At 44.5% G+C, this 72,089-nt stretch overlaps 3 protein-coding genes across 4 annotated transcripts in view; 1 reads left to right on the forward strand and 2 right to left on the reverse strand.

Moving 5' to 3' along the window:
* Positions 1–2,344, reverse strand: part of LOC139555871 (phosphoacetylglucosamine mutase-like) — a 6,415-nt gene extending 4,071 nt beyond the window's left edge. The window contains exons 1-3 of the mRNA XM_071369239.1: positions 2,160–2,344; positions 1,852–1,919; positions 1,566–1,759 (exon numbers count right to left, since the gene is read on the reverse strand). Coding sequence (XP_071225340.1) covers positions 1,566–1,759; positions 1,852–1,919; positions 2,160–2,314 — 417 coding nt within the window. The 5' untranslated portion in view covers positions 2,315–2,344. The remainder of the gene's footprint in view (positions 1–1,565; positions 1,760–1,851; positions 1,920–2,159) is intronic.
* A 9,877-nt stretch (positions 2,345–12,221) lies between these two features.
* On the forward strand, positions 12,222–49,840 carry LOC139556426 (clathrin coat assembly protein AP180-like). Of its 2 annotated transcripts, XM_071370364.1 has the most exons (26): positions 12,222–13,356; positions 19,303–19,445; positions 19,890–19,965; positions 30,912–31,014; positions 31,244–31,337; positions 31,663–31,774; positions 31,998–32,104; positions 32,270–32,311; positions 32,863–32,924; positions 34,519–34,524; positions 34,684–34,696; positions 34,792–34,886; positions 35,056–35,132; positions 35,270–35,284; positions 36,799–36,891; positions 37,610–37,783; positions 38,097–38,171; positions 38,412–38,492; positions 39,038–39,103; positions 43,017–43,136; positions 45,764–45,788; positions 45,972–46,044; positions 47,414–47,467; positions 47,596–47,676; positions 47,970–48,083; positions 48,193–49,840. In XM_071370364.1, exons 1-25 carry the CDS (start codon positions 13,227–13,229, stop codon positions 48,057–48,059), a joined length of 2,007 nt encoding a protein of 668 aa, XP_071226465.1. In that variant the 5' UTR covers positions 12,222–13,226; the 3' UTR covers positions 48,060–48,083; positions 48,193–49,840. The 2 variants fall into 2 exon arrangements, with proteins under 2 accessions (XP_071226465.1, XP_071226464.1); XM_071370363.1 differs by lacking the exons at positions 34,519–34,524; positions 34,684–34,696; positions 34,792–34,886; ... (12 more) ...; positions 47,970–48,083; positions 48,193–49,840 and having other exon boundaries at positions 12,254–12,985; positions 13,082–13,356; positions 32,863–32,965.
* A 76-nt stretch (positions 49,841–49,916) lies between these two features.
* On the reverse strand, positions 49,917–52,933 carry LOC139556425 (inactive serine protease 35-like). The gene is made up of 2 exons (XM_071370362.1): positions 52,743–52,933; positions 49,917–52,104 (listed from the first exon to the last, which is right to left on the reverse strand). Exon 2 carries the CDS (start codon positions 52,083–52,085, stop codon positions 50,517–50,519), a length of 1,569 nt encoding a protein of 522 aa, XP_071226463.1. The 5' UTR covers positions 52,086–52,104; positions 52,743–52,933; the 3' UTR covers positions 49,917–50,516.
* Positions 52,934–72,089: the final 19,156 nt, after the last annotated feature.

Raw genomic sequence — 72,089 nt, forward strand, 5'->3', positions numbered from 1 at the left:
CTTTTACAGTTACAGAAGTCAACAAATGAGAGCCCTTGGGGAATGGGAGTGGAGCTAGGCGCTGCAGGGCCTGGATTAACCTTTACATCACCAGAGGAACAAAGGAGTAGGATAAGGGTACGGCTAAAGGCTATAAGAACTGGTCGTCTAGTGCATTCGGAACAGAGAGTAAAAGGAGCAGGTTTCTGGGCGCGGAAGAATAGATTCAAGGCATAATGCACAGACAAGGGTATGGTAGGATGTGAATACAGTGGAGGTAAACCTAGGCATTGAGTGACGATGAGAGAAGTTTTGTCTCTAGAGACATCATTTAGACCAGTTGAGGTCACCGCATGTGTGGGAGGTGAAACAAAAGGGCTAGCTAAGGAATATTGAGCAGGTCTGGAGGCTCCAGAGTGAAATAAGACAATCACTAACCAAAACAGCAATGGACAAGGCATAATGACATTAGGGAGAGGCATGCGTAGCTGAGTGATCATAGGGACCAGTGGGTAGCTAGGCGAGCTGGAGACACGGCGATTCAGACAGCTAGCGGGCCGGGGCTAGCAGAAGGGCCTTTGGGGGACGTCGCGACGGAAGAGTCTGTTGTAGCCCCCTCGGACGTTACGTTGGCAGTCCAGTCGCTTTGGATCGTCAGGGCTCCGTGTCGGCATTAAAAGGGTCCAGGCCAATTGGCAAAATAGGTATTGTATCTCAAGAAATTGGCTGATGGACCTCTTCAGCTAACAGTCCGATATGCTCTAGACAGCTAGCGGGCCGAGGCTAGCAGGCTAGCGGATGGGCCTTCAGGGGACGTCGCGACGGAGGAGCCTGTTGAAACCCCATCGGGCGGATTATGTCGGTAGACCAGTCTTGATGGATCGGCGGGGCTCCGTGTCGGCAGTAAAATGGGTCCAGGCCAATTGGCAAAATAGGTATTGTCGCCCAAGGAGTGGCTGATGGACCTCTTCAGCTAGCTGGGAGATAGGCCTAGCACGAGGCTAGTTCCAGGCTCACTGGTGCTTGCTTCGGGACAGAGATGTTAGCCAGGGGGTAGCCACTCGGATAGCAGCTAGCCAGCTGCGATGATCCAGGTGAAAAGGTTCCGAGCTTGCGGTAGGAATCCGGAGATGTAGAGAAAAAGCAGTCCGGTATGCTCTGGGTTGAATCGCACTGTGCAGACTGGCAGGAGTTGACCAGACTAAGGTTAGCTGATGACCGCTAGCAGTGGCTAACTGGCTACTAGCTAGTTAGCTGGCTAGCTTCTGTTGGGGGTTCCGGTTCTAAAGTATAGAAAATAGCAGATCCATACCACATTGGGTGAGGCGGGTTGCAGGAGAGTATGTTGAAACTGAGGTTAAAAATTAAAAAAAGATATACGAAGGAAAAAAATATATATACATGGGACACGACAAGACAAAGACGTCTGAACTGCTACGCCATCTTGGTTTATCCTTATAATAACAAGCAAGCAATTATAACAAGCAAGTATAAGATCTTGCAAATGAATAAACTTGCTTATAACTGCTGACCAATTTTTGTAATACAATTTTTTTATAGAATGTTCAATATTTATAAAGCATTTAGCCGTGCTTATTCATGAAAGTTATTAAAAAGTGGTACAGACAGAGCTTATGTAGTCTTATGTTCTTAGTGAGCTGGATGAAAGCCTGGGAGAGTTTCTGGTAATAACCTTTGACTGTGGCGTCGCCATAGCGACCCTGGGTGTTTTGACAGCACACCATGTAGTGCAGCTGGGGTGTGGTCACCAAGCCATAATCTGATAGACAGGAAGAGTCACCAATAAGTGATTTCTAAACAAGAACCAACAATCAAATACCAAGGTGTAGTTAAACCCAAGAGTTAATGCACCTTTACTGTGGCTTTCCAGGGCGTGGACTCCATCCAGTACTGCCTGTGATAGGCTCTCACTACTGGGCCTGATGTAACACAACCAATCACATTAAATATCTGAGGTAACCTTGTTTGAGTTCTTATTGCATCACCTGGTGCCCCGGATGGGGTGAGTTTAAGTATTTTAGATCATTCTAAAGTTAAATTTCCACCCACCCGGGACACCGGGTGATGCAAAATGAACTTGCCCCCTGTTATATTGCTAACCCTTGATATTCAAGATTATAGTTTAGTTTCTAGACTAGAGAATGTTAATATCCCAGTACCTCGTGTCTTTACCCACAAACACGCTGGCCTCCTGGGCCATGCTGATGGCCTCTCTCTCGATTGCGTCCTTCAGGGCGGTGAGGAGCCCCTCCTGCTCTGCGTTGGCCAGCTGGGTGGCATAGCCCTCCCACGCAGGGGTTACCATCTCCCCCATGGGGTCCACCAGCTTAACCCCGTTATCCTCCTGGAGAGGGAGGGTGGAGGGATATAGTGGATGGGAAGGGAGAGGAGGAGAGAAAGAAGGAAGGGGTAAAAAAGGAACAGGAAGGGGTGGTTGTAGTATAGTGTGGATATTAGGGGTGAGGTAGATGGAGAGAGGGAGGAGGGGAGAGATAAAGATGGAGATTGGGATATTGTGTAAGTCAGAAAAGCAATTGTTCCCATGAAAGCAAATCAATTCCAGACAACCTTTTTCTAATAATATCAGCAGCTTTATTTGTGGCCCTCAGAGCAGACCATAATAGAACCAGGGACTATCGGTCAAAGAAAGACCCTGAAGGGTCGTTCCACCTCAAAAAGCACAAGTAAGAGGATTGACACCCACCATCTCAGATTGTTCTGAAATTGTTTCTGTTGTTAGAAATATTTTGTTGAAATATAATTTTATTTGAGCAATTAAGCACCCAAATTGGCCATTTTAATTTATAAGATTCATATAATATTCAATAAATATAGTACCTAACATCCGAATTGGACCAAGCATGGTTTGCTGTCATACCTTGTCCATAAACTGCTGACAGGGTAAGGAAACCAATATGTAATTTTGTAATTTGTGTGAACTCTCTCTTCAACATTGAGGGGGGATTTTTTTTAATTTTAAGTATCACCTAATAGCAGGAACACCACCATCTAGTGGTCAGAACCTGGTAATATAAGAATGTAGGATAGGACACAAACAGCTTCAATGACTAACTTCTCTGAACAGGGTGGGGGAAAAAACTCACCAAATTCACTGAGAATATATTACATAGTATGAATAAACAATACTCCGAGCTGCTCCATAGTACTTGTCAGACAGAGAACAGATACAGAATACTGGTTGTTGGGGAGGATTGGCGTAGGGAGGGGGCTCGGGGGGTATTGAATATTGAATATTACATGAATCCTATAAATTAAAACGGCCAATTTGGGTGCAATCAATTAGCTTAATTTCTCATAGATCAAATTATATTTCAACAAAATAATGTTGCAGGAATGCTATTATCTGTTTCTAACTACAGAAATGATTTCAGAACAATCTGAGATGTCATGGTTTGCTTGAAATGACATGGAATGACCCTGAAGCCATATAGACACAGCAAATGGTATTAAAGGAAGCAAGTGTTTGGTTTGGCTCACCTCAGGGTTGTGTGACACAGTGACCATGACTCCAATGGTGGCCTTAGTCTTCTTGGAGCGGAGTGTGGCCAGTAAACCCATTCGGAACATGACATGGTCTAACTGTGCGGAATCTAGCAGTAGCATATTGTAGGACCAACCCTACAGGTTTAGGGTGGACAGCAGACTTCTGGGATACTTCCTCAAACTGGGCCATTCCTGAAACACCAAAACAGAAAAACAAAGGGGATGTCTCAATAATTTGAAGTGGGTTCCTCTCTTCAGCTCATCTCCTTCATAAGATGTAGCCTATATTATTCAGGGGGCTGAACATGTTTAAATACCCCAAATAATAATAATAATGTGATAATATATTAATTTTGAAAAGCTTACAATAATAATGATAGCCATAAACCTTTATCAACACTATTTTAATATTTGATCTGTCAAATTAATGAGGGCACTGAGAAACCATGTTCACTCATTCGTCGTAAAGCCACTATAAAGTAGCCTTGGCCCTACCAGGTCATACTCTACGGGGCAAAGTTTATTTCAAATGTGTATCTGTGCTGCTGCTGCTGATCATTGATAGCTAGGTATCTAACTAGCTAAATCAACTCATGCAGAAACATGATTAAGCTCCTTCCTTTCTATTGACAGACTGATATCGCAACATGCGTGCAAGGTCATTTACTTGTTACAGGACAAATAGAATACGCTATTAATTTCGAAATATTTACTAAACGTATAAATAGTTTCACTTACTTGCAGTTGTTGAAAGAGTGAATTGAAAGCCTCCCGATTCTACTGGCGACTTGGCTGCAGTTCCTTGTACGTCCCTTGACCACGCCCTTGAACTGTCATGCGCCGCTACACCACACATGTTTTGATGCATTTATTCAGTGGGCACAGTTTTAGAGGACGATTTCCCCAAGGACAATTAGTGGGCTAAAAGCTTTACCCAATGTTTTTACCGACTCAAGACAATTCAATATACAAATCGATTTAATCATAAGGCCTATAATAACGTGCCCAGAACAAATGGGCCTATATAAAATGCAGTTCTTGCCTATTATACACTACATGACCAAAAGTATGTGGACACTCGTCGAACATCACATCTCTGCTCGTCGAACATCTCATTCCAAAATCATGGGCATTAATATGGAGATGGTCCACCCTTTGCTGCTATAACAGCCTCCACTCTTCTGGGAAGGCTTTCCACTAGATGTTGTAACATTTCTGCGGGGACTTGCTTCCATTCAGTTGGCACTATGCATTGGGACAGGTAGAGTTCTCCTGGCATCCGCCAAACACAGACTCATCCATCGGACTGCCAGATGGTGAAGCGTGATTCATCACTCCAGAGAATGTTTCCACTGCTCCAGAGTCCAATGGCGGCGAGCTTTACATCCCTCCAGCCAACACTTGGCATTGTTCATGGTGATCTTAAGGTTGTGTGCAGATGCTCGGCCATGGAAACCCATTTCATGAAACTCCTGATGAACAGTTATTGTGCTGACTTTGCTTCCAGAGGCAGTTTGGAACTTGGTAGTGAGTGTTGCAACCGAGGACAGACGATTTTTACATGCTACGTTCTTCAGCACTCGAAGGAACGGAGTAAATTGAATGACATCAAACACATAGAAACCATGTGTTTGATGCTTTTGATACCATTCAATGATTCCGCTCCAACCATTACCACGAGCCCGTCCTCCCCAATTAAGGTTACACCATCCTATTGGTGGCCTACCACTTCGTGGCTGAGCCGTTGTTGCTCCTAGAGGTTTCCACTTCACAATAACAGCACAATACAGTTTTATACACCTGTCAGCAACGGGTGTTGCTGAAATAGCCAAATCCTCTAATTAGAAGGGGTGTCCAGATACTTTTGTATATATAGTGTATCTCGCCCCGTATAACCTTGTATATATAGTGTATCTCGCCCCGTATAGCACAACAAATGACAGATAATGATACTTTGTTTATAAGGAGTCTATAGGTTATTAATAAACTAAAATGAATCATGAAAAAACAATTTAGTAAACTGAAATAAAATAATTAACAAACCCGTTCGAAAAACTAAAACTATACTGAAACTATTATCTTTGACTTCAAAAATGTACAAAAATAAAAACAAAAACTAGGATGTTTATTCAATCTGGTAGGTAAATGCAACCAGGAGATAGCAATGTTTCAAATAGGCCTAGCTTGCACATCACTATCACTAGCTATCACCTGGTTCCACCATATTTACCACCATATTTTTTGTTTTGGAGCTATTCCTTTTAAATCAAGTCACATTGAGATTGACTTTATAATTTAAACCTAACCTAACCTAACCTATGACCTGACCCATGACCTTACTGTGCATTCGGAAAGTATCAGACCCCTTGACTTTTTCCACATTTTGTTACGTTACAGCCTTTTTCTAAAATAGATTCAATAGTTTTCCCCCCTCATGAATCTACAAGCAATACCCCATAATGACAAAGTAAAAACATTTTTATTTTTGCAAATGTATTAAAAGTAACAAACTGAAAAATCACAATTACGTAAGTATTCAGACTTTTTACTCAGGACTTTGTTGAAGCACCTACCAAACGTCTTCCATTTAAGAATGATGGAACCCACTGTGTTCTTGGGGACCTTCAATGCTGCAGACATTTTTTGGTACCTTTCCCCAGATCTGTGCCTCTATACTTTCTCAGAGCTCTACGAACAATTCCTTCGACCTCATGGCTTGGTTTTTGCTCTGACACGCACTGTCAACTGTGGGACCTTATACAGTGGCTTGCGAAAGTATTCACCCCCCTTGGCATTTTTCCTATTTTGTTGCCTTACAACCTGGAATTAAAATGGATTTTTGGGGGGGTTGTATCATTTGATTAACACAACATGCCTACCACTTTGAAAATACAAAATATTTTTTATTGTGAAACAAACAAGAAATAAGACTAAAAAAACAGATAACGTGAGCGTGCATAACTATTCACCACCCAAAGGCAATACTTTGTGGAGCCACCTTTTGCAGCAATTACAGCTGTAAGTCTCTTGGGGTATGTCTCTATAAGCTTGGCACATCTAGCCACTGGAATTTTTGCCCATTCTTCAAGGCAAAACTGCTCCAGCTCCTTCAAGGTGGATGGGTTCCGCTGGTGTGCAGCAATCTTTAAGTCATACCACAAATTCTCAATTGGATTGAGGTTTGGGCTTTGACTAGGCCATTCCAAGACATTTAAATGTTTCCCCTTAAACCCCCCGAGTGTTGCTTTAGTAGTATGCTTTGGGTCATTGTCCTGCTAGAAGGTGAACCTCCATCCCAGTCTCAAGTCTCTGGAAGACTGAAACAGGTTTCCCTCTTGAATTTCCCTGTATTTAGCACCATCCATCATTCCTTCAATTCTGACCAGTTTCCCAGTCCCTGCCGATGAAAAACATCCCCACAGCATGATGCTGCCACCACTATGCTTCACTGTGGGGATGGTGTTCTCTGGGTGATGAGAGGTGTTGGGTTTGAGCCAGACATAGCGTTTTCCTTGATGGCCAAAAAGCTACATTTTTGTCTCATCTGACCAGAGTACTTTCTTCCATATGGTTGGGGAGTCTCCCACATGCCTTTTGGTGAACACCAAACGTGTTTGCTTATTTTTTTCTTTAAGCAATGGCTTTTTTCTTGCCACTCTTGCCACTCTTCTGTAAAGCCCAGGTCTGTGGATGACAACTTGATGATTGAGTTGGAGGCGTGCATGGCCACGCAGTCGTGGGTGAACAGGGAGTACAGGAGAGGGCTCAGAACGCACCCTTGTGGGGCCCCAGTGTTGAGGATCAGCGGGGTGGAGATGTTGTTACCTACCCTCACCACCTGGGGGCGGCCCGTCAGGAAGTCCAGGACCCAGTTGCACAGGGCGGGGTCGAGACCCAGGGTCTCGAGCTTGATGACGAGTTTGGAGGGTACTATGGTGTTAAATGCTGAGCTGTAATCGATGAACAGCATTCTCACATGGGTATTCCTCCCGTCCAGATGGGTTAGGGCAGTGCACAGTGTGATTGCGATTACGTCGTCTGTGGACCTATTAGGGCGGTAAGCAAATTGGAGTGGGTCTAGCGTGTCAGGTAGGGTGAGGTGATATGGTCCTTGACTAGTCTCTCAAAGCACTTCATGATGACGGAAGTGAGTGCTACGGGGCGGTAGTCATTTAGCTCAGTTACATTAGCTTTCTTGGGAACAGGAACAATGGTGGCCCTCTTGAAGCATGTGGGAACAGCAGACTGGGATAAGGATTGATTGAATATGTCCGTAAACACACCAGCCAGCTGGTCTGTGCATGCTCTGAGGACGCGGCTAGGGATGCTGCCTGGGCCGGCAGCCTTGTCAGGGTTAGCACGTTTAAATGTTTTACTCACGTTGGCTGCAGTGAAGGAGAGCCTGCCGGTTTTGGTAGCGTGCCGTGTCGGTGGCACTGTATTGTCCTCAAAGCGAGCAAAGAAGTTGCTTAGTTTGTCTGGGAGCAAGACATCGAGGTCCGCAACGGGGCTGGTTTTCTTTTTGTAGTCCGTGATTGACTGTGGACCCTGCCACATACCTCTCGTGTCTGAGCCGTTGAATTGCGACTCTACTTTGTCTCTATACTGACGCTTAGCTTGTTTGATTGCCTTGCGGAGGGAATAGCTACACTGTTTGTATTCGGTCATGTTTCCGGTCGCCTTGAGCTGATTAAAAGCAGTGGTTCGCACTTTCAGTTTTGCGCGAATGCTGCCTTCATCCACGGTTTCTGGTTGGGGAAGGTTTTAATAGTCACTGTGGGTACAACATCACCGATGCACTTGCTAATAAACTCGCTTACCGAATCAGCGTATTCATCAATGTTATTGTCCGACGCTATGCGGAACATATCCCAGTCCACGTGATCAAAGCAATCTTGGAGCGTGGAATCCGATTGGTCGGACCAGCATTGAACAGACCTGAGCACGGGCGTTTCCTGGTTCAGTTTCTGTCTATAGGCTGGGAGCAACAAAATGGAGTCGTGGTCAGATTTTCCGAAAGAAGGGCGGGGCAGGGCTTTGTATGCGTCGCGGAAGTTAGAGTAACAATGATCCAGGGTTTTACCAGCCCGGGTCGCTGTTAGGGGAATTTCATAATTCCTTTATGTGCTCATTAATTAAAATCCCTCTGTCTATTTCTAAGAATTTGTAAGATACTTATTAGCATAAAATAGACAGGGACCAGTCTTATTAAAATTAGATAATAGTATTTATTCTCGTGAGCGCGCTCCCATTTAACCACAAACAACAGTTTATATACAAAATATGATGTAATTGGTTACAGAATAAAGCTCCTCCTCTTGACCAAGACAAAACAGGTTCAAAAGTTCATTCCAACTCACCAGCGCACACACATGACACACAATATCACTAGATTAACTCCTGAAGGTTCACTATAATTTATTACCACTTTAGCAGACAGCTCAAGATAATGGAAGACCTAGGAAGTTACTCACTGCCTTATCTAAACATCTCAGGGCTAAGTTGAGTCGGTTCAACCATAGTTTAACGATCCTTTTTGCTTACTTTATAACCCACAGCACATACCTCTCCAACTAAGTTGGAATGGTGTTTATTATGTTTTAATTACTCCTTGTTCATGCTACATAATCCCTTCCTTATGAATTAACATTATTAATCAGATATAATAATACAGGGTAGAGTTCAATTAGTTATAGTTTTATCTAAATGTAGACATTGTTTAGTCATTATTCATAAAATTCCTAACAGTCGCGCATTCGATATGCTGATAAAATTTAGGGAGCCTTGTTTTCAGATTAGCCTTATTAAAATCCCCAGCTACAATAAATGCAGCCTCAGGATATGTGGTTTCCAGTTTACATAGAGTCAAATGAAGTTCTTTCAGGGCCGTCGATGTGTCTGCTACACGACTTTGATTATAATCGAAGAGAATTCTCTTGGTAGATAATGCGGACGGCATTTGATTGTAAGGACTTCTAGGTCAGGTGAACAAAAGAACTTGAGTTACTGTATGTTGTTATGATCACACCATGCTTAGTGGTGTTGCAGACTCTGGGGTCTTTCAGAACAGGTGTATATATACTGAGATCATGTGACAGATCATGTGACACTTAGATTGCACACAGGTGGACTTTATTTAACTAATTATATGAATTCTGAAGGTAATTGGTTGCACCAGATCTTATTTAGGGGCTTCATAGCATAGGGGGTGAATACATATGCATGCACCACTTTCCCACTTAATTCTTTTTTTTTTTTTAAACAAGTAATTATTTTCATTTCACTTCACCAATTTGGACTATTTTGTGTATGTCCATTACATGAAATCCAAATAAAAATCCATTGAAATTACAGGTTGTAATGCAACAAAATAGGAAAAACGCCAAGGGGATGAATACTTTTGCAAGGCCCTGTATAGACAGGTGTGTGCCTTTCCAAATCATGTCCAATCACTGAATTTACCACAGGTGGACTCCAATCAGGTTGAAGAAACTTCTCAAGGATGATCAACTGAAACAGGATGCACCTGATCTCAATTTCGAGTCTAATAGCGAAGGATCTGAATATTTATGTAAATAAGGTATTTATGTTTTTTATATTTAATACATCTGCAAACATTTCTAAAAACCTGTTTTCGACTTTGTCATTGTGGGGTATTGTGTGTAGATTGCTGAAGATTTTTGATTTAAAAAAAATCCAATTTAGAATAAGGCTGTAACGCAACAAAATGTGCAAAAAGTCAAGGGCTCTGAATACTTTCCGAAGGCACTGTATAGACAGGTGTGTGCCTTTCCAAATCATGTCCAATCAATTGAATTTATCACTGATGGCATCCAATCAAGTTTTAGAAACATCTCAAGGATGATCAATGGAAACAAGATGCACCTGAGCTCAATTTGGAGTCTCATAGCAAAGGGTCTGAATACTAAATAAGGTATTTCTGTTATTTATTGTTAAATCTGAAAACAGGTCTTCACTTTGTCATTATGGGGTATTGTGTGTAGATTGCGGGCATTTATTTATTTTTAATCCATTTTCAAATAAGGCTGTAATGTAACAAAATGTGTAAAAAGTAAAGGGGTCTGAATACTTTCCGAATGCACTGTATGTATTACATCCCCAGTGCCCCCCAGTTGCAAGAAATGACATCCCAAAAAACTTAAACAAAACTATAAAACACAAATGGCTCCTAGACTCCCACGCATGCTTTCTGTCCTCAACACTAAAACTGAAACTAAAACGAAATACTATAATAATACCTCAGGGGTGCATGCTCAGTCCCCTCCTGTAATCCCTATTCACTCATGACTGCACGGCCAGGCACGACTCCAACACCATCATTAGTTTGCCGATAAGACAACAGTGGTAGGCCTGATCACCGGCAACGATGAGACAGCCTATAGGGAGGAGGTCAGAGATCTGACAGTGTTGTGCAAGGACAACAACCTATCCCTCAACTTGATCAAGACATAGGAGATGATTGTGGACTACAGGAAAAAGAGGACTGAGCACGCCCCCATTCTCATCGACGGGGCTGTAGTGGAGCAGGTTGAGAGCTTCAAGTTCCTTGGTGTCCACATCACCAACAAACTAACATGGTCCAAGCACACCAAGACAGTCGTGAAGAGGGCACCACAAAACCTATTCCCCCTCAGGAGACTGAAAAGATTTTGCATGGGTCCACAAATCCTCATAAGGTTTTACAGCTGCACCATCGAGAGCATCCTGACGGATTGCATCACTGCCTGATATGGCAACTGCTCCGCTTCAGACCGCAAGGCACTACAGATGGTAGTGCGTACGTCCCAGCACATCACTGGGGCCAAGCTTCCTGCCATCCAGGATCTCTATTCCAGGCGGTGTCAGAGGAAGGCCCTAAAAATTGTCAAAGACTCCAGCCACCCTAGTCTCAGACTGTTCTCTCTGCTACCACACGGCAAGCGGTACCGAAGCGCCAAGCCTAGATCCAAGAGGCTTCTAAACAGCTTCTACCCCCAAGCCATAAGACTCCTGAACATCTAATCAAATGGCTACCCAGACTATTTGCATTGCCCCCCTCCCCCCTTCTACGCTGCTTCTACTCTCTGTTATTATCTATGTCACTTTAATAACTCTACCTACATGTACATATTACCTCATTTACCTCGACACATTGACTCTGTACCTGGTACCCACCTATTGTTATTTACTGCTGCTCTTTAATTATTTGTTATTCTTATCTCTTACTTGTTTTAGGTATTTTCTTAAAAGTGCATTGTTGGTTAAGGGCTTTTAAGTAAGCATTTCATTGTAAGTTATACACATGTTGTTTTCGGTGCATTTGACAAATACTATCTGATTTGATTTGAAAATATAAATATTTGTATATAACTAAACTAAATCAAAACTAGCAAATCAGGTCTGAAAACCAACTGAAAATAAACTTACTTCCAAATAATAATACAAAAACGGATAGAAATAAAAACTAATATAAAAACACAAAACTATAATAACTTTGCTCTAGGCAATACAGTTATGCTAATTATAGGGCATAATAAAGCCTATACGTGTGTGGCAAAGTGTCAATGACCAGGGTGAACAACCGCAGGGAAGGATGACAGTCGTGCCATTTGGAAAATATACTTCCTGTGCGCAGGGGGTTCAAATCTGGCTCTTTAATATTTTGCACCATTGCAGTAGTGCTCACTCGTAAACCATTTGACATATTAATGATATGATTGCTAGGCTATACAGTAGGCCTAGGAATATTCCCCTTTAAGAACGCGCCACGGTGAGCGTGGGATGGACGTGTGTCGGGTTTGTTAATGAAGTGTCACCTGACCCTGTCCTAACGCTGCACGGGGGGAGAGGATATATAGTCCAAATAAACATACATTCGAGTGAGTGGAAGACACAATTATTTCCAACATCTCCATACAGTATAGCCTAGTAGCCTATTCAGCCTCCTTGGATTGGTGCGCCGGTCAGTGTTGGCTCTTGCCACAGGGGTTAGAGGCACTTCTGCTTTCGACAGAGAGAGAAGAGCAACGAGCCTATCAGACATTCTTCATCAGAAGAAAACGTCCGGAGCGAAGATTTTAATCAACGACCCGACTGTGCGTCACTACAAAATCGTTATTTTGAAAGCCCCCCGGTGCATTTTACTCCTTCTGTTTGCCTTTTTTGCGTGCGTCGTGGAGAAGGAAACACTGACCGTGTATCCGACGCTCCTGCAAAACGGATAACGGAATATTCAATGTATGTTTGATGAAGGTTGGACATTTGGCCAAACCCATTCATTGTAAGGATAAGAAACGCTGCGCGGTCGCAACGTTTTCAATCACCTGATTGCTTCTTTATTATTGCTTTATTGCTGTGGGCTGAGGAAATACATTGTATTTCCAGCGTAGTGTTACGTAAGAGTGACTTTATCCAAGGTGCTGAATTGAACGGTATAGCGGGACACAGAAGGAAGAAGGCAATCTTGTTTAAGTCTACCCAGGTCAGAGCACACATCAACGTGACCCAATTATTTAATGTCAAATGAAATCTTGATTTATTTATTTGAGCTAATATTGAAAATTGTTCGCCCATCCAGAAGGTCACAGGCCTATACGTCGGGGATTTGGAGAGGACCGCACAGCACTGGCATCGTTGATACCCGTATTCCTGTAGCAAGACCGCCTTTTATTTCTCTCTTTGGTTAAATCAATTCTTAAGGTGGTCGACTACACGAGGAGAAAATGTCGGGGCAGACGCTCACGGATCGTATTGCCGCTGCGCAGTACCAGTTGACGGGATCAGAGGTATCTCGCGCCGTCTGCAAAGCCACCACTCACGAGGTGATGGCGCCCAAGAAAAAGCACCTGGAATGTAAGTGCATTCTCATCCCCACCCTTTCTCTCTCACACACACACACACACACACACACACACTATCAAGTGAAGAACACTGTATCATGGATTGATTAGATATCTACGGGAAAAAATGGTTGACATCCATTGTAAACATATGCCTCTGGTGCCAAACGTTGCACGTTCGAATCCAGCGATAGAACGTTGTTTTTGAGATTATTGTTTTAAGACTATCCCAAATCTCAACCCTTACCCTAACCATTCAGAGTTAATACATAACCTTAAGATTTCGTAGTTAACACCTAAACTTAAATCTAACCTTAAAAGTTCAGATTTAATGCCTAAACTTAACCTATAACCCTTAGTAATTTGACGTTTGGAACAACTTAGAAATGTTGTCTAATTCTAATGTGAGACTGTGAGAGCTTGTTGAATCATCAACCAATGCATTACATTTCTATGCTCCCGCCCTGCATGACCAGAGGCCTACCATGTATTGATGTTACCATGGAGATGACCCCAATGGTGACCCCTAGTCATCCTACATGTGTAGCTCACAGTGATTGGAGAGAAAGGTGGTCATAACTCAAAACAGACTGACTCACACAGAGGCCTAGTCACAATACATTACATTTTCCCTTGTTCACTTGTCCTTGCACACTACACCTCCCAAGCTTCCCTTAAGTGATACATATGGCAGGAGTGCATGTCTTCCAGTCTTCAGCGGCTGCAGTGTCTGCTACTGTAGTTGTCTTTGTTATTGATAAGCTAAAGAGCTTCCTCACTTGGTTTCACAGGTGTAGCCTGTATATACACTATATCAAGTGTGAATGAAATGGGCAACAACTAGAAAACAGATAGATGCAGGCCTACTGTAGACAGATAGACCTTAACGTCCAATTCTGCTTATTCACCAGTATCCATTTTTCCCTGAATCAGCCCTGCTTCCATAAAGACTCAGGGTCCGCCTCATGACAAGACAATATGAATCGCTGGCATAGGGCCTAGCAGCCCGAGTCGGACTAAAGCAGTCGTGGATGAATGGTGTTCTGCCTGTGTGTGTGGTCAGGTGGCCGGCCCAGTCTCAGGCTAGGTCTAGCAAGACTCAGAACTTATATCGTGTGATACGCTCCCCACTGAATAATGCATTAATCAGCCAATGACTGGCCTCTATTATTTACACAGCCAAAGGTGACCATGCTAATGCTAAAGTAGGCAGGAGACTGCTGGGGATTAGCATAGCATTGCACAGAGAGAGGCAGAGAACTCAGAGTATGGCTGTCCAGAGAAGGGAGATTCTTACCCAACAAAATACACATATGTCCTGCTCTTTCCATGGCACAGACTGACCAGGTGAATGCTATGATCCCTTATTGATGTCACTTGTTAAGGGAGGAGACAGGTTAAAGAAGGATCTTTAAGCCTGGGGACAATTGAGACATGGATGGTGTATGTGTGCCATTCAGAGGGTGAATGGGCAAGACAAAATATTTAAGTGCCTTTGAACAGGGTATGGTAGTAGATGCCAGGCATACCGGTTTGTGTCAAGAACTGCAACGCTGCTGGGTTTTGCCCACTCAACAGTTTCCTGTGTGTATCAAGAATGGTCCACCACCGAAAGGACATCCAGCCAACTTGACACAACTGTGGGAAGCATTGGAGTCAAAATTGGCCAGCGTCTCTGTGGAATGCTTTCGACAACTTGCAGAGTCCATGCCCTGACGAATTGCGTCCCTTTTGAGGGCAAAATGGGGGAGGGGGTGCAACTCAATATTAGGAAGGTGTTCCTAATATTTGGTATACTCCGTGTATGTTTACTATAGTAGTTTATTTTTTACACATGTTAACCAAATACGATAAGCGTGATTAAACAAGCACAATGCAAATGGATCCTGTCTTTATCCAGGTGGAAGGATATTGTCTGTGTCTTGTCTGTGTTGTGACATTGATAGTTGAGTACCTGTAGCTATGTCTCTTGCCTTGCAGTTAATCCTAGTGCATGTACAGTGTATATCAACTTCATGGCCCTTCAAAACTAAATAAATATAGGGCACAATGTCTCCTTTATAGTATTTTCTTGCCACATAGTTAGTGCCCTCAAGGCAACATTCTCTTCAAACACCAAAACATTTAATTAGGCCAACATTTTTAGGCAAGGGCTCCGTCTAACCTAAATATATTATTGGAAACTCCAGTAGGGCATATTATTTGTCATCTCCTCAGGGATAATCCAATTCCAAACTTGCCTTGAGGCCACAGGTATGTGACGCCGTAGTAAGACGCGCTTCAAAAGCAACCACAGAACAGAGAATTCAAAGTTCTACATTTTCCAAACAACAGGTAATTTCATAGGCTATATTCCATAGGTAATCAAAGGCACAGCGGTCAGATTTAAACTGTAAACAAAAGGTATAGACTAGTAGCAGCTTAGTGGCGTAGCGGTCAAAAAACTGTAAGGTGCCGCCATACGGGAGGCTTAGTAGACCCATTCTGCCAAAAAAACTAAATAGGTAAAGGGAAGGGGAACACATAATGCTTTTAAATACCCATGATAATTCTAATAGAAAACCAAAAACCACGAGTTCATCAACCATGCTCTATAATTAATCATTCCATATTTATACCGATATTCAATAATAATAGTTTTCTAAATGGAGCAAAAACAATACATATAACACAAATAAAGAAGGTATGTATTTTACCAAATAGGGCTTTCTTCTGTATACCACCCCTACCTTGTCACAACACAACTGATTGGCTCAAACTCATTAGGAAGGAAAGAAATTCCACAAATTAACTTTTAACAAGGCACACCTGTTAATTGAAATGCATTCCATGTGACTACCTCATGAAGCTGGTTGAGAGAATGCCAAAGAGTGTGCAAAGCTGTCATCAAGGAAAAGGGTGTCTACTTTGAAGAATCTAAAATATATTTGGTTTTGTTTAACTATTTTGGTTACTACATGATTCCATATGTGTTATTTCATAGTTTTGATGTCTTCACTATTATTCTACAATGTAGAAAATAGTACAAATAAAGAAAAACCCTGGAATGAGTAGGTGTGTCAACTTTTGACTGGTACTGTATATTACATATCTCTTGGCCTTAAGTTTGATGGCATAAGGCATAGATTCCACAGATAATGCCCGAGGCCTAGACATGAAATAAGAAATATTGTATGTCTCAATGACCCTATACACTTTGCCACAGACATTGATGTGCCAATGTGATGATACATCAAGCATTACCCCTCTAGTCTTTGTGTGAAGCCATTGTAACGGAGAAGATAGTTGTTGTTGTCCTTCATCATTGTGTCATGATTGCTGACCCTTGAGACGCAGTTGCCTTAGAAACAGATTGTAGAGCGGGTCAAAGACTCGGGCTGACACAAAGGGGGGTTCTGGGAAGGCACAGTGGAGGGCAAACGACTCCAGAGTGCTTCAACAGATAGTCATTTTGGACAGTAGCATATCCTTACAATGCTATTTTCTATCTTGTTTTGGTGTTTCAGAGTGAGAAATGGGTTTCAATGTTGTTTTTTATTGGTTCTTACTCTGAAGGAGCGAGATGTCTGAAATGTATTTCATTTTGATAGGACTCTTCTTGTTTCCTCTTGTGGTGAAACACAGTTCGTTAAATTTGACAAACCTGTTCCCTCTGAGCAATATGATAAAAATACATTGAAGATCAGTGATGCGACAGGAATCACTGGTTTAGTGGTCAGTGTAGCCTATACCCGCATGCATGGACACAGCGTGTGTCTGTGTGTGTGCGTGTGTAGGCGTTTTCAGTCATCTGGTAAGTGAATCATTGAGCTGATACCTCTGGACAAGCTTAACAAGTGTGTGTGTGTGTGTGTGGTCTCATAGGAGTGTTGTTAGGGTAATGGGTTGGCGCCTATACGCTGGCTTCTAGCTGATTTTAATCTGGCCTATTCCTGTCACTCTAACATCGGAGCAGTCTGGTGTGTGAGTACAACAATACACACACCCAGGCAGTCCGCAAACATATGCACGCACGCACACACACACACACACGCACATGCACACACACAGTCCTGTGTGCCTTGTTATAGACTCCCCTACCAGTTCATTTTTACAGCTCTCCTGTCTGCTGTGGATTACTGAGTCTTTATTTAGATCAGTCAATCATCATTAGACTTACACACACACACACACACACACTGCTCTGTTGTGTGTGTGTGTGTGTGTGTGTGTGTGTGTGTGTGTGTGTGTGTGTGTGTGTGTGTGTGTGTGTGTGTGTGTGTGTGTGTGTGTGTGTGTGTGTGTGTGTGTGGTGATTCTGCTACTGGAATGTGTGAAAGCCATAAAACAGCCTCTGGGGGTTGTTCACTTCACTGTGTACCTAGTGGAGCTAGGCATTGCCAAGTCAGACATCCATTTGGGAGTCAGGACACACATACCAAGCCTCAAAGAGCCACCAACACTGCTGGAAAGGATCCAACACACAGATAGAAGTAGTGCACACACACACACAGACACACACAGACAAAGAGACATACAGACTGCCATTTAGACAGACTGACCGACAGGTCTGACTCAGAGAGCAATCACCTCAACTCAGCTCTTTGGGATACAGTACCTGACAGATTAGCTGCTCGGAAGAGAGAGGGGGATATGAGATGTCATCTGGCCTATATTGGTATATTTTATCACACTAATGTTAACCAACCATCCCTCCTAGGATCGGGAAGGTTGCTATAAATCATAGCCAAACCATGTTTCTGTACTTCCAAAAGGCGGAAGCTTGTCCTGCGAAGGGATGGAAGGCTGAAATATTATCAATGGTTGACCAAAACTGACCAGACTAAAATGAGAGAGGGGATGCATGAGGAAGGCTTGTTGGTCATTTCATGGTTAAAGGGCAGGGGCTTTGTCCACAGATGAATATAAATCAGTAAGGAGTCTGGTGTGGTGACCCCTCTCCCAACAGCCACACACACACACACACACACACACACACACACACACACACACACACACACACACACACACACACACACACACACACACACACACACACACACACACACACACGTCTCCAGTTAGAAGCTTTTGTGTCCAGTTCTTGGTGAATGTTGACTGATGTACTGACTGTACATTCTTATAAAAAACAGGTGCTATCTAGAGCCTGAAAGGGTTTTTCGGCAGTCCCCACCGGAGGAACCTTTGAAGAACACTTTTTGGTTTCAGGTAGAACCCCTCTGTGTTCCATGAAGACCCCTTTCCACAGAGGGACAGCCAAAGAACCCTTGTATGTTCTCTCTCTCCTAAATGTATCTGCTTCTCCCAGTAAAACAGTTGGTGATGACAGCCCTAATATTCCTGTCTGTCCCTGCTTTGCTCGGCTCTGTTTCCTACACCACAGCTCAACCATATGTTCCATCTCAACAGGCAACCCTGTGGTGTGGATTTTATGTGTGGAATATTTGTGGCCCACTATTTTGTTTCCCACACAAACATATGTGTGTTCACACACACACACACACACACACACACACACACACACACACACACACACACACACACACACACACACACACACACACACACACACACACACACACACACACACACACACACACACACACACACACACACACACAGCCCAGCACTCCTACTCCAAAAATCACAGAGCACATGAATGGAGCAAGGGAGACTGAGTCTCATTTGACCTGGGGTGAGGCTTCACTATCAGCTACGGCAGCACATTACATCTGTTCTTGGCAGTCAGCATGTCTTAACACTTTGAAATTGTACTTACTCATCATGATTTTTACCCTCTTTAAATACCTTGATATATCCTAACAAATCCTGCTATATTCTACTGTCTCAAAATGTCTGACCGTTTCACGGATCGACAATCAATAAGAGAACAGTTTCACTGAGCTGAACGAACAGCCTCTCCCCACAGTACAAACAAACCTATCTGTATGTATTTCAGATCTGATATCGGCCACCAATGCGACCAACGTGAACATCCCTCAGATGGCCGACACTCTGTTTGAGAGGGCCACCAACGCCAGCTGGATTGTTGTCTTCAAGGCCCTAGTCACCACACACCACATGTGTGTCCATGGAAACGAGGTCAGAGGGCAGCATTTTAGTGCACAACCACAATAAAAACCAATTAGGACTGTTTGAGCACCATGGACAGCTACACGGCTGTCTTGATTCATCCCAGGGGAGCTGTGAGTGTGGCTGTCCATGGTGCTGGAAACAGTGCTATTAGTCTTGCTGCAGACTAGAGCTCGTTCTGAAACATGGTTATCAATCACCATTGTGTTTGTCTGGAGCTATATTTACATATTAAGTTGCTGTATTGCAAAAGACATGCTTTCACACACTGTAAATTATAAAGTCTCAATTTTGGACTAACATACTAGCACTGAATTTGTAGTTGACTATTTCAGTAAATAAGCCTTAATTGTCCTGATTTATTTTTCTTGGATTCTGGTTTTGTTTAATCAGCCTATTTCATTGTAAGGTGTTTCAGAGTGTCAGTGCCTTATTGTCATTCTGCTTCCTCAGAGGTTCATCCAGTACCTGGCCTCCAGGACCGCTCTGTTCAATCTCAGCAACTTTATCGACAAAACAGGCTCCCACGGTAAGTGCACTTCCTGTATGTTTGTGGAGGGAAGCAGGTGGATTCCCTCCCAGTTGAGACCATAAACGGATACAGTAGATGAGATGTGAGACTACCTGGAGGTACAGAAGGAGAGGATGAGAGGAGAGAGGAGGAGGAGAACAGGAGACTGGAGGAGAGAGAGGCAGAGACAGGAGTAGAGGCAGAGACAGGTGGAGAGAGGAGGAGAGGCGGGAAGAGACATGAGGTGGAAAGAGAAAGAGACGGGAGGTGAGGCGGAAAGAAAAAGAGACGGGGGTGAGGCAGAGACGGGGGGTGAGGCAGAGACGGGGGGGTGAGGCAGAGACGGGAGGAGAGGCAGGGAGGAGAGGCAGAGAGGTAGAGACAAGAGGAGAAGAGACGGGAGGATAGGCAGAGAGAGGAGGAGAGGCAGAGAGATGTGGAGACGGGAGGAGAGGCAGAGAGAAGCAGAGACGGGAGGAGAGGCGGAGATGGGAGGAGAGGCATAGAGAGGCGGAGATGGGAGGAGAGGCATAGAGAGGCGGAGATGGGAGGAGAGGCATAGAGAGGGGGAGATGGGAGGAGAGGCATAGAGAGGCGGAGATGGGAGGAGAGGCATAGAGAGGCGGAGATGGGAGGAGAGGCATAGAAAGGCGGAGACGGGAGGATAGGCATAGAGAGGCGGAGATGGGAGGAGAGGCATAGAGAGGCGGAGACGGGAGGAGAGGCATAGAGAGGCGGAGATGGGAGGAGAGGCATAGAGAGGCGGAGATGGGAGGAGAGGCATAGAGAGGCGGAGATGGGAGGAGAGGCATAGAGAGGCGGAGACGGGAGGAGAGGCATAGAGAGGCGGAGATGGGAGGAGAGGCATAGAGAGGAGGAGAGACAGAGAGAAGCGGAGACGGGAGGAGAGGCAGAGAGAAGAAGAGAGGCGGAGACGGGAGGAGAGGCAGAGAGAAGCGGAGACGGGAGGAGAGGCGGAGACGGGAGGAGAGGCAGAGACAGGAGGAGAGGCAGAGAGAAGAAGAGACAGGAGGTGAGGCAGAGAGAAGCGGAGACAGGAGGAGAGGCAGAGAGAGGAGGAGAGGCGGAGACAGGCGGAGAGGCATAGAGAGGCGGAGACAGGAGGAGAGGCATAGAGAGGCGGAGACGGGAGGAGAGGCGGAGACGGGAGGAGAGGCATAGAGAGGCGGAGAGAAGCGGAGAGGCAGAGAGAAGAAGAGACAGGAGGAAAGGCGGAGACAGGAGAAGGGGCGGAGACAGGAGGAGAGGCAGAGAGGAGAGGCAGAGAGGAGAGGCAGAGAGGAGAGGCAGAGAGGAGAGGCAGAGAGGAGAGGCAGAGAGAAGAGGAGAGGAAGAGGAGAGGCGGAGACATTAGGAGACAGGAGGAGAGGCGGAGACAGGAGGAGAGGCGGAGACAGGATAAGACGGGAGGAGAGGCAGAGAGAGGAGGAGACAGGAGGAGAGGCAGAGAGAGGTGGAGACAGGAAGAGAGGCAGAGAGAGGTGGAGACAGGAAGAGAGGCAGAGAGAGGTGGAGACAGGAGGAGAGGCAGAGAGAGGTGGAGACGGGAGGAGAGGCAGAGAGAGATGGAGACAGGAGGAGAGGCAGAGACAGGAGGAGAGGCAGAGACAGGAGGAGAGGCAGAGACAGGAGGAGAGGCGGAGACAGGAGGAGACAGGAGGAGAGGCGGAGACAGGAGGAGACAGGAGGAGACAGGAGGAGAGGCAGAGACAGGAGGAGAGGCAGAGACAGGAGGAGAGGCGGAGACAGGAGGAGACAGGAGGAGACAGGAGGAGAGGCGGAGACAGGAGGAGACAGGAGGAGAGGCGGAGACAGGAGGAGAGGCAGAGACAGGAGGAGACAGGAGGAGACAGGAGGAGACAGGAGGAGACAGGAGGAGAGGCAGAGACAGGAGGAGACAGGAGGAGAGGCAGAGACAGGAGGAGAGGCAGAGACAGGAGGAGACAGGAGGAGAGGCGGAGACAGGAGGAGAGGAGAGGCAGAGACAGGAGGAGACAGGAGGAGAGGCAGAGACAGGAGGAGAGGCGGAGACAGGAGAAGACGGGAGGAGAGGCAGAGAGAGGAGGAGACGGGAGGAGAGGCAGAGAGAGATGGAGACAGGAGGAGAGGCAGAGAGAGGTGGAGACAGGAGGAGAGGCAGAGAGAGGTGGAGACAGGAAGAGAGGCAGAGAGAGGTGGAGACAGGAAGAGAGGCAGAGAGAGGTGGAGACAGGAGGAGAGGCAGAGAAAGGTGGAGACAGGAGGAGAGGCAGAGAGAGGTGGAGACGGGAGGAGAGGCAGAGAGAGATGGAGACAGGAGGAGAGGCAGAGACAGGAGGAGAGGCAGAGACAGGAGGAGAGGCAGAGACAGGAGGAGAGGCGGAGACAGGAGGAGAGGCGGAGACAGGAGGAGAGGCGGAGACAGGAGGAGAGGCAGAGACAGGAGGAGAGGCAGAGACAGGAGGAGAGGCAGAGACAGGAGGAGACAGGAGGAGAGGCGGAGACAGGAGGAGACAGGAGGAGAGGCGGAGACAGGAAGAGAGGCAGAGAGAGGTGGAGACAGGAAGAGAGGCAGAGAGAGGTGGAGACAGGAGGAGAGGCAGAGAAAGGTGGAGACGGGAGGAGAGGCAGAGAGAGGTGGAGACGGGAGGAGAGGCAGAGAGAGATGGAGACAGGAGGAGAGGCAGAGACAGGAGGAGAGGCAGAGACAGGAGGAGAGGCAGAGACAGGAGGAGAGGCGGAGACAGGAGGAGAGGCGGAGACAGGAGGAGAGGCGGAGACAGGAGGAGAGGCGGAGACAGGAGGAGAGGCAGAGACAGGAGGAGAGGCAGAGACAGGAGGAGAGGCAGAGACAGGAGGAGACAGGAGGAGAGGCGGAGACAGGAGGAGACAGGAGGAGAGGCGGAGACAGGAAGAGAGGCAGAGAGAGGTGGAGACAGGAAGAGAGGCAGAGAGAGGTGGAGACAGGAGGAGAGGCAGAGAAAGGTGGAGACGGGAGGAGAGGCAGAGAGAGGTGGAGACGGGAGGAGAGGCAGAGAGAGATGGAGACAGGAGGAGAGGCAGAGACAGGAGGAGAGGCAGAGACAGGAGGAGAGGCGGAGACAGGAGGAGAGGCAGAGACAGGAGGAGAGGCAGAGACAGGAGGAGAGGCAGAGACAGGAGGAGAGGCAGAGACAGGAGGAGACAGGAGGAGAGGCGGAGACAGGAGGAGACAGGAGGAGAGGCGGAGACAGGAGGAGAGGCGGAGACAGGAGGAGAGGCGGAGACAGGAGGAGAGGCGGAGACAGGAGGAGAGGCGGAGGAGAGGCGGAGACAGGAGGAGAGGCGGAGACAGGAGGAGAGGCAGAGACAGGAGGAGACAGGAGGAGACAGGAGGAGAGGCAGAGACAGGAGGAGAGGCAGAGACAGGAGGAGACAGGAGGAGAGGCAGAGACAGGAGGAGACAGGAGGAGAGGCAGAGACAGGAGGAGACAGGAGGAGGATAGGAGGAGACGGACCATCTGGAAGAGAGGAAATTACTGGCCTTATAATTACATAATGAACAGGATTAAGCATGCAATGTGCACACGCAAAACATAGTACTGTACGTGTACAGATGTGGGATCTTAATCAATAAATCACATGTACTTATAAAGCAGAGACAGGAGGAGAGGCAGAGACAGGAGGAGAGGCAGAGACAGGAGGAGAGGCAGAGACAGGAGGAGAGGCAGAGACAGGAGGAGAGGCAGAGACAGGAGGAGAGGCAGAGACAGGAGGAGAGAGGAGGAGAGGCGGGAAGAGACATGAGGTGGAAAGAGAAAGAGACGCGAGGTGAGGCGGAAAGAGAAAGAGACGGGGGTGAGGCAGAGACGGGGGGTGAGGCAGAGACGGGGGGGTGAGGCAGAGATTGGAGGAGAGGCAGGGAGGAGAGGCAGAGAGGTAGAGACAAGAGGAGAAGAGACGGGAGGATAGGCAGAGAGAGGAGGAGAGGCAGAGAGAAGCGGCGACGGGAGGAGAGGCAGAGAGAAGCAGAGACGGGAGGAGAGGCGGAGATGGGAGGAGAGGCATAGAGAGGCGGAGACGGGAGGAGAGGCATAGAGAGGCGGAGACGGGAGGAGAGGCATAGAGAGGCGGAGACGGGAGGAGAGGCATAGAGAGGCGGAGACGGGAGGAGAGGCATAGAGAGGCGGAGACGGGAGGAGAGGCATAGAGAGGCGGAGATGGGAGGAGAGGCATAGAGAGGGGGAGATGGGAGGAGAGGCATAGAGAGGCGGAGATGGGAGGAGAGGCATAGAGAGGCGGAGATGGGAGGAGAGGCATAGAGAGGCGGAGACGGGAGGAGAGGCATAGAAAGGCGGAGACGGGAGGAGAGGCATAGAGAGGCGGAGATGGGAGGAGAGGCATAGAGAGGCGGAGACGGGAGGAGAGGCATAGAGAGGCGGAGACGGGAGGAGAGGCATAGAGAGGCGGAGACGGGAGGAGAGGCATAGAGAGGCGGAGACGGGAGGAGAGGCATAGAGAGGCGGAGACGGGAGGAGAGGAGGAGAGGCATAGAGAGGCGGAGACAGGAGGAGAGGCATAGAGAGGCGGAGACGGGAGGAGAGGCATAGAGAGGCGGAGATGGGAGGAGAGGCATAGAGAAGAGGAGAGACAGAGAGAAGCGGAGACGGGAGGAGAGGCAGAGAGAAGAAGAGAGGCGGAGACGGGAGGAGAGGCAGAGAGAAGAAGAGAGGCGGAGACGGGAGGAGAGGCAGAGAGAAGAAGAGAGGCGGAGACGGGAGGAGAGGCAGAGAGAAGCGGAGACGGGAGGAGAGGCGGAGACGGGAGGAGAGGCATAGAGAGGCGGAGACGGGAGGAGAGGCATAGAGAGGCGGAGATGGGAGGAGAGGCATAGAAAGGCGGAGATGGGAGGAGAGGCATAGAGAGGCGGAGATGGGAGGAGAGGCATAGAGAGGCGGAGACGGGAGGAGAGGCATAGAGAGGCGGAGATGGGAGGAGAGGCATAGAGAGGCGGAGATGGGAGGAGAGGCATAGAGAGGCGGAGACGGGAGGAGAGGCATAGAGAGGCGGAGACGGGAGGAGAGGCATAGAGAGGCGGAGACGGGAGGAGAGGCATAGAGAGGCGGAGATGGGAGGAGAGGCATAGAGAGGCGGAGACGGGAGGAGAGGCATAGAGAGGTGGAGACGGGAGGAGAGGAGGAGAGGCATAGAGAGGCGGAGACAGGAGGAGAGGCATAGAGAGGCGGAGACAGGAGGAGAGGCATAGAGAGGCGGAGATGGGAGGAGAGGCATAGAGAGGCGGAGATGGGAGGAGAGGCATAGAGAGGCGGAGATGGGAGGAGAGGCATAGAGAGGCGGAGATGGGAGGAGAGGCATAGAGAGGCGGAGATGGGAGGAGAGGCATAGAGAGGCGGAGACGGGAGGAGAGGCATAGAGAGGCGGAGATGGGAGGAGAGGCATAGAGAGGAGGAGAGACAGAGAGAAGCGGAGACGGGAGGAGAGGCAGAGAGAAGAAGAGAGGCGGAGACGGGAGGAGAGGCATAGAGAGGCGGAGACGGGAGGAGAGGCATAGAGAGGCGGAGATGGGAGGAGAGGCATAGAGAGGAGGAGAGACAGAGAGAAGCGGAGACGGGAGGAGAGGCAGAGAGAAGAAGAGAGGCGGAGACGGGAGGAGAGGCAGAGAGAAGCGGAGACGGGAGGAGAGGCGGAGACGGGAGGAGAGGCAGAGACAGGAGGAGAGGCAGAGAGAAGAAGAGACAGGAGGTGAGGCAGAGAGAAGCGGAGACAGGAGGAGAGGCAGAGAGAGGAGGAGAGGCGGAGATAGGCGGAGAGGCATAGCGAGGCGGAGACAGGAGGAGAGGCATAGAGAGGCGGAGACGGGAGGAGAGGCGGAGACGGGAGGAGAGGCATAGAGAGGCGGAGAGAAGCGGAGAGGCAGAGAGAAGAAGAGACAGGAGGAAAGGCGGAGACAGGAGAAGAGGCGGAGACAGGAGGAGAGGCAGAGAGGAGAGGCAGAGAGGAGAGGCAGAGAGAAGAGGAAGAGAGAAGAGGTAGAGAGAAGAGGAGAGGAAGAGGAGAGGCGGAGACAGGAGGAGAGGCGGAGACATTAGGAGACAGGAGGAGAGGCGGAGACAGGAGGAGAGGCGGAGACAGGAGAAGACGGGAGGAGAGGCAGAGAGAGGAGGAGACGGGAGGAGAGGCAGAGAGAGATGGAGACAGGAGGAGAGGCAGAGAGAGGTGGAGACAGGAGGAGAGGCAGAGAGAGGTGGAGACAGGAGGAGAGGCAGAGAGAGGTGGAGACAGGAAGAGAGGCAGAGAGAGGTGGAGACAGGAAGAGAGGCAGAGAGAGGTGGAGACAGGAGGAGAGGCAGAGAGAGGTGGAGACAGGAGGGGAGGCAGAGAGAGGTGGAGACGGGAGGAGAGGCAGAGAGAGATGGAGACAGGAGGAGAGGCAGAGACAGGAGGAGAGGCAGAGACAGGAGGAGACAGGAGGAGAGGCAGAGACAGGAGGAGACAGGAGGAGAGGCAGAGACAGGAGGAGACAGGAGGAGACAGGAGGAGAGGCAGAGACAGGAGGAGACAGGAGGAGAGGCGGAGACAGGAGGAGACAGGAGGAGAGGCGGAGACAGGAGGAGACAGGAGGAGAGGCGGAGACAGGAGGAGAGGCGGAGACAGGAGGAGAGGCAGAGACAGGAGGAGACAGGAGGAGACAGGAGGAGAGGCAGAGACAGGAGGAGAGGCAGAGACAGGAGGAGAGGCAGAGACAGGAGGAGACAGGAGGAGAGGCAGAGACAGGAGGAGACAGGAGGAGAGGCAGAGACAGGAGGAGACAGGAGGAGGATAGGAGGAGACGGACCATCTGGAAGAGAGGAAATTACTGGCCTTATAATTACATAATGAACAGGATTAAGCATGCAATGTGCACACGCAAAACATAGTACTGTACGTGTACAGATGTGGGATCTTAATCAATAAATCACATGTACTTATAAAGCAGAGACAGGAGGAGAGGCAGAGACAGGAGGAGAGGCAGAGACAGGAGGAGAGGCAGAGACAGGAGGAGAGGCAGAGACAGGAGGGATTTGAAGGAGACAGGAGGAGACGGGCCATCTGGAAAGAGAGGAAATTACTGGCCTTATAATTACATAATGAACAGTAGCAAGCATGCAATGTGCGCACGCGAAACATAGTACTGTACGTGTACAGATGTGGGATCTTAATCAATCATTCAATCAATCAAATGTATTTATAAATCCCTTCTTATATCAGCTGATGTCACAAAGTGCTGTACAGAAACCCAACCTAAAACCCCAAACAGCAAGCAATGCAGATGTAGAAGCACGGTGGCTAGGAAAAACTCCCTTGAAAGGCCGGAACCTAGGAAGAAACCTAGAGAGGAACCAGGCTATGAAGGGTGGCCAGTCCTCTTCTGGCTGTGCCGGGTGGAGATTATAACGGAACATGGCCAAGATGTTCAAATGTTCATAGATAACCAGCTGGTTCTAATAATAATAATAATCGTTGTGGTTGTAGAGAGTGCAACAGGTCAGCACTTCAGGAGTAAATGTCAGTTGGCTCAGGTCAGTATCTCTCGCTCCTGCTGTCTCTAGAGAGTTGAAAACAGCAGGTCTGGGATAAGGTAGCACGTCCGGTGAACAGGTCAGGGTTCCATAGCCGCAGGCAGAACAGTTGAAACTGGAGCAGCAGCACGACCAGGTGGACTGGGGACAGGAGAAATACTTCAGATATAACAGACTGACCCTAGCCCCCCGACACAAATTATTGCAGCATAAATACTGGAGGCTGAGACAGGAGGGGTCGGGAGACACTGTGGCCCTGTCCGAAGATACCCCCAGACAGGGCCAAACAGACAGGATATAACCCCACCCACTTTGCCATCCCCACGGCACGAACCCGGACAGGAAGATAACATCAGTGACTCAACCCACTCAAGTGACGCACCCCTCCTAGGGACGGCATGGAAGAGCACCAGTAAGCCAGTGACTCAGCCCCTGTAATAGGGTTTAAGGCAGAGAATCCCAGTGGAGAGAGGGGAACTGGCCAGGCAAAGACAGCAAGGGCGGTTCGTATCTCCAGTGCCTTTCCGTTCACCTTCACACTCCTGGGCCAGACAACACTCAATCATAGGACCTACTGAAGAGATGAGTCTTCAGTAAAGACTTAAAGGTTGAGACCGAGTCTGCGTCTCTCACATGGATAGGCAGACCATTCCATGAAAATTGATCTCCATAGGAGGAAGCCCTGCCTCCAGCTGTTTGCTTAGAAATTATAGGGACAATAAGGAGGCCTGCGTCTTGTGACAGTAGCATACGTGTAGGTATCCACCGCAAGACCAAATCGGAAAGATAGCTAGGAGCAAGCCTATGTAATGCTTTGTAGGTTAGCAGTAACACCTTGAAATCAGCCCTAGCCTTAACAGGAAGCCAGTGTAGAGAGGTTAGCACTGGAGTAATATGATAAAAATGTTTGGTTCTAGTCAAGATTCTATCAGCCGTGTTTAGCACTAACTGAAGTTTATTTAGTGCTTTATCCGGGTAGCCGGAAAGTAGAGCATTGCAGTAGTCTAACTTAGAATTGACAAAAGCCACGATACATTTTTCTGCATCATTTTTGGACAGAAAGTTTCTGATTTTTGCAATGTTACGTGGATGGAAAAAAGCTGTCCTTGAAGCAGTCTTGGTATGTTCGTCAAAAGAGAGATCAGGGTCCAGAGTAACGCCGAGGTCCTTCAGTTTTATTTGAGACGACTGCACAACCATTACGATTAATTGTCAGATTCAACATAAGATCTTTGTTTCTTGGGACCTAGAACTAGCATCTCTGTTTTTTCCGAGTTTAAAAGTAGAACATTTTCCGCCATCCACTTCCTTATGTCTGAAACACAGGCTTCCAGGGAGGGTAATTTTGGGGTTTCACCATGTTTCATCAAAATGTACAGCTGTGTGTCGTCCACATAGCAGTGAAAGTTAACACGTTTCCAAATGACATTACCAAGAGGTAAAATACATAGTGAAAACAATAGTGGTCCTAAAACGGAGCCTTGAGGAACACCGAAATTTACAGTTGATTTGTCAGAGGACAAACCATCTACAGAGACAAACTGATATCTTTCTGACAGATAAGATCTAAGCCAGGCCAGAACTTGTCGGTGTAGACCAATTTGGGTTTCCAATCTCTCCAAAAGACTGTGGTGGCCAATGGTATCAAAAGCAGTACTAAAGTGTAGGATCACGAGGACAGATGCAGAGCCTCGGTCTGAAGCCATTAAAAGGTCATTTACCACCTTCACAAGTGCAGTCTCAGTGCTATGATGGGGTCTAACACCAGACTGAAGCATTTCATATACATTGTCTGTCTTCAGAAAGGCAGTGAGTTGCTGCGCAACAGCTTTTTCATTTTTTTTTTAGAGGAATGGAAGATTCGGGTACAGGCCAATTTAAAATATATATATTTTCTGGGTCAAGGTTTGGCTTTTTCAAGAGAGGCTTTATTACTGACACTTTTAGTGAGTTTGGTACACATCCGGTGGATAAAGAGCCGTTTATTATGTTCAATATACGAGGGTCAAGCACAGGAAGCAGCTCTTTCAGTAGTTTAGTTGGAATAGGATCCAGTATGCAGCTTGAAGGTTTAGAGGCCATGACTATTTTCATCAATGTGTCAAGAGATATAGTATTAAAAAACTTGAGTGTCTCCCTTGATCCTAGGTCCAGGAAGTGTTGTGCAGATTCAGGACAACTGAGCTTTGGAGGAATACGCAGATTGAAAGAGGAGTCCGTAATTTGCTTTCTAATGATCATGATCTTTTCCTCAAAGAAGTTCATGAATTTATCACTGCTGAAGTGAAAGCCGTTGTCTCTTGGGGAATGCTGCTTTTTAGTTAGCTTTGCGACAGTATCAAAAATAAATTTAGGATTGTTCTTATTTTCCTCAATTAAGTTGGAAAAATAGGATGATCGAGTAGCAGTGAGGGCTCTTCGATACTGCACGGTACTGTCTAGCCAAGCTAGTCGGAAGACTTCCAGTTTGGTGTAGCGCCATTTACATTCCAATTTTCTGGAAGCTTGCTTCAGAGCTCGGGTATTTTCTGTATACCAGGGAGCTAGTTTCTAATGACAAATGTTTTTTGTTTTTAGGGGTGCGACTGCATCCAGGGTATTATGCAAGGTTAAATTAAGTTCCTCAGTTAGGTGGTTAACCGTTTTTTTATTCTGACGTCCTTGGGTAGGTGCAGGGAGTCTGGAAGGGCATCTAGGAATCTTTGGGTTGTCCGAGAATTTATAGCACGGCTTTTGATGATCCTTGGTTGGGGTCTGAACAGATTATTTGTTGCGATTGCAAACGTAATAAAATGGTGGTCTGATAGTCCAGGATTATGGGGAAAAACATTAAGAACCACAACAAGATCACCCTGTTGCAGGAGAACTTTCCTGCAATGCTGGACATTTCAAACTTGTAGTGTATTTGAGGTTTAAAAAGGCTTCTGAAGTTTTTAATTTCCACTTTGAAATTTCATACATTTTCGTAAGGGAAAATCAGGTATCAACCACTACCAAAATGTCCATTAATTATAGTCCACATAATAATTCACATTTCCTGTTGCTGCGGGATTATTTTCCTCTGTAGCAAACTGGCTCAAATGGAGATCCTACATCTGTACACACATCCATGCACTCTTACACGCACATTCACACGCACACTAAACTGCTTCCTGCCTCTGATTGCTATTTCCTGCGCTTGTCACCAGTGTCTTGCCCTGGTCTCATTATAGATCCCGTGTCTCATCGTACTGTCTCTCATCCTAACGTAAACAAGAAAAAGAGCTACTGCAACCCTCCCCTTCAATCCCCTTCAAAGCTCCTCTACAATCAGATACACGACTTGCAAAACTGAATGGCCTTTACATTTCATCAGGAGCTTTACCTTTGGTGTGACATGAATGTGGTGCTCTCTTCTTTCTCTAGGCTATGACATGTCTACGTTCATCAGACGTTACGGCCGCTACCTCAATGAGAGGGCCTTTGCCTACCGCCAGATGGCTTTCGACTTCACCAAAGTCAAGAAAGGGTCAGTCACTTCCCTGTCTCTCTTCGTCACTGAGGCCCACCTGTCGTTCACCTTGTCACTGAGGCCCACCTCGTACTGTCGTTCACCTCGTCACTGAGGCCCACCTGTCGTTCGCCTCGTCACTGAGGCCCACCTCATACTGTCATTCACCTCATCACTGAGGACATTTTGTAATTTACCTCATCCATGAGGCCCTCGTTATGCTTTCCCCTGTGTGTTTCCTCCACAGTGCTGAAGGGGTGATGAGGACAATGGCTCCAGACAAGCTGTTAAAAGGCATGCCCGTCCTGCAGACCCAGATCGACACACTGCTGGAGTTTGATGTGAGTTGGACATGCAGTTTATCATTGATCTGTTTACAACTGTCTGTCTGCCTGTCTGTCTGTCTGTGGGCCTTTGGTCATTTGTGAATTAGCTGACCACTGTACTATGTCAGGTCACAAAGAATACTGTTAACCAACTGTTTATTTTCCTGTGTTACATTTTCTCTCTCTCTCAATAGCAATGATGCTATTTGTTCTATTGACCCTGACATTTCTGTGGGGGTGAACAATGTTTTAGTACAGCAGAATATTGCTGGAGTTTAATGCATCTTCTGTTGAACTACATAAATGAAACGCTTTTGAAAGGTCTCTCTTTCTCTCCCAGGTCCACCCCAAGGAGCTGAATAACCCTATCATCAACGCAGCGTTCCTGCTGCTCTTCAAGGATCTGGTCAAGCTGTTTGCCTCCTACAACGATGGGGTCATTAATCTATTAGGTGAGCTAGACATGTCATTGTGTGCTTCCCAAATGGCACCTTATTTCCTTTATAGTGCACTACTTTTGACCAGAGACCTATGGGCCCTGGTCAAAAGTAGTGTACTATTAAGGGAAAAGGGTGCCATTTGGGAAGCAGACCAATTAAAAGATAAGTTACTTCCTTTCACCGTGTAGCGATTTAGAAGATGCTCTTATTCTTAACAACTGTTAAATGTCTGTAGAGAAATACTTTAAGATGAAGAAGAGCGACTGCAAGGAGGCCTTGGAGATCTATAAGAGGTTCCTGACCAGGGTCACCAAGATCGGAGAGTTCATGAAGCTCGCTGAGGTAAAGGAAACTTCTTAACGGATTAGGCTGTATTCTAACTAACTTATATCCAAGTGAAACTCACACCGAGCTTGCTCACATACAGTGTCTCTCTATTTTGAACGTAAGGTTATGATGCACGGATATGATTGTGAAGTTGTCTCTTGTGTGTGTTTTGTTCCACAGACAGTCGGTGTCGAAAAAAATGACATTCCAGACATCAACTATGTAAGTCACTGGTCTTTGTGCTTTCTCTCTGGAAGGATAATGGCATAGTTGTAACACACACACACACATCCATCCTAATCTCTCCCCTGCGATCCCAGTGTCTGCACCCTCGAGTGGTGACGAACCTCATAGACTCAGACGATGAGGACTGTCCCTTTAAGCCTATCGAGGACCCGGTAACCATAGAGACATGGAGTGGCTTGGCAGAGTGCCTGTTTGGGAGGATGGGGTTTTGGCATGGGATAATTCTACAGACTGACACTTCTGACTGCAGTGCATTTCTGTGTGTTTATTTGCATGTGTGTGTGCTTCCGTGCACAAACGACTGAAGAGTTTAAGTTAAATGTTCCTTAACACTTCATTCTACAGGCCGTTGAGTTTATAGAAAAGTGGGATGAGTTAAAAATGAAGGGTCTGGAGTGGTGCTGCCATATAAATAGAATTGGATGCTGTGTTATTTGAAGTGTTGGCATGCAGATGAGTAAGGAAGTCAGTCACATAAACCTGTTGTTTCTGTGTCTCTGATTGGTTCTCTCTTCTCTGACCCTCAGGCTCCCAGTAGCATCCTGGAGTCTCTGGAGACACACATGAACAGCTTGGAGGGGAAGAAGGGGTAAGAGGACCCTCTCTAACCACACCATTTCAAAAAGAGCTAAAATGCGGAAATGGCTCTCTTGGTGTCTGTACACAGAGAAAATCTGAATTGAGAAATGAGAGGGTGAGAAACTAGATAGACTCATAACTTGGGCTCTATTCACCTTATTTAGCCCTGCCCACTTGACCCTGTTCCTGATCGAATGCAGCCTGGTCTCATAGACTAGATGTAACATAGTAAATGTAAATCCGGGACAGTATGATATATTACGTTTGGTATGTTTATATAAGACAAATGGTTACTTAAGGAAAAAACGAAAGTAGGGTGGTTGGTCAGGGTGGATGGGTGAGCGTATAATGCGAACGTTTAGCAGACCAAAGTCTACAAGTTTGATGGACATGATGGACAACGTTAGCATTTTAGCTAATTAGCAACTTTTCAACTACGTACAACTTACATTTACATTTACATTTAAGTCATTTAGCAGACGCTCTTATCCAGAGCGACTTACAAATTGGAAAGTTCATACATATTCACCCTGGTCCCCCCGTGGGGAATGAACCCACAACCCTGGCGTTGCAAGCGCCATGCTCTACCAACTGAGCCACACGGGACCTTTTAAGCTGCTTTGCAACTACTTAGCATGTTAACTAACCATTCCCCAACCCTAAACTTAACCCTTTTAGCTAAACCTTGTAGCTAACCCTTCCCCTAACCTTAACCCTTTAACCTAACTCCTAAACTTAACCTTAACCCCTAGTCTAGCTAACTTTAGCCACCTAGCTAGAATTCGTAACATATCATACGTTTTGCAAATTCAGAACATATAAAACGAATTGTAATTGGTAACATATCTTACAAAATGAGTGATGGACATCCACAAATGAATACATACAATATGAAACTTAACTTATCATACTAAATGGAGTGTCTCGGATTTACTTACAGAAACATACGAAATGCACTGAGATCAGGCTGGTTTTCCTCCTTCCAGCCCATTCATAAATAAGCAAGACTATCGTTAAATATGAATTACATTTGTTAAAACTATGAAATAACGAGCACAGAATTTGAAATATATGATAATTATATGCTGAGGAATATTATTGAAAAAAATGGTGCTTGTTTTCACGTAGTAAGAACACTTCATAATATTAGACTGTATATAATGCTCATTATCCATACAGGCTATCCCTTTTCAATCAAAGATCAATTATTGAACTGACAGTGTTGTTAGCCACAGAATATCAATGACAAAATACAGAAACTGTGCCAAAATGTTTTATGTAGATAACATTAGGATATTTGCCATCTGAGAATGCTAATTTGGTAATTTCAGCGTCCAAGTGCTATTACTAGTCTACGTGATAACAAACATTAAAATTTTTCAATCATTTCAGTCAACATAGAATTAACATATCTTTCAAATGTGCACATTATTTATGTGTTTTGAGAAATGTAATCCCTATTTAATGATGGTTCGCTTGTTTGTGAATGGGTGGCAGGCTGAATCCTGTCCCAACACCACAGTTCCCAAGACCGTTTTGTGTTATCTTTTCCTTTAATCCTTCTTCTCTCTTTGTTCCTTTCTGTTCATCATTGGGGATCAAAGTGAAGGGTGAGCAGGAACGATTTCTTTGGGGTTTGACAGATGAGTTTATTGTAAAGTCATGAAAATAAGTTTAAAAGATCATTTAAATGTAGATGACTTCAGCTGTGAAAGGTGATATCTAGCACTGATGAAATTTAAATATGAACTATTCCGTCTCTCTTTCAGGTCTCCAACAAAGGTGAGTTGAAGATTACAAATGATTTTCCCTGCCTTTCTATTTCTGGTTATATGTCGACACATAGATAGTAATAAGGCTCTCCCTCTCTATTCCAGGGGTCCCCCACCAATAACGTGTCCCCGACCTCCACCCCCGCCAAATCTGCAGCCGCTGTGCCCACCCTAGTGCCGCCACCCGAAGAAGCCACTGAGTGAGTGACTACTTCCTCTGCCTACCACAGTTTACCTCGTCACCTCAGGGATTTCCTCAGTTCTGGCATTCAACCATTCTATCTGTTCCATTTATTTGGTAAAACTGTGAATAAGAGTCCATTATTCCTTCCCCTTCCATTCTCTCTCTATCCCTCTATCTCTCTCTAGTTCTCTGTTTGATCTGGACCCTCTGTCCTCCTCTGGTCCGTCAGCAGGAGCCTCAGCAGCCCCTATGTCCTGGGGAGGTAATGTCCCACATCAAAACTTGATAGTTTAATTCTTAATTAAAACTTACTGGTAGTTCCATTATCTAATTAACATGAATATAATTGCATTTTCCTCCATCACCTTCTCCCATGCTGTTCTGGGGATGCTGCCACAGACCTCCTTGGATCAGGTGAGTGTTATCCCACAGTGCCCCTGGCTTTAACCTCTCTAGTGTATTAACATTAACAGAGCGTGTCATCTCTAGATCTCCCAATGTGTTTCATAGTGTTGCTCTAGTCTCAATAGTCTATTTCTCTCTCTTTGTTTCTCTCTGCTCTCTATCCCTCCCTCCCATCCCCTGGTTTGGTTCATTCGGGGGCTTTAATTCTGGGGTTGATTTTGTTTTTCGGTTGTTTCTTTGAAATTGGGTTGATTTGATACCTTCATTTGGTTCTAACGGGGCCTTTCTGGTTGCTTTGGTTACTATGGGGTATTTTGGGGGATGATTTCTGGGGGTTGTTTTGGTACCTTGTTTTGGGTTTGGTTGGTACACCACGTGGGTACCTGCAGAAATGGGCGAGTCCATGCTTCCTGACCCCACCCTCGCTGTAGACACCGCTCCCTCTCCCGCGGGGGTAACGCCCACCCCTGTAGCCGCAGAGCCAGGAGTCACTCTGGCTCCTCCCCCTAGTGCGGCCGCCACCACCTCCTCCGGTGCGACGAATATGGATCTGCTGGGAGGTCAGTGGGCTTCTGGAGGATTCCCAACCACAGAATCTCTGCTGGACAGCTCAATCCCAACCAACCCTCCACATGCACACACAGGAGATACAGTGTAGTGTTCTCTACATGCATGTACACACACTAATGCATATGTTTAGTCTCTGCATGTACATACACACAGTGACCCAGATACCCCAAAACAAACACATCCATTTGGGAAGAACATGGCAAGCAACACACATACTGGTATGCATTTTGTACATCTTATGCTCATTGACACAGATCTACACACAGAGACAAGCATGCTCACACTTGTAGACCCACTCAGACATGCTACCCATACATTTTCACATGCTTCATTTTGTTTGATCGTCCGACAGCTTTTCCTTAACTTCAGAGAAAAGCCAATCTATCAAACAGAGTCATGTTCTTTATTGCCGCCTAAAAGACACATTGCTTTGCTTCTGGTTTCATTCTGTGGCCTGCTTGTCCAGTTATGTAGTGCAACAGACCTAGTTACCACTTTCTAGTTTAGTTGTAGCTAAAGCCCGCCTTCCATAGGCCTTGCTGTGCCTCCTGTCTGTATTCTCATTTATCCTTCACCGGTCAATCATTCATGCCACAAAGTAAATGTTTTGTAACTAATCTAAACTGAATTTATTACAGTAATCAAAAGATGGCTCAGTTAAATAGTATCTCTCTGCAATATATCTCTCTGCAATAAAATAAGTATATTACATATCTTATGCCTGACATTACATTACAAGTATTTAATATAGGTACACTATATTAACTAAATGAAATACCTAACAAAGTAAAAGTAGTATTTCTAAACTCTGCTGAGGCACAGACCATCTTTTAGGTGGCTTCTTCCTGTTCTGACTTACTCTCTTTCTTGTCTGTCTTGTTTCTTTTCTCTGTTCTCTCCGTATCTCTCGCTGTACCTCGCTCTCTGTCGTCTGTGTGTGTGTTGGGTATCAGATGCGTTTTCCACCCCTGCTCCCGCCTCTGATGCCGCGGCCGAGGGCGGGGCCCCGGCCTCCACGCCAACCCCAGCTGCCGACGCCGCAGCCGGTGGGTTACAGGACGTGTGTCTGCCTGTGTAAATGGCTGTGTGTATATTTTTGTGGCTGTACTCGAGTGCTCGGTGCATCCATGCTTATGTGTTTGTGTGTGTGGAGAGTGTGTTCCAACAGTTGATCCCTTTGCTGTGAGTGGGTGTAGCTACTTTCCCTAGAAAGGTGCTGCTGTTGGTTGTTTCTGGGCATGGCTGTTGCTGTTACTATGGAGATTGTTGCTGAGGTTGATTTTAGGACAGTGGTTGACCACCATGATAGATACCACCTGGGGTTTCCTTTCACTCTGTAAATCCCAAAATGCATCTGCAAGCTCTGTGGTTACACTCTGTAAATCTGGTCTAGTATGGGTATTTCAGAGAGTATAATGAGAGAGTGTGAATACTACTAATACTGCTTTCTCCAATATGTTTCCCTCTTTTCACAAATCGTGTTCTTTTCTTATCATTTTTCATGCTTATTTTCCAGATTCTCTTGATCATACGGTACTTCATAGTGTTTTACATGTACTGTATGTTTATGAAGAATATGGAGCGGTGAACTCCCTAATTAAGCTCGTATCTTCAGAATTTCAGCAGAATGCACCTATTCCTCCTCCCTATTTCACAGAATATAGCTCTTGCCATACCTCTAGGTTTATTTCACACTGTGTTATGGTGGTTGTGTAATATCTCCATCCCCCTTGTCATCCCCTCCCTGGTTCTTTCCTCCCAAAGACCCCTTTGCCCCCACTGGTAGCAGCTCAAATGCAGTAGGCCCAGGGCTGGACCTGTTTGCCATGATGCCAATGGAGAACAACTGCTTTAACTCAGTGGCGCCCCCTCCTGCCCCCTCATCCGCCATCGCAGCACCCATCCCCCCCACCACCCCATCGATAGACCTCTTCAGTGGTAAATGTTTACACGTGTGTGGTACTTTTTTAACCTTTTCTTTTCTTCTCTTTTGTCCTTGTCCTCTACTCTGCATCTGTGTCCTGTCCTCTCCTGCATTTTACCCGTCAACTGCATTGTTCCTTTCTCTTTGTGAGGCTAACTTGCACATATCACGCTTCCTCTGCTTCCTTTCAGCTTGGATGCATTCTCCCCAGGTGCCTCTCTGCTCCTGCATTGGCTTTCAATCACAATTGTTAATCTAATGAGTCATTGTTTGTAGTCTGCTGTTCTCATTTAAATTGTGTGTGTGTGTTGTGTACTTGTCCTGTAGCTATGTTTGATTCAATGCCAGATCCAAGCTTCACCAAAGCAGACCCTGCCCCCAGTGTTGACATGTTTGGAGCAGGTACCCAAACTCACTCCATCTGCCTTCTTTCTCAGCATGTGTTTGGAGTGCTGTTTTTTATATGTACATTTGTGCATTATTGTAATTCAAGGATACTTATTGTATTTTGTTGTTTGTGTGAGTTTGTTTAGTTGGTATGGGTTTGTTTGATTGTGTGATGTACGTGTGAATTATACTGTGACATTTGCACATAATTCACACACTGTGTGTTCTACCCCTCCTCTACCCCTCCCCTTATAGCAGATGCATTCTCCTCCCCTGCCCCCTTCCTCTCCTCAGACCCCCCAACGGACAAGGGGGCGATCATGGACATGTTTGGGGGTGGGTAAATGTACACCCTCCCCCCACCTCTCACTATCCCCCTTGCTGCTGGTCGACGGTCTTCAAATGAGTGGCCTTTTGTAAAAATCTTTCTAAGCAGGAAAGCCCTAACTTTAACTGATTATTTGATTGATTATTTTCATGTTATTCACCTTCATCAGCATTTCTCGTTCCGTTTCTCTGTATGTTTTTGGTGACCCATAAAGTTGTTACTGTAGTTAAGGAGTTAGCTGTGTTATTCAGGATGGACTGACTTTTCAACGTCCTCTACAATTTTTTGAGTTTGTATCACTTAGTAGATGTAGACTTGTCACAGCATATTGGGATCAAAGGAGTTTCTATTGGTGTGTTTGAGACTATTGGTGTGTACGTGTGTTTACCTGTGTATGTCTACTGTCCTATCTGACAATGATAACGCTGTTCTATCTGTTTGGCGTTCCTAGTGTGGAGCCGATGGCTGACTTCTTAACTCTTCTCTGCCCTCATGCTGCACTGTTAATGGCTTGGCCCACCTTGGCCTGGTATGGTTTGGTTTGACCCATTAGACTCCACCGGTGGAGAAACCCAACCTGCTGCACCTGCAGCTGCCTCTGGTGCTGAGCTGATGGCAGGTAATGTACCTACTGATGCACGACACACCCACGAGGCATGACACAAACAACAGGCATGAACATTCACATTGTATGCAAGACATATAACAGTAAATACACCACATATAGGGTTACAAAGGTAGGGTGTATTACTGGAAACTTTCTAAATTTACCAGTAAACGACCAGAATCTTTGGTTACTTTGAAGGTTTATTTGGATTTCTATCAGATGACATCTAGTGGCCTTTTTGGGTACTTCAGATACATAGTATCATGTAATATAATCTTATTCATATGTATATTAGATATAGATTAGGTTATTCGATTATTAATAATTGTGAATAATAATGATAATAAATATAGTAATTCTATATCATTATTTATATATATATATAATGTATATATATATTACAACACACACACACACATGGAATCATGTAGTAACCAAAAATAGTGTTAAACAAAACAAAATATATTTTCGATTCTTCAAATTAGCCACCCTTTGATGACAGCTTTGCACACTCTTAGGATTCTCTCAACCAGCTTCATGAGGTAGTCACCTGGAATGCATTTCAATTGACAGGTGTGCCTTGTTAAAAGTTAATTTGTGGAATCTCTTTCCTTCTTAATGCATTTGAGCCAATCAGTTATGTTGTGACAAGGTAGGGGTGGTATACAGAAGATAGCCCTATTTGGTAAAAGATCAAGTCCATATTATGGCATGAACAGCTGAAATAAGCAAAGAGTAACAACAGTCCATCATTACTTTAAGACATGAAGGTCAGTCAATACAGAAAATGTCAAGAACTTTGAAAGTTTCTTCAAGTGCAGTCACAAAAACCATTAAGCGCTATGATGAAACCGGCTCTCATGAGGACCGTCACAGGAAAGGAAGACCCAGAGTTACCTCTGCTGCGGAGAATAAGTTCATTAGAGTTACCAGCCTCAGAAATTGCAGCCCAAATAAATGTTTCAGAGTTCAAGTAACAGACACATCTCAACATCAACTGTTCAGAGGAAACTGCGTGAATCAGGCCTTCATGGTCGAGTTGCTGCAAGGAAACCAATAAAAAGAAAAGACTTGCTTGGGTCACGAGCAACAGACACGGTGAAATCTGTCCTTTGGTCTGATGAGTCCAAATTTGAGATTTTTGGTTCCAACCGCCGTGTCTTTGTGAGACGCAGAGTAGGTGAAAGGATGATCTCCACATGTGTGGTTCCCACCGTGAAGCATAGAGGAGGTGGTGTGGGGGTGCTGGTGACACTGTCAGTGATTTATTTAAAATTCAAGGCACACTTAACTAGCATGGCTACCACAGCATTCTGCAGCGATACGCCATCCCATGTGGTTTGCGCGTAGTGGGACTATCATTTGTTTTTCAACAGAACAATAACCCAAAACACACCTCCAGACTGCGTTGTTTGTACAGATGAACGTGGTACCTTCAGGCGTTTGGAAATTGCTCCCAAGGATGAACCAGACTTGTGGAGGTCTACAACTTTTTTTCTGAGGTCTTGGCTGATTTCTTTTGATTTCCCATGATGTCAAGCAAAAGAGGCACTGAGTTTGAAGGTAGGCCTTGAAATACATCCACAGGTACACCTCCAATTGACTCAAATGATGTCAATTAGCCTATCAGAAGCTTCTAAAGCCATGACATCATTCCTGGAATTTTCCAAGCTGTTTAAAGGCACAGTCAACTTAGTGTATGTAAACTTCTGACCCACTAGAATTGTGATACAGTGAAATAATCTGTCTGTAAACAATTGTTGGAAAAATTACTTGTGTCATGCACGAAGTAGATGTCCTAACCGACTTGCCAAAACTATAGTTTGTTAACAAGAAATTTGTGGAGTGGTTGAAAACAAGTTTTAATGACTCCAACCTAAGTGTATGTAAACTTCCGACTTCAACTGTACATATGAGATAAGTAATGCGAGATACGTAAACATTATTAAAGTGGCATTATTAAAGTGACTAGTGTTCCATTTATTAAAGTGGCCAATGATATCAAGTCTGTAGGTAGGCATCCGCCTCTCTGTGCTAGTGATGGCTGTTAAACAATCTGATGGCCTTGAGATAGAAGCTGTTTTTCAATCTCTCTGTCCCATTTTTGATGCACCTGTACTGACCTCGCCTTCTGGATGGAAGCGGGGTGAACAGGCAGTGGCTTCGGTGGTTAATGACCTTGATTATATTTTTTGCCCTCCTGTGACATCGGGTGTTGTAGGTGTCCTGGAGGGAAGGTAAGGGCTATTTTGACCAAGATGGGAGAGTGATGGAGTGCTGCATCAGATGACCTGGCCTCCACAATCACCCAACCTCAACCCAATTGAGTTGGACCACAGAGTGAAGAAAAAGCAGCCAAGAAGTGCTCAGCATATGTGGGAACTCCTTCAAGACCATTGAAAATGCATTCCTCATGAAGCTGGTTGAGAGAATTCCAAGAGTGTGCAAAGCTGTCATCAAGAGTGTGCAAAGCTGTCATCAAGAGTGTGCAAAGCTGTCATCAAGGCAAAGTGTAGCTACTTTGAAGAATTTCAAGTATAAAATATATTTAGATTTGTTTAACACTTTTTGGGGTTACTACCTGATTCCATGTGTTATTTCATAGTTGTGATGTCTTCACTATTATTCTACAATGTATAAAATAGTAAAAAATAAAGAAAAATTCTTGAATGAGTAGGTGTGTCCAAACTTTTGACTGGTACTGTATATGAACATGTCTGTCTGAATGAATACATCCTGAGTGTATGTAACTTGTGAACATACCTTGGTTTTATGGCCATTCCACATGCACATGCTGTTGTGTATGGTCATTCTCATTCTAGATTCTTTCCATAGATGTCTCTCTCTCTGTTGGTGTGTTCATTGGTTGACTTTTTCACATTTTACTGTGGCAACTTTCCCTGTGCTTACCAGGTTTATGATCAAGGCTGTCACTGCCATGCATGTTATGTAAATGACGATTTGCAAGTACTACTGCTTAAGCCTTAACTCTCTCTCTCCTCCATCTCTCTTTCTCTCGCAACATTTGTCATCTCTCAACTCACTCCATTATTTTTCCCTCCACTACTGTCCTTCTGTCCCTTTCTTCTTACCCTTACATCCTCTCCTTCTCTTTCCCTCCCTCCCTCTGTTCTCTCTCTTTCCCGCTGCACTTTATCTCACTCACTCGCGCGCTCTCTCACAATCTTTGTCCTGTCTCACTTTCTATTTCTCTCTCTTTCTCTCTCGTCCCTCTATTGCTCCTCTCTCTCTCCATCTGGCTCTGGGGCTGGCTCATTGCTTGCTTCCTGCTCTCTGATTGGGTGAGTGTTCTGGCTCATTGATGTGCTGTTTCCCACAGTGCATTGCTGCATTGCAGTAAGAGAGCAACTGCTGCTGTTCTTTTCCCTCTGCTCTGACAGATGCCTAATAAATAGGGTGTGTGAGATGCTCACATCACAATGCCCATTTAGCTTGGTACTGCCTCCTCCCTCTAGAGTAGTGGCTGCATCCTTACTGTCACCAAGATACAAAGGATGATGCCCCATCTCAAACAAGCTAGCTAATAGGATAGTAATACTATTTAGTAGAGTTGAGTAGACAGCATATTTATGCTGTTGATTTATATTACATGGAGAGTATCACTTTAACTGTGTGTGAGTGTGTGTGTTGAGGCACAGTATAAGCCCTCAGTCATACTGAGTATCAGTATGAGGACTTGCCTCTTGTTAACATTCCAATGTTGTGCTCCTCTCTGATCACTGTTGTCATGGAGACCCTCTCGATGGGTTGTCATGGTAATCCCACTCGTAAGGAGGACCCCTCTGTTATGATCAGAGAGGATTATTGTGGCTGTTTCTCACTTCTCTCTCTCTCTCTCTCTCTCCCTCCCTCTCCCCCCTCCACTCCATTCCTATCTCTCCCCCCTCCTATGTGTCTCCTGTAGCGTTTGATGGTCTAGGGGATGTGTTGATGCCTGCTATGACGCCCCAGACTGGGGCCGCCTCATCTCCAGTTAAACATATGGGAGGGGACCTAGACGCCACCATGGCTAGCATGGCTAGCAGTAAGTCTCTGAACAGAGTCTCTGAGCAGACACAGGACAGGGATTCTCAATTTGGCCTGAATAATTTCAGCATCATGGTGCTGTCCATCTATGCATAGACATGTTCCTATAACCAATCTCACCTTATTGTAACGTTACTTACACTCAGTGGACCATTTATTAGGTACACCCATCTAGTACTGGGTCAGACCCCCCTTTGCCTCTAGAACAGCCTGAATTATTTGGGGCACCGTTGACACCAGGCAGGATGGGGCCATGGACTCGTGCTGCTTATGCCAAATCCTGACTCTGCCATCAGCATGGCACAACACGAAACCGGGATTCCTCGGACCAGGCAGTGGTCCACTCCTCAATTGTCCAGTGTTGGTGATCGTGTGCCCACTGGAGCCGCTTTGTTTTTAGCTGATCGGGGTGGAACCCTGTGTGGCCGTCTACAGCAATAGCCCATCCGTGACAAGGACCGGCGGGTTGTGCGTTCTGAGATGCCGTTCTGCACACCTCAGTTGTACTGCGACGTTATTTGCCTGTTTGTAACCCACCTGTTAGCTTGCACCGACGATCATAGCAAGCTCAAAGTCGCTTAGGTCACTTGTTTTGCCCAATCTAACGTTCAATTGAAATGTAACTGAATGCTTCGATGCCTGTCTGCCTACTTTGTATGGCAAGCCATGGCCACGTGACTCAACGTCTGTAGGAGCGAACATTTTCCATGAACGGCTACTGAGTGTACATGGTAGTTACATAGCCAGATACAGTAGAGGTACATCATGTTACATAGCCAGATACAGTAGAGGTACATAATGTTACATAGCCAGATACAGAAGAGGTACATAATGTTACATAGCCAGATACAGAAGAGGTGCATAATGTTACATAGCCAGATACAGTAGAGGTACATCATGTTACATAGCCAGATACAGTAGAGGTACATAATGTTACATAGCCAGATACAGTAGAGGTACATAATGTTACATAGCCAGATACAGAAGAGGTACATAATGTTACATAGCCAGATACAGAAGAGGTACATAATGTTACATAGCCAGATACAGAAGAGGTACATAATGTTACATAGCCAGATACAGAAGAGGTACATAATGTTACATAGCCAGATACAGAAGAGGTGCATAATGTTACATAGCCAGATACAGTAGAGGTACATCATGTTACATAGCCAGATACAGTAGAGGTACATAATGTTACATAGCCAGATACAGTAGAGGTACATAATGTTACATAGCCAGATACAGAAGAGGTACATAATGTTACATAGCCAGATACAGAAGAGGTACATAATGTTACATAGCCAGATACAGTAGAGGTACATAATGTTACATAGCCAGATACAGAAGAGGTACATAATGTTACATAGCCAGATACAGAAGAGGTACATAATGTTACATAGCCAGATACAGAAGAGGTACATAATGTTACATAGCCAGATACAGAAGAGGTGCATAATGTTACATAGCCAGATACAGAAGAGGTACATAATGTTACATAGCCAGATACAGAAGAGGTACATAATGTTACATAGCCAGATACAGTAGAGGTACATACTGTTACATAGCCCAATACAGTAGAGGTACATCATGTTACATAGCCAGATACAGTAGAGGTACATAATGTTACATAGCCAGATACAGAAGAGGTACATAATGTTACATAGCCAGATACAGAAGAGGTACATAATGTTACATAGCCAGATACAGTGTAATTACAATAGAGGTACATCATGTTACATAGCCAGATACAGAAGAGGTACATAATGTTAAATAGCCAGATACAGTGTAATTACAGTAGAGGTACATAATGTTACATAGCCAGATACAGTGTAATTACAGTAGAGGTACATAATGTTACATAGCCAGATACAGTGTAATTACAGTAGAGGTACATAATGTTACATAGCCAGATACAGTGTAATTACAGTAGAGGTACAATAATGTTACATACCCAGATACAGTAAAGGTACATAATGTTACATAGCCAGATACAGAAGAGGTACATAATGTTACATAGCCAGATACAGTAGAGGTACATAATGTTACATAGCCAGATACAGTAGAGGTACATAATGTTACATAGCCAGATACAGTAGAGGTACATCATGTTACATAGCCAGATACAGAAGAGGTACATAATGTTACATAGCCAGATACAGTAGAGGTACATACTGTTACATAGCCAGATACAGTAGAGGTACATAATGTTACATACCCAGATACAGTAGAGGTACATAATGTTACATAGCCAGATACAGTAGAGGTACATAATGTTACATAGCCAGATACAGTAGAGGTACATAATGTTACATAGCCAGATACAGTAGAGGTACATCATGTTACATAGCCAGATACAGTATAGGTACATAATGTTACATAGCCAGATACAGAAGAGGTACATAATGTTACATAGCCAGATACAGTGTAATTACAGTAGAGGTACATAATGTTACATAGCCAGATACAGTGTAATTACAGTAGAGGTATGAAATGTTACATAGCCAGATACAGTGTAATTACAGTAGAGGTACAATAATATTACATAGTACTTGCAACTGTTATAAGATATTAAATGTACAATATTCTGTCTGACTGGGAAATGTCTTATTTTCTCTCTTTCAGATCTGGGAATGGGGAGCCAAAAAATGTAAGTTTTTCCTGTTTTGAGTATGTGTTACTGTGTGTTTCGACATGTCATTTAATGTCATGGATTACAATCACATAGCATTTTCCAAGCGCTCAATGAGCTTTACATTTTAAGAGGTTGGGGGCCTCTGTCTTTTCTTCCTCTTTCTATTTGCTTACTGACTGATTGACATCTCTTCCGCAGGGGGGAGAACACGATGGGAAGCGGAGGCTGGTCAACTCCTCAGGTAGCTCCTCCAAGTTGGGGCGCTCCCATGGTAAATCTGGTCTTTGTCATATAGCATGGAGTGCAGCCACATGGCAGTGACAGGCATGGCATGGAGCCAATCACACGCACCTCTCCTCTCTGACTCTCCAGGGTGGTCCAATCACATTTGGAATATGGACATTAGGAATTTGGTGTTTGGTTTAAAGGGGTGAACATTTTGTGGGAAAACTAAGGGGTTGGACTGGGAATACTGGAGAGCTCTGAGCGGGCTGAAGTTTGTCCCAAACCAAGGAGCTGCTTGTGAAACCACTTCCCTCCTTTTCTTCCCTTAAAGTTCTTGTCAGGACCCGGTGTGAGAAACAGTCACTAATAGTCGGCAGAACCCAGAAGATGAGGCAGATACAGCAGTACTAGAGACGGTGGTTTAATCAAAGCAAAAGATCTTCAGGCAAAAAATATAAATCCACAACGTCAAAAGTAAAGCCAAGAGAAAAAATGGATATCCTCCAAAATACAATGAAAATCCACAAAGTGGTAAGAACAGCAGGAAAAAACAAACCTCAAAAGACTAATCAAAAATAAACAAGAACAAAACCAGAGTACCTCTGGAAAATCCAACAAGAGAAATATATGTTCACAGCATGGCTGGGGCTGGGTGCTAACATACAAACACTGAGCAAAGAACTGAGAAACACTAAGGGTTTAAATACCTGCAAAGAAATAAGGCACAGGTGCAAATAATAATTAGACCAAGGGAAAAACAAAAGGTTCAAAAAAGGCGCAATGGGGGCATCTAGTGACCAAAACAATCCTGGCCAAATCCTGACAGTTCTGACCCCAAAATGCCCCGTTCATCTGCATATTTCCTTATTTCAACCCCCATTTTTTTAGCAATAGCTCCTCTTCCCAGTGTCCAAACGAAACACAATACAAAACAATACAAATTTAGATCGCTTTATCTTCATAATATAATTGCTGCACTAACCATTAGCCCAAAAAGCTTTTGCTATAGGGTCTGTAGTTACTGTATTAACCCATGGCTTCAGCTGTTCATTTAGCCAAAGCCTCACCACTGACATGAATATCAGATAATCAGTTGCTGATTTAAACTGGCTTGCCTGATCATGTATTCTTATGATTGACCCTGTGGTCTTCAAATGCTTCTGCATGAGCAAATCACCTGAACCTGATTTTAGAGGTTAGGTTAGTGTTTTTATGTACTGTGCTTTGCTGTTCTCTCTCTGTGTGTGTGCGTGCGTCTTAAAACGTTTTTTTTCTGATGTCTTTTTCTATGTTTTCTATGTGTGCGTGTCAGTGATATGTCTGTGTGTTTGTTGTTGCAGTGTTGTCTTTACTGTGCCTGTGTTGTATGTAGTGTGGTAATGTCCCACCTCCTCTCCCCCACTCCACACCCCTAGAACGTTCCAATGGGATCCCCTTCTTTTATGGGGTCTTACCAAGGATTCAGCATGGTAAGACCACCCCGCCCTCAACCTAGGACCATTAGGAGCACCTAAGATGGCCAATGACCCCTTTAGGTGGCCCATGTACGCATCTCTAAAATGGCTGCCATAGTGTCTGACTGTTTCCTCTTTCTCAGGGCGGGGCGGCTGGCGCTGGAGCTCCCATGATGCCCATGGTTAGGCCAGGCTTTGGAGCCCCTGCAGCCCCAGGAGCACCGGTAAGACACACACAGACACACACACACACACACACAGAGTACACACAGACACACACAGAGTACACACAGACACACACAGAGTACACACAGACACACACAGAGTACACACAGACACACACAGAGTACACACAGACACACACAGAGTACACACAGACACACACAGAGTACACACACACACACACACAGAGTACACACACACAGAGTACACACACACACACAGAGTACACACAGACAGACACACACAACACACACACAGACACACCTATTTCATGAAACACTGTTCCCTGTGACAGATGGGATCTCCAGGGATGGCCGGGAGCCCGAGGAGGCCTCCGCCCCCCAAGAATGCCCTGGATGACCTCAACATCAAGGACTTCATGTAAACCCCTCTAACCCATCCCTCTGAGGTAGGGTTAGTGGCACCAAACGACATGCACACAATGCAATGAAAAGAGCCAGTTACATAATAACATTGTGGTAATCATCCCTCTCTCTGCCTCTGTCTCTTCTCTCCAGAGGTTGTTGTTATGTCTGGAGCTGTGGATGTGGATGTGTGCACCCCCCGTCTCCCTCCTGTCACGCCCCAGCCCCTTCAGCCAATCAACCATCAGCACTACGACCCCTGTCCTCGGACTTCCCCGTAACCTCTCTGTCTGCTGTTGTAGCAAAAACCGTGGCTGTGAGTCATAGATACAGAAAACTAAACTGTGTATGAGTGTGTGTGTACTTCAATGTTATCCTTTACCTAAACTAAGAAAAAAAATTACCATAAAAAATGAGTGTATTTAGATTTGTTCTGGAACTCCCACGTGTCAGCTGACCTGGAATGGTGGATCTGTGTTGATTTTCTTGCGCGTTTCCCAGACGAGGATTGTGTTGTTAACCGTGGACTGTGTTCGGTGTGTGTAAACCTCACTGGCCAATCCCTGCCCTATCCTCTCCCTCACTATCCAATCAAATTCTGTATATTGCTGTCTTTCTAACATCATTCAACACTTAGTTGTACTCTTCTCCATTAATTGATCCACCCAGCCTCTTTGAGAACAGATACAGTTATATTGATGAATATTGAAATATGTACAACTGTCACCACAAATCTGGGTTTACGAGATGACAAATCATATGACAAAATGTTGTTTTTATTTTGTCTGTTTTTTTGATTGTGTGTTACATGCAACATTTGTGGACTATGTTCAAATTGACATATGCATTTTAGAATATTTTTAAGTATAGATTATACATATATTTCTTTAATCTTTATTTTGAGAGAAAATGTATCATATTTTAGTTATGTCTATGAATTCTAAGGTTTTAAAAAATTCAAGCAGTTTTGAAAAATATCTCATCTGTATTTGGAGGCAGTACTGAATGCAAACTCAGCCCCCAGTGTTTACTGTGGCTCTCCCTGTTGGTGCGGAGTGTTACTGCATTTGACTATGTCAAGTGAAGTTGATCTAGGCTGCATCCAAATACTTTAAAAAATCCAAATGTACTTGTCTCCTTTACTTAACGGCCAATTATCTGAATTGATAGGTGAAAGGCAATTGGTGAAACCAACCAGTGGTCATGAAATGAAGGAGACAAGGAAAGAAGGTTTGTAAATATTGTTGGGACACAGCCCATGTCAACCTAAAGGCTTAGGTGGCAAACTCATTCCACGGAGGACCGAGTGTCTGCAGATTTTCGCTCCTACTTTGTACTTGATTTATGAATTAAGGTCACTAATTAGTAAGGAACTCCCCACACATGGTTGTCTAGGGCTTAATTGAAAGGACAAACCAAAAAAACAGCAGACACTAGGCACTTCATGGAATGATTTTGACAACCCTGACCTAAGGTCATTGTGGAGCTGTGATCAGTAGAGTTGTATTGTCTCCCGTAGCAACACTCCAGAGGTGTTGGGAACTCGTTAGCTGTAAACCGCTCAGATATACAATGGATGTTCCATGTGTTGTTTTTCTTCCAAAGTGACTATCTTAATCTGTTGTGAAAAAAAGTATTGACAAAGAAAAAGAGGAATAAAACGTATAAAATAAAAAATGTGGATAACAATATTTGCTATATATTTGGTTGAAGGCAGTGTTTGGTTCTTGGATGGCATCACTCTTCTCTCCCCCACTTGCATGTGAGTCCCTTGAGATGCAATAAAATAGAAATACACTGATGGAAAGACTTCAGGCCTCATCACTTATGTCTCCACTGTTGTCATTCATACTTGAACATGTTCAGTCCATCACAAGTTTTTTGGTATTCAATGGTAGGTTTTAATATAAAGACATTTTATATTTGTATTTTTTTTTTTACATCACTGTTGATCCAATTTTTTTCCAAGCAAAATGTATGTTTAGGACATATTCAACAAAATACACATTTACACTCAAAATATAGACCCTGGAAAAAAATATTCTGATAACTATTATAACCCTTATTTGCACCCAAAAAGAGCATTGGCTAGATAACTGAATCATGTAGAGACACTAAAAACAAAGATTTACCCAAGAAAAATCATCACCAACGGAACTCATCTTAGCACCCATATTATGTGCACGATGGGTATTTCTTAGGGAAAAAACACACAAAAAGCACATGAGACAAAGAAACCTGTTTTTAGCGCACCATAGAATTTTGAGACCTCAGTCTGGATAGGGATCTGTTTGATTGACCAGAGCAAGAAAATCCTCCCATATTCCAAAGTTCTATTCCATCTGATCTGTCTGTGCTGGCCATTGGTTAGTTTGTCCACCACCACCTCAGCGCTTTGAGGTCTCAGTGAAAGGCGATACATGGATGCATATCTTATTGTTTTCTTACTCTGATCAGTCTGACATATCCCTGGTGTCTCAGGCCTCCCTACACATCCTGGGATCCCCATGGATCCAGTGGCAGATCTGAGCGTATTTAGGCGGAGTGATCCTCACTGCCACATTATAGTCCCTCTGTTCACCCCCGTCTCCGTCCACCCAGCGGTGCCCTGAGAACACCCCGATAACCTTCCGCTGCCACTTCCCCTTATTGGACCCCACCACTTCCTGTCTGAGGCGGATGTATACACCAGCGCCTGACGCCCCCTGCTGGGCATCACAATGCTGATACAACAGGTCGTCTGACTCCTCCGTCACTGAACAGAAGCGATAGACCAGCTTTTCCCCCTCTCTGTCCTTTTGTCCTCCCTCTGGCTCGTTGTCGAACCCTGAGAAGTGGATGCGACCCAAGGGGAGGGGCTTTGTAGCGGCCACTACACCCAGTGTCATGTGCTTCTGTTTAATTGGCTGTTTGAGCTCCAGGAGGGCGTAGTCGTAGTTGTGGGATATGGCGTTGGTTCTATCTCCTGTGTGTATCCAACCCTTGGGGATGTGGGTTTGTTTTACGCGTGTCCAGTGGAAGGAGGGCTGAGTTTTGGGTTCGGTGCTGCGTTGTACACGGCTGCTTCTGCTACCTTTCCTTCTCTGCCTACCCCCTCCTTGTCCCCTCTCCTTCTCCATGTTCCCTCCTTCACCTCCCTCTGCTCCAGTCTCATCAACCCTGTTCTGTTTCTCCCTTTCTCCCTTCCTCCTTCTCTGCCTACCCCCTCCTTGTCCCCTCTCCTTCTCCATGTTCCCTCCTTCACTTCCCTCTGCTCCAGTCTCATCAACCCTGTTCTGTTTCTCCCTTTCTCCCTTCCTCCTTCTCTGCCTCCCTCCTCTCCGTCTCTGCTCCTGTCTCGGTTCTTCTCCATCTATCCCATTCCCTTTCTCCCCTTCTCCTACCACTTCCTCTCCTCCTCCTCTCCTCCCCCCTCTCCTCCTCCCACCCCTCCTACCTCGTTTAGATTTGACCTGTAGGACCCCCACTTTCAGCCTGCGGACCCCCTGCAGGTAGTCCTTCCCATCGTGGACGCAGTGGGCCGCCGTCAGTATGTGTTTTTCAGACACTTGGACCCCGGAGCAGCCCGTGGACAGGCGGACCGCCGTGGAGAACGGGTAGCTGGTGATGAAGTGGCTGTCCGAGATGACAAAGCGTCCGTCCTCGCCGTACACCTGACGTTTCCTGCGAGTGTTTGAGGGGGTGTGTAAGGGCGTGTGTGAGGTTGTGTCATTCAGGCCCTGCAGCGTGACGTTGCTGTGTGTGCGCGTGCCGTTCTCGTACACCGTCTCGTATCCCAGCATGCTCTCCAGTGTGGCCCAGTCGGGAGGGGGGAGGGCGCTCTGACACTTTATCCCACACACCCCCTCCTCATCCTCACCTGCCCCCTCGACCTTCCCACCAAATGTGGGGCTCTGCAGATGCACAGTGTGCCTGTCCAGAATTAACGGGACCCTCTGCATGGACCAGCCATACTCTTCATCAACACCATCGCCGTGGCCCCGCCAGGCTAGAACACACAGGGGCAGGGCACAGAGCAGCAGCAGACACGGGGGAAAGGGAGTCATTGCACTGCTTCACCAGGGCCTAAAAGACAGAGAGAGGAAGGAAGATTGCGCAAAAAGAAACAGGTGACTGGTGTATAAGATGAGGCCAGCAGAGGGCGCTCAATCCCCTACAGTCATCACCAACTGCTTGAGTGTTATTGAAGTATTCTCTCTGCAAAAGCGTTGTCACCGGCAGATAGCGCTGGTGGTGAAGTCCATTTCGTTGGTGGCACAAGGTGGGAAATTGTTACATTTGATTGGCTCCAACAATAGCCTAAATTCCTCTGATGATTCCATGTTTTACAACTATTCTCTACACAAGGAAAATATGATCATACCAAGCTTAAATTCAAATAAATGATTTGTTTGAATGCAGCACAAATTCTAAAGCTTGATAAAAAAAATCATCAGGGGTATGAGAGTGACCAGGAATATGATTTGTTTAATACGTCAACGAACTATGATTAGAGGAATTACTGGATATATCAGAGTTAGTCTAATGGTGATGGTGATAAAACTCTGAGACTTTCTCACATTGGTCATAGTAGCCTAATCACACAAAGCAAATTGGATGTGATAATCATTGATTAGTAATGCCTGATGTGTCTATACATTCCCGTCTGTCACGTGAATGTATTGAAATGGTAGTTGCTTCTAGAGTTAACAAAACAATCATACCTGCAAGCATTCGAAAATAAAAGTTGGAGAAGTCAGCAAAATTCCTCTTTAAAAAAAAGGGTATTTTATCCAGTCGGGTACCAGTCAGTGCGTGAAAGACCGCGTCCCATCATCGCCCGCGCGTCAAACAACCGGAACGCAATGAAAAGCCGTGAGCGAGATCTTCACTGCACTGAGATTTGTCCATGATGAAGAAAACATTTGATGGAAAAAGGTGCCGCTCGTTCATGTTACAAGACGAGACCGGGGGAGGTACTCCCTGGTGATGAGGAACGCGATGAGAAGGACGACTGAAGTTTAATTCAGCTATTGAGCCCGTGAACTGTGGAATTCCTGTTCAAAAGTAGGAAAATCATATAAAACGTGTTATTGGTTGTTTTCAGCTCCCATAAACGTATTTTCATTCCCCACCTCACACATCCAGTCGAGTTGCTTTGAATTAAGCTATATATCCTGCATTCCTGCCTTGTTGCTGACTGAATAACTTTAGGATACGTTATAATTAACCAGATCAGACATCAACCTGACCAGCAGCTTTGATTTGTTTTATGACAAAATAACTAATTGAATGGCAGCCTTTGAGTTTGTGTGGCATATCCTTGTGTGCTTTCAGTGTCTGTAGGCAAAACTGTAAATCCAGATGTGTCAGCCAGGTAACCTTTGATGGCTTGTGGCTTCACACACTGCTGAGCAGTCTCCCTATCAGAGGCAGATGATTGATCTGGGGTTGGACACACACACACACACACACACACACACACACACACACACACACACACACACACACACACACACACACACACACACACACACACACACACACACACACACACACACACACACACACACACACACACACACAGGAACGATAAAAGTCAACAGAAAACTGATATTGATTCAGCCCTGGACCTCCTTAGATCTAAAGTAATAACCTGCATTTCAACTCCAGCAGATTTATTACGACAACTGCTTGGCCTACTGAATATACAGGCACTCAACTGATTCACCAAATGAACTCTCTTCCTCTTCCTCCCCACTCCCCTTCCTCCTGCTTTCATTTTTAATACATAGTATAGCAGTGACCAGTGTTCACAATCAAAGATCCTTTAAGTCATTCACAGAGATCTTTGGCTGGTTAATGTTACCACATACTTCTGCCCTAACATGTAACTTCTTGTGGATGTGTGGATCTACATTTTAGTCATTTAGCAGACACTCTTATCCAGAACGACTTACAGTTAGTGCGTTCATCTTAAGAACGCTAGGTGGGAAAACCACATATCACAAGCATAGTAAGTTAACTTTTTCTCAATAAAGTAGGGGGGGGGTCACGTGCAAGGGTCGAGGTGAGGTGGGGGATTATTTAAGATACTCTTTGAAGAGGTAGGGCTCTGCTGTCCTAGCTTCAGTGGGAAGCTGGTTCCACCATTGGGGAAGAGTTTGGACCTGGCTGAGCGGGAGCTGCCCTCCCGTAGGGGTGGGTGGGCCAAGCGACCAGAGGTGGCAGAACGGAGTACTCAGGTTGGGGTGTAGGATTTGAGCATAGACTGAAGGTAGGGAGGGGCAGTTTCTCTTGCTGCTCCGTAGGCAAGTACCATGGTCTTGTAGTGGATGTGAGCATCGACTGGAAGCCAGTGGAGTGTGCGGAGGAGCGGGATGACATGGGAGAACTTGTTCTTATGCTGTGTTTGTTTCTCTAGGGGTCCCAAAGAGCCAGTGCAACAAACCTGAACAAAGCATGGCATTATAAGGCTTTTAAGGATATAAAAAAAAACTGTTTGCCTTTTCCCTTCTGTGTAGCAATACCCCATGTCTTGGCCTAAACACACAGACAACATTGGAAGCTAGTTGTATGAGTTAAAGGAGGGTGGGCTCATTGTAATGGCTGGAATGGAATAAATGGAACGGTATCAAAGATATGGAAAACATATGTTTGATTCCATTCCATTAATACCATTCCAGCCATTACAATGAGCCCACCCTCCTTTAACTCCTCCCACCAACCTCCACACACACACATGCACACACATATCCTCTTTATGGGTGGAGCCTGGTAGATTTCTGCCATTGGTTGATTGCCATTGGTTGACAATAATTTCAAAGGGCTCCTTTACTTTACTAGGCTACCCGACCATGTTCATCTACTCACAACTTACAACTTTCCAGCCCTCAAACAGTGGTGAATGGAAAGAGAAATCTTTTACACAAAACACCAAAAAGTGTAATGACATTAAGGCTAATATCATTAGGCCCGAATTTATGCGTCCACTGCTGCGTCTCTGTGTCGGCCACGCATCTCTGCCTTGACAAAATATCAGTGTTCTCATCGGAAAAACATAGCATTTTGGCACGTAGGCTATCATATTTCAAGTCCTTTCGCAAATGTTTCATGCCTCTGACATGCAGTAATGACAAATAATGGTGAAATAGCCTACAGTTTTCGTCACCTTTTGTTTGAACTATTGTGATGTTTTACCGGTACGGATCACCCCCACTATTTATTTTGCCGGGATTCCGTACTGGACGGTACCACCTTACTTTCACCCGTTGTTACCATAACTCCTTAACGTTAAATGTCATACTGATAGTGAGAGCAAAAATGATGTACAGTAGAGTAGAGAGAACACATTGTGTGTGCATGCGTGTACGTTCTATTTCCCTTCTATTTAATCCCTCCCTAGTGAGATGTGCCAGATTGTCTCTGATTAGAGAGATGATAATCACTCCAGTGTGGGTTTGAAACAATAATGTGCAAATATATATGTTCAACACTTTTCCCCTGACTGAACTTCACAGAAGGGAAAGGGAAGGACACGGGGGATACCTAGTCAGTTGTAGACCATTCTAGAGGTGGAGCACCAAGTGTGTGGGCTCCACATGCACCAAGCACGTACACATGAACGCCCACATACACACAGTCACACTCCCAAATGATTTCCATAGGACCCTATCAAATGTTTTAGAGGTGAACTGTATACTGTTCATCTAAATGTCCAATGCTGTAACCAATGCTGACCATGTACAGTTGAAGTCGGAAGTTTACATACACTTAGGTTAAAGGCATTAAAACTAGTTTTTCAATATCTCAACAAATTTCTTGTTAACAAACTTTTACAGAGAGATTATTTCAATTATAATTCACTGTATCACAATTCCGGTGGGAAAGAAGTTTACATACATTAAGTTGACTGTGCCTTTAAACAGCTTGGAAAATTCTCAAAAATTATGTAATGGATTTAGACGCTTCTGAGAGGCTAATTGACATCATTTTAGTTAATTGGAGTTGTACCTGTGGATGTATTTCAAGGCCTACCTTCAAACTCAGTGCCTCTTTGCTTGACATAATGGGAAAATCAAAAGAAATCACCCAAGACCTCAGAAAAGAAATTGTAGACCTCCACGAGTCTGGTTCATCGTTAGGAGCAATTTCCAAATGCCTGAAGGTACCACGTTCATCTGTACAAACAATAGTACGCAAGTATAACACCATGGGACCACGCAGCCGTCATACCGCTCAGGAAGGAGACGCGTTCTGTCTCCTAGAGATGAACGTACTTTGGTGTGAAAAGTGCAAATCAATCCCAGAACAACAGCAAAGAACCTTGTGAAGATGCTGGAGGAAACAGGTACAAAAGTATCTATATCTACAGTAAAACGAGTCCTATATTGACATAACCTGAAAGGCCGCTCAGCAAGGAAGAAGCCACTGCTCCAAAACCGCCATAACAAAAGCCAGACTACGGTTTGCAACTGCACATGGGGACAAAGATCATACTTTTTGGAGAAATGTCCTCTGGTCTGATGAAACAAAAATAGAACTGTTTGGCCATAATGACCATCGTTATGTTTGGAGGATAAAGGGGAAGCTTGCAAGCCGAAGAACACCATCCCAACCGTGAAGCATGGGGGTGGCAGCATCATGTTGTGGGGGTGCTTTGCTGCAGGAGGGACTGGTGCACTTCACAAAATAGATGGAATCATGAGGTAGGAAAATAATGTGGATATATTGAAGCAACATCTCAAGACATCAGTCAGGAAATTAAAGCTTGGTCGCAAATGGGTCTTCACAGTGGACAATGACACCAAGCATACTTCCAAAGTTGTGCCAAAATGGCTTAAGGACAACAAAGTCAAGGTATTGGAGTGACCATCACACAGCCCTGACTTCAATCCTATAGAAAATATGTGGGCAGAACTGAAAAAGCGCGTGTGAGCAAGGAGGCCTACAAACCCGACTCAGTTACACCAGCTCTGTCAGGAGGAATGGGCCAAAATTCCCCCAACTTATTGCGGGAAGCTTGTGGAAGGCTACCCGAAACGTTTGAACCTAGTTAAACAGTTTAAAGGCAATGCTACCAAATACTAATTGAGTGTATGTAAACTTCTGACCCACTGGGAATGTGATGAAAGAAATAAAAGCTGAAATAAATCATTCTCTCTACTATTATTCTGAAATTTCACATTCTTAAAATAAAGTGGTGATCCTAACTGACCTAAGACAGGGAATTTTTACTTGGATTAAATGTCAGGAATTGTGAAAAACTGAGTTTAAATGTATTTGGCTAAGGTGTATGTAAACTTCCGACTTCAACTGTAACTGAGCCTATCTCTGAGATGGTCCCAAACATCTGTAAGTCATTCCTGCTGTACAGAAGTTGATGTTGATTGCATCCTGGCCCATGGATGTGAGTAAATGTTATTGGTTAGTTTGTTTGAGGGAAATTAAACATTCTAATGGGGGCAATTAAGAAAAGTGCCTCCACTTTGACAGTGAAGATAACAAATGGTGTAAGGAGAATAACATACAGAATAATTCTTCAGGGAATAAGAAAATGGGGGATTTCTGAGTGAGAGTTTTGTGTAGAGGTTTGAATGAACGTAAGTAACCTAACGTATGTCCCTCTAACTCCCCTGAAAGCCTCTGTCGATCCTACAGCTATTTTATACAGTAATCATGTACCTATGAACCAGAGTTCTACTGTTAGCACTAAGGCGGTGTGCCCTAGTAGGAAGTTCACCCTGCACTATCAGCTCAAACAGAAATAACATTGTCATGTCTACTTCTGATAAGCTTGTCCGGGAAAGCAATAAAAACAATCAATCATCCAAGAAAAGTGCTATAAATGGCCCACATGAACATATGTAGCCTAAGAAACAAGGTTCATGAAATCAATAACTTGCTAGTAACAGATGACATTCATATTCTGACTATATCTGAAACTCACTTAGATAATACCTTTGATGATACAGTGGTAGCAATACGTGGTTATAATATCTACAGAAAATACAGAAATGCTAAAGGTGGAAATGTGGCTGTTTATATTCAGAACCACATTCCTATAAAGCTTAGAGAGGATCTCATGTTAAATACTGTTGAAGTAATATGGTTACAGGTTAATCTGCCTCACCTAAAGCCCATTCTTTTGGGAAGCTGCTAAAGACCACCAAGTGCTAACAACCAGTATCTGGATAATATGTGTGAAATGCTTGATAATTTATGTGATATCAACAGAGAGGTATATTTTCTGAGTGACTTAAATATTGACTGGGTTTCATCAAGCTGCCCACTCAAGAAAAAGCTTCAAACTGTAACCAGTGTCTACAATCTGGTTCAGGCTATCAGTCAACCTACCGGGGTATTTACAAACAGCACAGGAATTAAATCATCAACATGTATTGATCACAGCTTTACTAATGCTGCAGAAATCTGCTTTAAAGCAGATTCCAAATCCATTGAATGTAGTGATCACAATTTAGTAGCCATATCTAGGAAAAACAAAGTTCCTAAGGCTGGGCCTAATATAGTGTATAAGAGGTCATACAATAATAATATTTGCTGGTCTGTGTAACGGCTGTCGTCCTCCTCTTCTGACGAGGAGAAGCGAGAAGGATCGGAGGACCAATATGCAGCGTGGTAAGTGTCCATAATGTTTATTTAAAGACATAAACTGAACACTACAAAATACAAAAACAATAAACGTAAACGAACGAAACCGAAACAGTACCGTGTGGCAACAAACACACACACGGAAACAAACACCCACAAACCAAAAGTGAAACCCAGGCTACCTAAGTATGATTCTCAATCAGGGACAACGATTGACAGCTGCCTCTGATTGAGAACCATACCAGGCCGAACTCAAAACCCCAACATAGAAAAACACACATAGACTGCCCACCCCAACTCACGCCCTGACCATACTAAATAAAGACAAAACAAAGGAAATAAAGGTCAGAACGTGACAGTACCCCCCCCCCCCCCTCCCCCCAAAGGTGCGGACTCCGGCCGCAAAACCTGAACCTATAGGGGAGGGTCTGGGTGGGCGTCTGTCCGCGGTGGCGGCTCTGGCGCGGGACGTGGACCACACTTCACCACAGTTTTTGTCCACCTCCTTAACCGCCCCCATGGCCTCTTACGAGCGGCGGTCCTCGCCGTCGACCTTGGCCTGGGAACCCCAATAAATGGGCTCACAGGACTGAGGGACACCTCTGGACTGAAAGGCAACAAGAAAGTGTGTGCCCTCAGGCGTGGAGGGAAGCAAAAGTCAATCTGCTACCCAAGAATAGTAAAGCCCCCTTTCTTTTCTCAAATAGCCGACCAATCAGCCTGTTATCAACCCTCAGTAAACTTTTGGAAAAAATTGTGTTTGACCAGATACAATGCTATTTTACAGTAAACAAATTGACAACAGACTTTCAGCACGCTAATAGGGAAGGACATTCAACATGCACGGCACTTACACAAATTACTGATGATTGGCTGAGAGATATTGATGATAAAAAGATTGTAGGGGCTGTTGTGTTAGACTTCAGTGCAGCTTTTGACATTATCGATCATAGTCTGCTGCTGGAAAAATGTATGTGTTATGGCTTTACACCCCCTGCTATATTGTGAATTAAGAGTTACCTGTCTAACAGAAAACAGAGGGGGTGCATTAATGGAAGCCTCTCCGACATAACCTAGGTAGAATCAGGAATTCCCCAGGGCAGCTGTCTAGGCCCTTTACTTTTAAAAATCTTTACTAATTACATGCCACTGGCTTTGAGTCTTTCATTTATTTATTTAACCTTTATTTAACTAGGCAAGTCAGTTAAGATCAAAATCTTATTTACAATGACGGCCTACCCCGGCCAAACCCTCCACTATCCTGGATGATGATGGGCCAATTGTGCAAAACCTGATGCAACAGTAGCTAAGATGGGGAGAAGTCTGTCCATAAGAAACAAGGCAGCTCATACAGGCCTTAGTTTTGTCGCACCTGGACTACTGTCCAGTTGTGTGATCAGGAGCCACAAAGATGGACTTAGGAAAATTACAATTGGCTCAAAACAGGGCAGCATGTCAATCTCTCATGGCTCAAAGTAGAGGGGAGATTGACTTCATTGCTACTTGTTTTAGTAAGAAGTATTGACATGCTGAATGCACCAAGCTGTCTGTTTAAAAAAAACACCTTATGGAACAGTGAGGACTGTGAAGAGACACAGACACAGACACACGCATACACATGCATTGTAAAACTCATTAGAAAAAGGAATGTCCTCTCACTGTCAACTGCGTTTATTTTCAGCAAACTTAACATGTGTAAATATTTGTATGAACATAACAAATTAAGTTCTGCAGTGCATCTCCTCCTCATGGACTGCACCAGATTTGCCAGTTCTTGCTGTGAGATGTTACCCCACTCTTCCACCAAGGCACCTGCAAGTTCCCAGACATTTCTGGGGGGAATGGCGCTAACACTCACCCTACGATCCAACAGGTCCCAGACGTGCTCAATGGGATTGAGATCCGGGCTCTTCGCTGGCCATGGCAGAACACTGACATTCCTGTCTTGCAGGAAATCATGCACAGAACGAGCAGTATGGCTGTTGGCATTGTCATGCTGGAGGGTCATGTCAGGATGAGCCTGCAGGAAGGGTACCACATGAGGGAGGAGGATGTCTTCCCTGTAACACACAGCGTTGAGATTGCCTGCAATGACAACAAGCTCAGTCCGATGATGCTGTGACACACTGCCCCAGACCATGACGGACACTCCACCTCCAAATTGATCCCACTCCAGAGTACAGGCCTCGGTGTAACGCTGTTACAGCTGTTACGCTGTAACGCTTTGTCTAAATACACTAGTTAGAACTGGGCGGGCCACCCACTGTATTTTTGGTTAGTTAGCTAGCTGTTGTTGAAGCAGGTAGTCTAGCTTAGGGGTGTTTTTGAAGGCTTATTATTTCTTTCCTTGGGTCCAGCTCAGCCCCTTTTCCCACTCTCCATTACCGTGTGTTTACAAATAAAACTTGAGTGTTTGACGGTAGTTTAGTTGTCTGTGGTTTTTCGTTCTCACTGTTACGTTTTCACTATTATATTTTGCATGAGTTATGTTACGGGTCTCGTTACCATCCCCCCCTAGACTGCCGGGCCAAAGGGATTCGTAACAAACGCTCATTCCTTCGACGATAAATGCGGATCCGACCATCACCCCTGGTGAGACAAAACCGCGACTCATCAGTGAAGAGCACTTTTTACCAGTCCTGTCTGGTCCAACGACGGTGTGTTTGTGCTCATAGGCGACGTTGTTGCCGGTGATGTCTGGTGAGGACCTGCCTTACAACAGACCTACAAGCCCTCAGTACAGCCTCTCTCAGCCTATTGTGAACAGTCTGAGCACTGATGGAGGGATTGTGCATTCCTGGTGTAACTTGGGCAGTTGTTGTTGCCATTCTGTACCTGTCCCGCAGGTGTGATGTTCATTTGTACCGATCCTGTGCAGGTGTTACACGTGGTCTGCCACTGCGAGGACGATCAGCTGTCCGTCCTGTCTCCCTGTTGCGCTGTCTTAGGCATCTCACACTACGGACATTGTAATTTATTTCCCTGGCCACACCTGCAGTCCTCATGCCTCCTTGCAGCATGCCTAAGGCACGTTCACGCAGATGAGGGACCCTGGGCATCTTTCTTTTGGTGTTTTTCAGAGTCAGTAGAAAGGCCTCTTTAGTGTCCTAAGTTTGACCATAATTGCCTTTAATTTCGTTTTTTGCTGAATTTAGATTTGTGGTAGTGGCCTGAGAGCACACACTTAATGTTTTGTGAAAAGTATTATGTAATGTCATGTAAAACTGCCTTAATGTTGCTGGACCCCAGGAGGTTTAGGGAGATGTATGAGAGATACAGTGCCTTCAGAAAGTATTCATACCCCTTGACTTATTCCACATTTTATTTTATTCACCCATCTACACACAATACACCATAATGACAAAGTGAAAATATTTACATAGGTATTCACACCCCTGAGTCAATACTTTGTAGAAGCACCTTTGGCAACGATCACCAGGATTGTGCAACATTATTCTTTCCCAAGATCTTCAAACTCTGTCAAGTCGGTTGTTGATCATTGCTAGACAACCATTTTTAGGTCTTGCCATAGATTTTAGAAGTAGATTTAGTAGATTTAAGATTTTGTAGATTTGGCCTTGTGTTTTAGGTTATTGTCCTGCTGAAAGGTGAATTAATCTCTCAGTGTTTGGTGGAAAGCAGACTAAACCAGGTTTTCCTCTAGGATTTTGCCTGTGTTTAGCTCCATTACGTTTATTTTTTAGTCCTGAAAAAACTCCCCAGTCCTTAACGATTACAAGCATACCCATTGCATGATGCAGCAACCGCTATGCTTGACAATATGGAGTGGTACTCAGTAATGTATTGTATTTGCCCCAAACATAACACTTAGTAATGTATGATGTTTGTATTCAGGACAAAAAGTTAATTGTTTTGCCACATTTTTTTGCAGTACAACATTAATGCTTTGTTGCAAACAGGATCCATGTTTTGGAATATCTTTTCCTTCTGTCAATTAGATTAGTATTGTGGAGTAACTGCAATGTTGATTCATCCTCAGTTTTCTCCTATCACAGCCATTCAACTCTGTAACTGTTTTAAAGTCCCCATTGGCCTTGTGGTGAAATCCCTGTGCAGTTCCGTTCCTCTCCGGCAACAGAGTTAGGAAGGACACCTGTATTGTACTTATTGAATCAAGACATTTCAGCTTTTAAATTTTTATTAATTTGTAAAAATATCTAAAAACGTAATTCCATTTTGACTTTATGGGGTATTGTGTGTAGGTCAGTGCCATTTTATTTATTTTTTTACCCTTTAATGCAAGTGTGCACCAGCAACGTACTGTTGATTAGCAGTGTTTCTTTAGTACTCATGTGATGCAGAGTTTGCAAAACAAATGGCCACTGGAATGATGCAAATAATAATGATATTGTTCTCCCAGGTAGGCATAGCCTACTTTGTAGTAAACATTTAATTGAGAAAGTATTTAGGAAAGCCTTTATCTCTACCAGAAGAAGGTTATCATTAGCATCATCGCTAATGGCTACACAAAGTGAAGACACACACGCACCACACACACAGACATGGGCGTTTCAGAAAGTTGCCGGAAAATAAGAATCACTGATGCATTTTGTTCATGTCTTATGATTAACTTGAGCAAATGAATACATGTTCTATTAAGTTCAATACATTTAGTTGATTTCCTATTAAGGTCATTGCATTTATTTTATATTGTTGAATTACATTTTAATATCTGGTTCCCGTGGTTGCGTCCGCGTTCTCCAATGTGGATTTTATAGGGCCTTATACATCCCCCTGGTGTCCCTGAGCGAAGCCCAAAGGTAGGGCTGTGACAGTCATGGAATTTTGGTTATTGGTCAGCCAAATTACACATTTTATTTATAAATTATTAGATGCAAATGTTCTCCTCTCCTGACTGTCTGTGCTGCTGCAAGAAGGGGGGCATTGCCTAGGCAACCAAAGACTTGTTCACTACAACACCTTCCTTGTTTCATCACGTGGTAGAGTCCTTGATACAGCAGAAATTGACTCAACCGCACGAATGTCAAACCATCCTGTCTTCAGTCAGTTGTTCTTTTCACAAACAAAAATTCCCGGGTTATTTTCATGAGTCTTCATCCATAACTGTCGATTATACAGTAATTGTGCCAGCCCTACCCAAAGGGTGGTTTAAACATGAGTGGGTTTGCACCTCCTTTAGACTACTCAGGTCAATGAAAACATTCAGTCATAAAATCCACCGTGAAATCAAAGACCCACCCATGTGGTCAGACTCAGGTGCTGAATTATTTTCTCAAAGAATCAGTGCTGAAAGGCCAGCTTGTTTGTGACTTTAATGCTGTTTTGGCTACATGGTTTGGAAGGCTCTCTTTCACACTTTTTCCCCCTGTAACTTCTGGGCAATACCATGGTAACGGAATTGTTCAAAGTAGTCATTGTGCATTGAGTTGTATGGTTTGTTAAATTTTGAAATCCATGGTTTGGCATACATTTTAAAGTGAAAAATCAGAGTCTCAGCGTAATTCTGTTACCATGGAATTGCCCTTCTCCAACTCAGTTTAAAACCCAAGGAGGGTTATAGTGCTTTCCAATGTCTGTATTATGCATTTCCGGGTCCATCCAGGATTTGAACCATACAAAGTCAGCACTTCATACTAGGGCTGGCATGGTATTTGTATAACCCTGTAACCAACGATTATGGATGAAGACCATGAATAAAATTAAATAACCGTCTTAACCGTTCTAATACATTAATTTTATATCCAATATACCCAATAACATTAGTGTAAAAATAACTATTAACCTATTAAACAATGGTTTTAACAGACATTTGTACAGATTACGATCTCCCTCAAGTGCTCCTTCTCCTTAAAAATGCACTCTTTGATGCTGTAACATGATCTGTACCTTATGCATATTTTGATTACTTTTTTGCAATCCAATCAGTTTTCCACGTTGATTCAATTTCATCACATTGAATTTGTTGGATGAAATGATGTGGAAACAACGTTGATTCAACCAGTTTTCACCCAGTGCAACTGCGTGACCACTGACTTGTTTACTGTGATTGCTTAGCAACCGGAAAGCAATGTGCTAGCACAAATAGAACAAGGAGCTAGCAAGGGTTAGTAAAAAATGAATATTTGGTGCAGCTGCTGCAAGTAGTGCAGCAGACAGATGAGGAGAAAATAGCATGCCTTAATTTTGCAATCGGAATGGTTTAAGGTGACAATGGGCATTAGCCTGACAAAAAAACTTAACCCAAAATTCCATAACCTTCACAGCCCTACTTCATACGCTAGTTCTCCCACTACACCAATAACTAATTATTTATTTGGGTGGCTATTACTAACAGCTGGTTGTAGGCTTGAGGTGAGGCAGCTGTGGTAATGCACACCAGTGATAACTTCTCTATATGAAGCCTCAACGCTCTTAAGTCAGATTTGGGTTGTGACCATAACTAACACATTGAGAGAGGGAATGTTCTGAGTGGGGTTTGATTGATTTGTGGTGTAATGTTCTTCATGTTGGAGGTTTAGGAATTTGGAATTGATCTTGCTGATTGCGATTGGCCTCTCAAGCAAAACAGGGAAAATGCCGTAAATTCAAAACACACCCAAATCACACAATTCCACTTTTATAATTTCTGTGTTTTGGTGATAGAGTATGATATTTTTTAAAAGCCTTCTGACTACATAATCATGTTTCTGCATTTATTGTAAACATACTGTATGTCCGGAAGTGAGAAGTTTACATGTTCAAAGGGTCAATGGGACTGTATGGAGATAGAGCTAGACCGAAGAACTCATTTGTTAGCGATGTTAAGAATGTTTGTTTTGGAGTCATTCGAGTGGGAGGAATGACCCTATTTATGAGAAGATTGAAGGCGTCTGAATGTGCGCATGCTTGAGTCTTAGTGTGAGCATTATGCATTCTGAATGTACCACTAATGAATAGGGACTTAGCACAAACCTCTACAGCTCTCGTTACGATCTACAGTAAAACCAGTGGAAATGATTATTCTTCCACTAATTCATTGTCTCATAAATACATCAGTCTTTTGAACTCTCTTCAAGTCAATCTGTTTTAAAGCTATGAGGTAGTATCAAATCAAGTGACTGTGTATTAAAAACAAATGTTCCTCTTTTAATTCTGTGTGGACTTCTTTGTACTCTGGGGTATTATTCATTTTCTATAGAATTACTGCTGTTTTCCAGCATATTTCCTCTAAGGAATCCCTGATTTTCAGAAGAAAGTCCCTCTCTCCTCTCAAATCGCTCCGAAGACAACTCTCTCTCTCTCTCTCTCTCTCAGAAAAATAGGTAATGCTGCTTTGCCTGACCTAAATATACTGGACAAAAATATAAATGCAACATTTTCCAAAGATTTTAATGAGTTAAAGTTCATATAAAGAAATCAGTAAATTAAAATGAATTCATTAGGTCCTAATCTATGGATTTCTCATGACTGGGAATAGATATGCATCTGTTGACCTCCATTTGCCTCATGCAGCGTGACACATCTCCTTCGCATAGAGTTGATCAGGCTGTTGATTGTGGAATGTTGTCCCACTCTTCAATGGCTGTGCAAAGTTACTGGATATTGTTGGGAACTGGAACACGCTGTCGTACACATCAATCCAGAGCATGCCTAATCGGTGACATGTCTGGTGAGTTTGTAGGCCAGTCTTGTCAATAGCCTATGCCTGCCCGTACAGTAACCCCACTGCCACAATGGGGCACTCTGTTCACAAAGTTGACATCAGCAAACTGCTTGCCCACACGACACTATAGACGTGGTCTGCGATTTTAGGCCGGTTGGACATACTGCCAAATTCTCTAAAACTTCGTTGGAGGCGGCTTATGTTAGAGAAATACACATTAAATTCTCTGGCAAGAGCTCTGGTGGACATTACTGCAGTCAGAATGTCAATTGCACACTCCCTCAACTTGAGAGATACAGTACCAGTCAAAAGTTTGGAGACACCTACTCAAGAAAAACTCTTTTTTTACAGTTTTCTACATGGTAGAATAATAGTGAAGACATCAAAACTATGAAATAACACAAATGGAATCAAAGTAACCGAAAGTGTTAAACAAATCAAAATATATTTTAGATTCTTCAAAATAGCCACCCTTTGCCTTGATGACAGCTTTGCACACTTGGCATTCTCTCAACCAGCTTCACCTGGAATGCTTTTCCAATAGTCTTGAAGGAGTTCCCACGTATGCTGAGCACTTGTTGGCTGTTTTTTCATCACTCCGCAGTCCAACTCATTGGGGCTCCCGAGTAGCGCAGCGGTCTAAGGCACTGCATCTCAGTGCTTCACTACAGACACCCTGGTTCGATTCCAGGCTGTATCACAACCGGCCGTGATTGGGACTCCCATAGAGCGGCGCACAATTGGCCCAGCATCATCTGGGTTTGACCGGTGTAGGCTGTCTGTCACGCCCTGATCTGTTTCACCTGTTCCTGTGATTGTCTCCAACCCTCCAGGTGTTGCTTATTTTCACTGGTGTATTTATCCATGTTTCCTGTCTCTGTGCCAGTTTGTCTTGTATGTTCAAGTCAACCAGCGTTTTTCCCGTGCCCCTGCTTTTCTATTCTCTTTTACTAGTCCACCCGGTTTTGACCTTTGCCTGTTTTTCTGGACTCCATTCTGCCTGCCCTGACCTCGCGCCTGCCTGCCATTCTGTACCTCTGGAACTCTGAACTGGTTTTGACCTTTTGCCTGTCCACGACCATTCTCTTGCCTACCCCTTTTGGATTGTTAATAAACATCTTGGACTCTAACCATCTGCATCTGGGTCTCGCCTTGTGCCCTTATACCATCATTGTAAATAAGAATTTGTTCTTAACTGACTTGACTAGTTAAATAAAAGTAAAACAATTTAATAAAAATAAGAAACATCTCAATTGGGTTGAGGTCGGATGATTGGAGGCCAGGTCATCTGATGCAGCACTCAATCACTCTCCTTGGTCAAATAGCCCTTACACAGCCTGGAGGTGTTGGGTCATTGTCCTGTTGAAAAACAAATGATAGTCCCACTAAGAGCAAACCAGATGGTATGGTGTATCGCTGCGGATCCTGTGGTAGCCATGCTGGTTAAGTGTGCCTTGAATTCCAAATTCAGTGTCACCAGCAAAGCACCCCCACCACACTATCACACCTCCTCCATGCTTCATGGTGGTGTAACGGATGTGAAATGGCTAGCTAGTTAGCGGGTACGCGCTAATAGCGTTTCAATCAGTTACGTCACTTGCTCTGAAACCTAGAAGTAGTGCTGCCCCTTGCTCTGCAAGGGCCGCGGCTTTTGTGGAGCGATGGGTAACGACGCTTCGTAGGTGTCAGTTGTTGATGTGTGCAGAGGGTCCCTGGTTCGCGCCCGTGTCGGGGCGAGGGGACGGTACTAAAGTTAAACTGTTACAGTGGGAACCACACATGTGGAGATCATCTCTTCACATACTCTGCGTCTCTCAAATACGCGGCGGGTAGAACCAAAAATATCAAATTTGGACTAATCAGACCAAAGGACAGATTTCCACCGGTCTAATGCCCATTGCTCGTGTTTCTTGGCCCAAGCAATCTCTTCTTCTTATTGGTGTCCTTAGTAGTGGTTTCTTTGCAGCAGCTTGACCATAAAGGCCTGATTCACTCTGTCTCCTCTGAACAGTTGCTGTTGAGAGGTGTCTGTTACTTGAACTCAGTGAAGCATTTATTTGGGCTGCAATTTCTGAGGCTGGTAACTCTAATGAACTTATCCTCTGCAGCAGAGGTAACTCTGGGTCTTCCATTCCTATGGCGGTCCTCATGAGAGCCAGTTTCATCATAGCCCTTGATGGTTTTGCGACTGCACTTGAAGAAACTTTCAAAGTTCTTAAAGTAATGATGGACTGTCACTTCTCTTTGCTTATTTGAGCTGTTCTTGCCATAATATGGACTTGGTCTTTTACCAAATGGGACCATATTCAGTAGACCACCCTTACCTTGTCACAATACAACTGATTGGCTCAAATGCATTAAGAAGGAAAGAAATTCCACAAATTAACTTAAGGCACACCTGTTAATTGAAATGCATTCCAGGTAACTACCTTATGAAGCTGGTTGAGAGAATGCCAAGGGTGTGCAAAGCTGTCATCAAGGCAAAGGGTGGCTACTTTTGAAGAATATATTTTGATTTGTTTAACACTTTTTTTGGTTACTGCATGATTCCATACAGTATGTGTTATTTTATAGTTTTGATGCCTTCACTAATATTCTACAATGTAGAACATTTAAAAAAATGAAAAACCCTGGAATGAGTAGGTGTGCCCAAACCTTTGACTAAGTGACATTGTGATGTGACATAACTGCACATTTTTGAGTGGCCTTTTATTGCACCTGTGTAATGATCATGCTGTTTAATCAGCTTATTAATATGCCACGCCTTTCATGGATTACAGTGGCAAAGGAGAAATACTCACTGACATGGATGTAAACAAAATTGTAGAGAAATAAGCTTTTCGTGCAAAAGGAAGGAACATTCCTGGGATCTTTTATTTCAGCTCATAGACGCAACATGTTGCGTTTATATTTCTGTTCAGTGTATATCCAAAAGTATCAAAATTCGTCTCATTAGATTCAAGTTAATAAATCAATCATGAGACGGTCACAGAATGGCTATGGTTGGATCTTGAATTAAAAATAAATGTTTCTCTCATGGCTAACTACCAGGAAGTTTGAAAATACATGCTGAGTGGGTGGGGATCTTATATTCATGAGCTCGCCTTGACTGACCTCTCTATGAAACGCCTATGTCAAGCAACGTGAATGCAGTGAGCGGTGTTGCAGTAAAATCATCTCAAGCTAATTTGGTGATACACAAAGCAACTCAAACAACATTAAAAATGCATCGATGTTATATATTTTTTATGCATCTCCCGTTTGACATGTCTTGTGATGCGGTTCACAGCATCACTGACGGATGTGTTGACTTGACAACTGCGTCTGAGTTTTGAATGATCCTTCCCCCCTTTTGTTCCATAAATGGCTGAAGACCTAGCTAGCCAGTAACTTCGCTAACACTAGACACCGATGAAAGGGGAAACATATACAATGCATTCGGAAAGTATTCAAACCTCTTGACCTTTTCTCCATTTAGTTACATTACAGCCTTATTCTAAAATGGATTAAATAGTTTTTTACCTTATCAATCTACACACAATAACCCATGACAAAGCAAAAACGGGTTTTTAGAAATGTTTGCAAATTGTGTGTAGATTGATGACGAATATTTTTATTTTAATCAATTTTAGAATAAGGCTGTAACGTAACAAAATGTGGAAAAAGGGAAGGGGTCTGAATACTTTCCGAATGCACTGTAAGTGTCTTTGCCATAGATGAATAGTGTTAGGTTCTAAATAAACAGAGTAAAATACTCACGGACGCTTAGTAAAGCTCAAACCGAGTTTATTCACCCACTGGGTCATTCAGGTGCATAAGACAAAGACATGGTTCCACCAGTGGTAGTATACATTATATATCCCCAATTTGGGTGGCGCATCCTCCTTCCCGCTAAACATTACATCTTTATTGCCAGGCAGGAAGTTAAGTGAAGTGGGCAATAAAGTGTTCCTTCTCCCTTAATGTGACCACATCTAAACCACATCTTTCCACCCTTATCAGTGCCAGCAACCATGTGATTGCCTTTACTTTACTCAGTACATTCCAAGCTTAATTGCCTCCACCATATACATTCCTCCTACAGATAACCATTAACTTCTGGTGTAGAAACCAGGCTATGGCACTCCTCATTTCAAGTTTACGCTGATGGGTTCTGACTCTTAAACTTTTAATTATATTTGCTGACAACCTACTGTCAAAATGTGCCCTCAGTAGATTAGCTATCTAGCTATATAAACTACACTCCTCTACAAACATGCCTTCTCCGATGTTGGTTACAAGGCATTACTTATTAAATTAGGTAAGATAATATCATGTTACCATTGGTGTATTAAAATGAGAGTTAAGGTGATCTCACCTTAATAATTAATCCATGTCTTTGACATGGGGGAGCGGACCAGTAACTTTATGAACAAACTTTATCAATGTAGAAGAAACAGATATTTTTCATACTTTGGTCACCATACTTTGACCTGGTTTCCTTCAAATATTATTCAATTTAATAAAAAAACATGATCTTGACTGTTCATGACATTTAAGTGCAACATTAACAATTTTTCTACTGGAAATTACGAAGCCTATATCGGGTATGTTACAACAGACGCATACCAGCAAATATGCCTTTATCAGTATGTACTTCATCATACATCATGAAGGCATGTACAGCGCATTCGGAAAGTATTCTGACTTTTTCCACATTTTGTTACGTTACAGCCTTATTCTAAAATTCATTAAATTGTTTTTCGCCTCATCAATCTACACACAATATCCCATAATGACAATGCAAAAACAGGTTTTTAGAAATTTTTGCAAATGTATTACAAATAAAAATTTATATCACATTTACACAAGTATTCAGACCCTTTACTCAGTACTTTGAAGCACCTTTGGCAGTGACTACAGCCTCGAGTCTTCTTAGGTGTGACGCTACAAGCTTGGCACACCTGTATTTGAGAAGTTTCTCCTGTTTTTCTCTGCAGATCCTCAAGTTCTGTCAGCTTGGATGGGGAGCGTTGCTGCACAGATATTTTACAGTCTCTCTAGAGATGTTCGATGGGGTTCAAGTCTGGGCTCTGGCTGAGCCACTCAAGGACATTGAGAGACTAGTCCTGGAGCCACTCCTGTGTTGTCTTGGCTGTGTGCTTAGGGTCGTTGTCTAGTTGGAAGGTGAACCTTTGCCCCACTCTGAGGTCCTGAGCGCTCTGGAGCAGGTTTTCATCAAGGATCTCTCTGTACTTTGCTCCATTCCTCTTTCCCCCGATCCTGACTAGTCTCCCAGTCCCTGCCGCTGAAAAAACATCCCCATAGCATGATGCCACCACCATGCTTCACCATAGGGATGGTGCCAGGTTTCCTGCAGACGTGACGCTTGGCATTCAGGCCAAAGAGTTCAATCTTAGTTTCATCAGACCAGAGAATCTTGTTTCTCATGGTCTGAGAGTCTTTAGGTACCTTCTGGTAAACTCCAAGCGGGCTGTCATGTCCCTTTTACTGGGGAGTGGCTTATGTCTGGCCACTCTACCATAAAGGCCTGATTGGTAGAGTGCAGCAGAGATGGTTGTACTTCTGCAAGGTTCTCCCATCTCCACAGAGGAACACTGGAGCTCTGTCAGTGTGTCCATTGGGTTCTTGGTCACCTCCCTGACCAAGGCCCTTCTCCCCCGATTGCTCAGTTTGGCCGGGCGGCCAGCTCGAGTCTCATAGCAAAGGGCCTGAATACTTAAAAAAAATATATATTTAATCAATTTTAGAATAAGGCTGTAATGTGAAAAGTCAAAGGATCTGAATACTTTCCGAATGCACTGTATGTAAGCTCAGTCACACATGGTAAGAACTA

Source organism: Salvelinus alpinus, chromosome 27 (genome assembly GCF_045679555.1).
Source record: "Salvelinus alpinus chromosome 27, SLU_Salpinus.1, whole genome shotgun sequence".
Taxonomy (NCBI): Eukaryota; Metazoa; Chordata; class Actinopteri; order Salmoniformes; family Salmonidae; genus Salvelinus; species Salvelinus alpinus.

Coding starts and splice junctions, on each gene's coding strand:
- LOC139556426 (XM_071370364.1), top strand. CDS start 13,227: ATGTCGGGGCAGACGCTCACGGATCGTATTGCCGCTGCGCAGTACCAG. Junction 34,887..35,055: donor CCACCCGAAGAAGCCACTGA/GTGAGTGACTAC, acceptor ATCTCTCTCTAG/TTCTCTGTTTGATCTGGACC. Junction 47,677..47,969: donor CTGCAGCCCCAGGAGCACCG/GTAAGACACACA, acceptor TCCCTGTGACAG/ATGGGATCTCCAGGGATGGC.
- LOC139556425 (XM_071370362.1), bottom strand. CDS start 52,085: ATGACTCCCTTTCCCCCGTGTCTGCTGCTGCTCTGTGCCCTGCCCCTG.